Source organism: Temnothorax nylanderi, unplaced genomic scaffold (assembly GCF_030848795.1).
Source record: "Temnothorax nylanderi isolate EJ_2023f unplaced genomic scaffold, tnyl_v1.0 TNYL_tig0700_pilon, whole genome shotgun sequence".
Classification (NCBI taxonomy): Eukaryota; Metazoa; Arthropoda; class Insecta; order Hymenoptera; family Formicidae; genus Temnothorax; species Temnothorax nylanderi.
This window is the reverse complement of record NW_027249762.1, coordinates 18,647-80,698: the sequence shown is the minus strand read 5'-3', so window position 1 is coordinate 80,698 and position 62,052 is coordinate 18,647. Positions and strand designations below refer to the sequence as shown.

The 62,052-nt window shown below is 38.9% G+C and overlaps 3 protein-coding genes and 1 pseudogene across 3 annotated transcripts; 1 reads left to right on the top strand and 3 right to left on the bottom strand.

Moving 5' to 3' along the window:
- The first annotated feature begins 1,881 nt into the window (after positions 1 to 1,881).
- On the top strand, positions 1,882 to 3,858 carry LOC139784892 (1-acyl-sn-glycerol-3-phosphate acyltransferase alpha-like). The gene is made up of 5 exons (XM_071724068.1): positions 1,882 to 2,085; positions 2,168 to 2,298; positions 2,458 to 2,639; positions 2,835 to 3,000; positions 3,112 to 3,858. Exons 1-5 carry the CDS (start codon positions 1,898 to 1,900, stop codon positions 3,120 to 3,122), a joined length of 678 nt encoding a protein of 225 aa, XP_071580169.1. The 5' UTR covers positions 1,882 to 1,897; the 3' UTR covers positions 3,123 to 3,858.
- Positions 3,859 to 26,432: 22,574 nt separating this feature from the next.
- LOC139784896 (uncharacterized) lies at positions 26,433 to 27,410 on the bottom strand. The gene has a single exon (XM_071724070.1). The coding sequence runs from the start codon at positions 27,408 to 27,410 to the stop codon at positions 26,433 to 26,435; it is 978 nt and encodes a 325-aa protein (XP_071580171.1).
- Positions 27,411 to 28,334: 924 nt separating this feature from the next.
- On the bottom strand, positions 28,335 to 31,685 carry LOC139784895 (uncharacterized). Its single transcript, XM_071724069.1, has one exon. The coding sequence runs from the start codon at positions 31,683 to 31,685 to the stop codon at positions 28,335 to 28,337; it is 3,351 nt and encodes a 1,116-aa protein (XP_071580170.1).
- A 16,293-nt stretch (positions 31,686 to 47,978) lies between these two features.
- On the bottom strand, positions 47,979 to 48,775 carry LOC139784894 (uncharacterized; annotated as a pseudogene).
- Positions 48,776 to 62,052: the final 13,277 nt, after the last annotated feature.

Sequence of the window (62,052 nt, the reverse complement as noted above, 5' to 3'; positions counted from 1 at the left end):
CCGTCGTCGTCAGTCGTCGTCGTCGTCGTCGTCGTCGTCGTCGTCGTCGTCGTCGTCGTCGTCGTCGATCGTCGTCGTCGTCGTCGTCGTCGTCGTCGTCGTCGTCGTCGTCGTCGTCGTCGTCGTCGTCGTCGTCGTCGTCGTCGTCGTCGTCGTCGTCGTCGTCGTCGTCGTCGTCGTCGTCGTCGTCGTCGTCGTCGTCGTCGTCGTCGTCGTCGTCGTCGTCGTCGTCGTCGTCGTCGTCGTCGTCGTCGTCGTCGTCGTCGTCGTCGTCGTCGTCGTCGTCGTCGTCGTCGTCGTCGTCGTCGTCGTCGTCGTCGTCGTCGTCGTCGTCGTCGTCGTCGTCGTCGTCGTCGTCGTCGTCGTCGTCGTCGTCGTCGTCGTCGTCGTCGTCGTCGTCGTCGTCGTCGTCGTCGTACGTCGTCGTCGTCGTCCGTAACAGTCGTCGTCGTCGTCGTCGTCGTCGTCGTCGTCGTCGAGTCGATCGTCGTCGTCGTCGTCGTCGTCCGTCGGCGCCACAGTGTACACAAAAAAAGTCTTTTTAGGGACAAAATTCTGCCTACACCCGAATTCTGCATGGATTGCAATGTTTTTTTAATACTCGTTAAAGAGTTTAACTTTGAGGTCTCACTGCTAAAAATTCGATCAAAGTGGATAACCCTCCGAAAAAGTTCCTCAACCCTATCAAAAAATGAATAGCACAGTTAAATAGAGGTATTTATACTGTAAAACTTTTATATGAAACATATTTTTATATTTTGTTTAGTTATGAGATATATCGAGAAAAGCAATAAATGTCTCTACTTCTGAAGGGAGGTTTCACCCTTTTAAACCGTTTTGAGCATCAACGAAAAATTGCTAAATTCATGTGTTCACCCCCTCTACATTTATGCCAAGTTTCATTAAAATCTGAAATTAACACTTCGCAAGGTTCCCTTGTTAATGGATTTTTGAAGTTTTTTTGACTGTAGAAAAAAATCCTGACGTGTAGGGGCAGAACTGGTCATATTCGGTTTCAACGGGCCAAAATACATTGGAATATCATGGTCTAGTCAATAGGGCAGACAACTTTTTTTGTGGGCCTGTGTTATCAACTGCATTTCAACAGGGAATCCTGAATTGTTGACTGTTATTAGTTGATTGCATAGAAGAAGAATTTCTTTAAATACTACTGAGCCTTTCTACCATGACAAGATTACAGCCTTAAGGGGATCCTGCCCCGGGATTCTCTAACTCCTTAACGACAGTTTCGGTATCGTTGCGCAGCTTTTTTACCATCAGAGACACGGCAGTGTCTCGCGCCAAGTATACGCGGAGCGAGACCGACCGTGACTCTTTTACGCGACGCGACGGGTTGCGAGTATACGAGATGTTGAGATCTCGATAACGAGTGAACGGATCAGTTCTAAGTAGGCTTGATCGATAGCTTGGGGTCGAATTAGGGGGGGGGGGGTTTCTGTTATAATATTCCGCTACGTGCCCTACGAGCGGAGATAGCGACGCAAAGTCCAAATGTTGAAAATTTTATTTTAAGATACTTTCTTCTTCTACGTCGACCGCTCTCATCTCATATAACATATATATACAGAAAAATGTCACTTTCACTTTTTCGACACTGGCGGCTAACGGCGTTAGTATCGCAGTGCAGTGCAGTGCAGTGCAGACAGTGCGTTTAGCGCGCTGTCAGTCAGTTCATCAGTTAATCGCAGTGCAGTGCAGTGCAGTGCAGTGCAGACAGTGCGTTTAGCGCGCTGTCAGTCAGTTCATCAGTTAACCTATCTCGTCGAGAGACACGGTAGTACGCGCGGAGCGAGACCGACCGTGACTCTTTACGCGACGCGACGGATAAAATAAATGTCCAATCGGTATAATTAATCTTGTACGATTTCAGAGTACTATGCGGCATTTACTTGACGAGCGGCATTGCGCTGTTATTTCTCTTTGTGACTTTGTGATACTATGTGCCTTGAGCGAGAGCGTGAGATATCGAGTGAAATTCACCTTCTTCATAATAGCGAGCGCGTTAGCCGCAGGATTATGGATACCGTTCATGCTATTTCGAGTCGGCAGCTGGAAAAACGCGCTGTAAGTTCCCGTATATGGATATAAAGCTAAATTATATCGAGTCTTATTAAAATTAAAATATAAATAAAATGAAATTTTACAGAATGTCGGCTAGAGGCGTGGTGACGATAGCGAAGATCATCGGGATGAGTTTCCGTTTTCACGGCAAGGAAAACATCGTCAAAGACTCGGGCTGCGTCGTGCTCATCAATCAGAGTTCATTAGACCTTTGTGGTAATCGAGATTAATTATTGAAATTATTATAAGTTTGTTGTGTTTAAATTAAAAAACGCTCTGAACAAACTCGATAAAATAATAATGCGCGAATAAGAAAGTAGGCTATCTTATCAGGAACGAAAATGCCGCGTATGCATAATAAAATTGGCCTTGCAGTTTTAGGTGAGCTGTGGTTAGCGATGGATAACTGCACCGTTATCTCCAAGAAGGACATTTTGTACCTTGGACCATTTGGTCTCGCGTGCTGGCTCTGGGGGACGGTGTTCATCGATAGAAAAAACGCCGGAGAATCATGCCAGATTATTAATGCTACAGCAGAATCGATTCGTCTGGCGAAGGTGATTTTACTGTAATGCTCTTTGTACCAACTTCGTATTGACAGTGTTGGGATTTAAAATGACATCAAAAAATATATTAATATTAAGAATATTATTATTAATATTAACTCGGAGATTATTTAAATTAAGTGAGATCCAAATAAATCAATATATGTATTTTATATGGAAGTTAATACTTTCGATTGATTCTTTTAGCGGAGGCTTCTTCTATTTCCCGAAGGACATCGACATTCGGGTAATTCATTGCTTTCCTTTAAGAAAGGCGCTTTCCATGTCGCGATTGAATCTCAAATGCCGATTCAACCCGTTGTCGTGTCAAAGTACTACTTTCTGGACGGCAAATTAAAAAGATTCAATTCAGGTAAACAGGTTTAACTATATTTTAATGTATATGATTAAATAATGTATTTACATATAGATAATTACATTTTTACGTGATATGTATGCCTAAAAGATGGATTTTATATTTCAGGAAGCAGTTAAATTACTGTTTTACCGCCTATTCCCACTGCGGGTTTGATCAAAGACGATCTTCCGAAGCTTATTGAATTTTCAAATATTCGAGGTTGAATTTACAAACATTGTGATGTCAGTTTGTGATATATAATGTTCTCCAAAAATGGTTTACCATTGTATTTACGTTCAAATTCTTGTACGTTGTACACATAATTATGCGAAATATTTTGTCCAAAGTACCAGATTGTAATGAAATTGAATTACTTACTAACAATATAAACGAGATGCACTTATGTACATGTATAAACGTTTCTATGTAATCTTTTTGATATTATTGTAAAAGTAGATCTTATGAAGTATATTTGTGCAACATATCCACTTGATCCTCTTTGAAAAGCATTTTCTATGAATGGGATGGGAAAAATTAATTACTTAATGCGTTAGGAATCTTCAGGAAAAATATGTAATTAATGTATACGCTTCTTTGTACACGTAAGACTGTTAATACGAGAGCAATATCGAAGAACAGCGGAGTAAATGTCGTTGCAAATGTGTGATTTACATCTATCTATACTGTCTGCCTCTGCCTCGTCTACCCCAATGGTAATTTGCAGATGACAATCTGTACAAAAAGGTCATAAACCTTTCTTCTTGTCGTCGTATCCCCGCGGCTCTGCCTTTTGGTCTTAGAACTGTAAAATAATATGTATATATTGTATAAGAAATTTTGTGATTAAATACATATAATATGAATTAAATTATATATAACGAGAAAATATTTATTATAAACATATTACCTTGTCTATTATCTTCGGCATCGAAATGAGCAGCGGCATGATCGGCGACGACGGGACCCGCAACGACGGGATTGATGGTGCCAGAATCGGCGACGACGCGGATGGGACGATCGGCGACGACGGGACGGTTGCCACGGTTGGCGACGGAACCAGCGGCGACGGGACCAGCGGCGACGGAACCAGCGGCGACGGAACCAGCGGCGACGGAACCAGCGGCGACAGGTCCGGCGGCGACGGAACCAGCGGCGACGGAACCAGCGGCGACGGAACCAGCGGCGACAGGTCCGGCGGCGACGGGACCGGCAGCGACGAGATTGGTGGGTGATTTTTGTTCCAAGGAGAATTCTAACGCGAAATCGTTCGCGAAATCGTCATCATCGTCTAATTCCATCGGCTAAAATAAAATAAAAATAGCAATATTAATTGTGTGAAATATATATTTAAAAAGACAGTACTTACATTTTCCGTTCGTACTTCTTTCGCCATTTCCTTCAGTAAGAAAATGTTGACTATCTTTAAAACGTGACACGAGACCGGAGATGACGAGATCAGCGGCGAGGGTACCGGTGGTAATAATCACTAATCGGCGACGACGTGATCGGTGACAACGTGATCAACAACGGATCGACGGCGACGGATTAGCGACGAGAGTGATAAAACCGGCGACGATGGCGGGTAAAAGTGTTTAAAGCGTGGAATACCCCTATAGAGTAGAGAGCCTTTAAGACTATATTCGGAAACTTCACTCTGGCCTAGTTTATACTGATCACTTGATACGCGTATTAAATAGTAAATAACTAGTAAATTAGTTTGATTATTGGTTTGATACGCGTATCAAGAGATCGGTGTAAACTAGGTCATTCGAATACACACCAGCGTCGTTCTGGAGCCTTAGGGCCGATATCACAGTCTCCGATTAACGTGATTCTCCGATTAAACTCACTCTTCGTCTCTTTCTAGGGGGACAGTTAGAAAGAGATGGAGAGTGAGTTTAATCGGAAAATCACGTTAATCGGAGACTGTGATATCGGCCCTTATTCTCGAATCGTTTTCATGAAACTCGCATGCGAAATTCAATGTTTTTCAAATAGAAAGTCGCACACGAAAATCATTAGGGCAGGCTCGAGAATATGATCCCTGTCCTTGTTCAATTTTTAGTAACAAAGATAAAGCGATGCGGTGTGCACTCGAGTATAGTTTTGAATGCAGCCCTAAAGGCTCTATCTATACACGCCGATAACGTCGCCGCCGATCATGTCACCGTCGATCACGTTGCTGTCGATCACGTCGCCAATCACGTCGTCGTTGATTACATTCCCGAGAAAAAATAATTTTGACTAATTATATATGATCATACATTATTGTTTATATGATCAGATCCGAAAATTGGCCAGGTCTGACCATACATGCTCATACAAAATCATATAGACGGTCATATCTATTCATATTTGACCATTAAAATATAAAAATATAAAATTTATTTTTTTCGTTAAACATTATTTTATTGCCGAAAATCTTTATTATGTGCAAGCTTAATTAATTAAATTTATATTGTACTGGAAAAATTTGCTGACCACCGCTGGATTTGAACCTGGAACCCCTGGATCTTGAGTCAGTCACCTTACGTACTGTGCTACAACGTTAATTAATAAAGACGTTTCGTATTGTACTACATATGTTACACTTATTGTTAGCAGATGTACGGAAGGTGTCAGACATAGATACTGTATAGTTATCTAACAATATAATTTAATTCCACAAAAATGTAACAAATAATTGGATTAAAAATTATATTTTTCCGTAGTTTTTTCCGTAGTAGTAGATTGTTTTGTGTGCCGCTGATTGATATTGGAACATGTGTTTTACCTGGGTTCATGCACTCGGTTCTTCTTGGGATAGTAAAACAACTTATTAAATTGTGGTTTGATAAAAAAGGTCCTTGGAATATAAAAAAAAAGAGTAAAGATATTGATAATTTTATCACAAGTATACGACCACTTCAATCATTTTGTCGATTACCAAGACCTTTAACATATTATCAATTTCATAATGCATCCGAAAATTACAATTTTTTGTTATTTTATTCTCTTATAGCTCTTATTGATCATTTGCCTAATGAATATTTTCAGCACTGGATGATGTTAGTTATAGCATTGTTTAATTTACTTCAAAATCAAATTACACAGTTTGATCTTAAACAATCAGATATTTTACTTAAATTATTTGTAAAACAATTTGAAAAACTGTACGGCATGGAACGGATCAAGTTCTTAACTATAATAGGCTTATCGTATAGCTAATTGGACCAATTTTATATATAGTAAAAGTGTTTTTATTTTTTCGTATATATATATATATATATATATATATATATATAATATATATATATAATATATATATATATATATATATATATATATATATATAATATATATATATAACTTTGTTGTTTATTGAATATATATATAAATATAAATATGAGCGCCGCGTGTGTGTATGTGTGTGTGTGTGTGTGTGTGTGTGTGTGTGTGTGTGTGTATGTATATATGTGATATATGTACATGATACCCTGAAGATATATATTATATAGTCATACATGAATTCATATATACAGTCAGGTATGAGTCAGGCTTGATTAGGTCTAATCATATATGAATCTGTACCTACTCATACGAATTAGAATATATTAGTCATATCAGCATAGAAATGGTCAGATCTAAATACGAACAATTATATATAGATATATATCTAGTTATATATAAATTTACATATAGTCAGGTGCGAGTTCATATTAGCCAGTCATGATTAGATAGAATCATACATAGATTTAAATATAGTCATATATGAATTCATATACAGTCTGGTATGAGTCAGGCTTGATTAGGTCTAATCATATATGAATCTGTACCTACTCATACGAATTAGAATATATTAGTCATATCAGCATAGGAATGGTCAGATCTAATCATATATGGATCCATATATAATCATACAAGGAGCAAGATGTAAATATACATGATCATAAATATACCCATATATATTCATTTATGATTCTATACATAATCATATACAATTATATATGATTAGTCAAAATTATTTTTTCTCGGGTTACCACTGGTACCACTGCGGTCGTCGGCCGGCGGTCGTTGTTTGTCAGATTCCCCTGAGAAGTCTCAAAGACCGGACGTATTAATCGATCGTCGGAGTTCCCGCGTTTTTCACACGCTACCCGTGGTTGTTGCGTTCCGCGTACGCGTTACCGGTTCCTACGCTTTGTAAACCACGTTGACAAATACATTGTGTGATTAATAGCAGAGAAGAATTCTCTCTGTTAATAGTACTTTGTCGTTGGCGGTTATTTTGCCCCAGAGTGACTCATACGAGAGGTCTGCTCGACAATACTCTCGTCCTCGCCGTTTCCGTTACCGTGGCTACGACCTTTTCCGGTGCGATTCGCGGCTCATAAGCTATTTCGCAAATAGCTTACAATCTCATCATATCTGTGAGTGAAGGTTATATTGTCGATATATTGCGATATCTCTGAGACAATATCTTTTTCTGTGAGTGAATGAATTGTTAACAGATTACATCCAGCGGACGGTGAGTCGCGTCGGCACCGCTCCTGATTATTATCCCATACGAGGCCCATAACAAGGTAACTATTTTTTTTAAGGTGCTTTTCACGTTGACACTCCACGCTCATTTCAGCAAGAAAAAATCTTCAGAAATAATATATGTATCCATAAATATTATTACTTGAAGATATTACTTGAAATAATTAACTCTAATCCATCCAACGTTTTTTTCCGTCACTTCATTCCGCCAACCATGCACTTTCGTGTCCCACGCATTTTTTCAGTACTGTTAATAGCTTTGAAAAATTCTCAAAAAATTATTATAGTATCTTTATACCTTCGACTAAAATCAATGTAAAGAAGATTGAAAATTATTTATTTAAATATTTTTTTACAACAATTATATGTTGAAAGACGCACGTTACGACTTGTTTTATTTAAAAATCATAACTCACGAACAAATTTACGAAATTTAATGCTTCAAAGCGCAAATTAAGCTAAAAGTAGTGCGAATGAGAAAAAAATATCAGGATAATTATTAATTAATAGGAATACTTAATTTTGTCGCCGCAAATTTGGTAATTTGTAAATGGTACAGAAGGACTTTAACCCGTTGACTATGTATGACGGCTATAGCCGCAAAAAACAAAAGTGGCCAAGAGTGTGTATGACGGCTATAGCCGCAACGTAGAAAAAACAAAGTAAACTTTCTGAATTTGCTTGAAACTTGTTACTCGGGTGGTTTCTGGGGTCGCTGATTACGAATCCGAAGTCAGATGTACAAAATTCAAATAGCGGATCCAATATGGCGGATCAAAATTATAAAAAAAGGTCTGATTTTCATGAAATTTGGTACCCATATGTTTTTTGGGTCTCTGAATCCGAATATGAAGTCAGATTTTCAAATTCAAATGGCGGGATCCAATATGGCGGATCAAAATTACAAAAAATGGTCTGATTTTCATGAAATTTGGTACCCTTATGTTTTTTGGGTCTCTGAATCCGAATATGAAGTAAGATTTTCAAAATTCAAAATGGCGGATCCAATATGGCGGATCAAAATTACAAAAAAAGTCTGATTTTCATGAAATTTGGTACCCTTATGTTTTTTGGGTCTTTGAATCCGAATATGACATCAAAATTAAAAAATGGCGGATGCAATATGGCGCTTCAAAATTATTGAATTTTGAAATCTGACATCATATTCGGATTCAGAGACCCAAAAAACATAAGGGTACCAAATTTCATGAAAATCAGACCATTTTTTGTAATTTTAATCCGCCATATTGGACCCGCTATTTTGAATTTTGTAAATCTGACATCATATTCGGATTCAGAGACCCAAAAAACATAAGGGTATCAAGTTTTATAATAATCCGATGAACTTTTTTTTTCAACACACTTTTGGCCCAAATAGTAAAATTCTCTTTACATAGCCAATGGGTTAAGACTTAAAGAATGCTAGAAAAAGAATTTCTGAATAAGAAAAGACGAATTTGAAGTGACAGATATTTCTATGTAAAAAATTAATTTTTTTCGTAGCTCCTCCCCACCTCTTCAATCTGCCTCTGAGCCATAATAGTCCTCTATGGAATGTCAAATTTTTTTTTGACAGAAATATTTTTTTAATACGCTTAAATTATACACAAAAATACATTTTTATCGAAAAAAAATTCTCATTTACCTTTCACACAACACTGACGTAATCCTCCAACCATGCACTTTCGTGTTCCACCGAGATTTTGATTGTTCGCCGTTTCGAGAGTAAATGAGCTACGGCTCTGAAATTTCTGTCCGATGCTCCCTACTACAACTTTTTTTAGGCGTGGAGGGGATAATCCCACGCTCGTTTGTTTTTTGGAACAAACGATCGCTAGAAACGCGTGGGACACGAAAGGGCATGGTTGGATGGATTAGGGTTAATATTTTACGTATTTCGAAGTCTATGTTTGATTGTACTGGGACGATTAACGATGATTCAGCGACGACGCTGAACATTAAACAAATTCAATTTTATTTCTTTGATGCTAGCGTCAAAGCGAAACCACTACATTCACCTTATTGATGACGCTCATTTTCAACGTCTTATGAATTGACACCTTAAGTGTGCAAGTAGAAACCTGCACATTGATTCCTCATAGTTTTTAAGTGGGCAAGTAGAGACTTGCACATTGCTTCCCCATAATTTTTAAGTATGCAAATCATAAATTTACTGAGTTCTAGAATAAATACCTTTCCCAGGTAGCACATACACGTTTCAAAATGTTTTACAAGCATTTTTCCGAAACGTTTTATAACCGATTTCTAGAAACATTTCTCATGAGTAAAAATGTCCAATTCGAAAACGTTCGATGAAACGTTTCTTTTCCGATAATTTAATATGCTTTCGAGAGTTACGTTACAGGTTATGTAACATTTTTGCTGTGTCGCCCGTGTATAAGAAGAGAGACAAGAATATAACTTTAATAATTTATAATTACTCGACAACCATGCAGACAATTATCTTCAACTTTGGATTTCCATAGACGAATATTTTCCATAAATTTGAACTAATTCTTATCAAATTGATTTGACTAACCAACCTCCTTAATATTTTTATGTCGAGAAAACTACATCTAAAATAGTTAACAATTTTCTGCAACAGCATTTTGTTATTTGATTATTACAAATAACTTTAAAAGATATACAATCTTTATCAAGAAGTACATCTGCTACGCGTTTTGTATTTCTATTACGTTTTTATTTTAATTTAACAAAGATAGCGAATTTACCCTACTATCGGGGCAAGCTGGCTACGATGCAGTATGTTCATATTTTACTTATTACAAAGAAACTATACAGTATAAAGGATCGTTCCTGCTATGAAAATATAGAGAAAGGTTCTCTCTATCATATTAGTACTGTTTAATCATGATAATTAGTTGTTTAAAAAATTAAATGCCGAAATTGTGAAAACTGCCAATGAGCCCCGATCTCTCTTACTGATGTGCACCAGTTCAGGAAGTTCTTCAAAATAAAACAACCATATAAACGTTCTTTTAATAGCCACGTTCAGCAGAACGTTGATTTTGCAACTGTTGGAAGTTTTCTAAGCTCAGATTTGTCCGATGACAAATAGATTAAGACCGGTAGGACAAAATTAATTTAAGTAAATAAGTGGATATATGTGCATGGATAAAATAATTTATTTTGTGCAATAATTAGTGCAATATAAATTTAAATGTTAAACAAAACTATTAAAGCTATTATAGGTAAATATTAGGTCAAACCTTACCGATGACCTTGACCTTGACATATGTTGTCAAGGTCATCCTTCTGAGTAACCTTCAGAAGGTTTTAGCTGGCGGTCATTGTTTATTAAAAAGTTATAAAAAAAGTTTAAAAAATATAGCAGTTATTTTGAATACTAATACTATAGACATAAATGATTGATATTTATGTGGAAATAGTACATGTATGAACGAAGGAAAATTTTTTTAAGCAGTGAATTGTTGGTATATTGAAAGGAAAGTTATTTAAAGCAGAGAATAGAGAGTGTTTGCTTTGTATGTGCTTTCTAAGTTGAAGCGAGATTCACATTATACAGGGTCGAGGGATTCGTGTTTATGTATAATAGTAGTCTATTTATGACATTCTTGTATATACTTTTCTATATCAACTATTCTCTGCTTTAACAAAAAGTATGGTCAATATATTAACGATTCACTGCTTTAAATATAGCAGTTATTTTGAGTACTAATAGACATAAATGATTGACACTTTCCACGCAAAACGAGGTGCCACATGGGTTTGTGGCGTGTTTTACAAGCTCGTTTATTGTATATCGCCACAAATATTCACACAGATGATCGACTAACTTATCTTGTTCAATACCTCTTGTTCAATACCACCTCTACTTAAACGAGCTCGCACGCCACGAACCCATGTAACAACTCGTCTCGCGTGAAAAGTGTATGCGTGGAGGCAATAGGTTCCGCCCCCCTGCGGTGGCTCCACTATTGTTAAACTAGACACATAGTGTGCCTTCAAAGTACATGCGTGGGCTTTTCACGCGTGGAAAGTTATAAACCCGAAAACGTATGGACTCGTGGATGGTGGAGCTGGAAACAACAATTTGCTGCTTTAAATAACTTTTCTTCGTTCATGCATGTACATACTATTTCCATAAACAATGACCGCCAGCTAAAACTTTGTGAAGGTCACTCAAGAGGGTGACCTTGACAACATATGTCAAGGTCAAGGTCATCGTGGGGAGGCTCACGGAAGGTATACTTGTGATTCTCGGGGCTTCCCCAAAAAGCGCCGTGAGGGACATTCGAGGGGGTTTTTAGTGGGTTAAAGTCCCACATAACCGCCCTCCCCACCCCGGGGGAGAGGGTATCCGTGTGGATTTTCCCCCCGTTATAATAATAATAATAATAATAATAATAATAATAATAATAATAATAAAAGGTCAAGGTCATCGGTGAGGTTTGACCTAATATGTGCATATTTACCCTATTATCTAAAAAAAGGCATGTTAAATCGTTACTCGCATCTCTCGAAGTCTTCTCGAAAGTTTCGAAGTTATTGTTGACTCTTTTCCGCGATGCTGATTGGTTCTGTTGCTGCGCTAATTTCGTGAGCGGCTGTCATAGCATATTTTGACAGTTGTGTTTAATGTTAAAGCTAAATAGCGCGCGCGAAGCGCGCGTCTGTGATGTCTAGTATATAGATAAAGCAAATTATAATTTAAAAAAAAAATTAAATAAATATTTTTGTTATAGAAACGTAAAAAATACGTTTCTTAAATCATGGTTTAAATTATAGTTTTAAACACATTTTTGTTCAAACGTTTCTTAATGGTTCTTTACGGTTATGAAACTAACTATATATACGTTCAAAAAACGTATATGAAACTAATATGTATTACCTGGGTTTTTTACGAGCAGAATCAATCACTTTTGTACTTGCGTTTGTACTTGCGGGGATAATTTGTACTGCAAAAATATAAAGTTTTATTAGTAGAATCAATTACTACTTGTACACTCGGGATAATTTGTGAAAATTTAAAGTTTCAGATTTTGTATCCTCACCGTTCGTTCGGAAACTATCCTCGATTTTCTGTACTTTAAAGTATTCAAAAAAAATTTGAAGATTTTAAAAGTACATAATTTTAGAGTTATTTTAGCCGACCCAGCAACTAATTCCTTTTATATATTTTACTTCTGTCATGATGCTAGTACCCCCATTCTTTATTCATTTTATGGTTGGTATTCGTAGTCGGATCTCATTTTTATGATCGTCTTAAGTACAATTTTAAGATATTTTAAGTCAATCACAAACCATTTTAAGACATTACTTAAGATGGTTTTGAAATAAGATTTGACTATAAATATCGGGCTATTAAATTAAATTGTATTATGTAAATATATATTTTCTTTTGCAGGTCTTCTGAAAAAAAAAAATATATATATACTAGCTGGTTACCCGGGCTTCGCCCCGGAGGACATATATAATAAGACACGCAAATAGTCTCTCTCTCTCTCTCTCTCTCTCTCTCTCTCTCTCTCTCTCTCTCTCTCTCTCTCTCTCTCTCTCTCTCTCTCTCTCTCTCTCTCTCTCTCTCTCTCTCTCTCTCTCTCTCTCTCTCTCTCTCTCTCTCTCTCTCTCTCTCTCTCTCTCTCTCTCTCTCTCTCTCTCTCTCTCTCTCTCCCTCCTCTCCCTCCCTCCCTCCCTCCCTCCCTCCCTCCCTCCCTCCCTCCCTCCCTCCCTCCCTCCCTCCCTCCCTCCCTCCCTCCCTCCCTCCCTCCCTCCCCTCCCTCCCTCCCTCCTCTCTCCCTCTCTCTCTCCCTCTCTCTCTCCCTCTCTCTCTCCCTCTCTCTCTCCCTCTACCCCTACTTCAAGTATAATTCTTTGAAATTCAATCAATTATTTCCCAAAAAATTGGAAAAAATTATAAAAACCGGTTTCCAAAAAGATCAGTAACAAAAACTATACACGTCATGGCGCTCCCCGGAAAATTCTACCCCTACTTCATATACAATTCTTTAAGATTCGGTCAATTAATTCCCGAAAAATTGAAAAAATTTCGGTACCGGCTTCCAAAAAGATCGGTAACGAAAAATTATACACTTTATAGCACTCCCCGGAAAATTCTACCCCTGTTTAATCTATAATTCTTTGAAATTCGGTCAATTATTTCCCGAAAAATTAGAAAAATTAGAAAAACCGGTTTCCAGAAAATCGATAACAAAAAACTATACACATAGTAGCACTCTCCGGAAAATTCTACCCTTATTTCATATATTTTTGGTAAAAATTCGGTTTAGGGGTTTGAGATTCGGTCAATTATTTCTCGAAAAATTAGAAAAATTAAAAAAACCGGTCTCCAGAAAATCGGTAACGAAAAACTATACACATAATGGCACTCCCCGGAAAATTCTACCCCTATTTCATATACTTTTGGTAAAAATTCGGTTCAGGGGTTTGAGATTCGGTCAATTATTTCTCGAAAAATTAGAAAAATTAAAAAAACCGGTCTCCAAAAAATCGGTAACAAAAAACTATACACATAGTGGCACTCCCCGGAAAATTCTACCCCTATTTTATATACTTTTGGTGAAAATTCGATTCAGGGGTTTAGGCTGGGCGTTGATGAGTGAGTGAGTGAGTGAGTGAGTGAGTCAGTGAGTCAGTCAGGACATCTTCCTTTATATATATAGATAATCCGGCTGCTCTTTGGCGCTGTATAACGGCTGCCACAAGCGCTGGCAAACATTGGCTGCTATTAGCGCTAAATTTTGGCTGTTCATACGGCTATAGTTTTAAAAAAGCTGCATTAGCAGTCAATTTGTAAAAATCCGCTTTTACAGTTTTATATACATAGAAAAACATCTTATTTTCAACAACTAACATGTCTGTACACACAAAAAAATACATTACTTTAATGCCTACAGACAGAAATATAATTGTCCAGGGCCAATGGCTGACGGACATACATATGGATCATTTCCATCAACTTGTACAAAATTGTTCCGATTATAGACCTGTCGGAATACAATTGCCTGATATGATTCAACCTGTATCACAAGATAAAAAACACATTCAAATATTGTGTAGTTTGTCACATTGGGTGTGTTGCTATTATGATACAAAAAATATATTTGTATATGATTCCTCACATAATAAAACATTGTGTAAAGATCATGAGCGATTCTTGGAAAGATTATTTCCAACACATGACTTTAAAAAACATCCTATCAAATTTCCTACTGTGCAACGTCAATCGAACAGTAGAGATAGTGGTGTTTTTGCTATAGCTTTTGCTACTTCATTGTTATTCAATATTAAACCTGACAAAGTAAAGTATGAACATAAGTTTATGCGTTCACATTTGATACAAATTTTGGAAAATAATGTTATTGAACATTTTCCTCAGGATTTGCAATGTGCTAATCCTCAAAAGGTACTTCCATTAGCAGTGATAAGAGATAGAGAGGCTAAAGCGACTGCTCAACGTATGAAAAGACATTTTAAAAGTAATTGCGCTAAAGAATGTCGGGCAGAAAAACAGGATTTAGAAAATCGCGCTACAAAACAGCAACGATGCAAACAGAATTTACCAAATAATCGTGCTCAAGATTCACAATGTGCTATTTCTCAAAGAGTACTTCCATTAGCGACAATAAAAGCGACAGAAACTGAAGCAATTGCTAAAAGTGCAAAGACACATTCTGAAACTAATTATGCTACAAAGTCTCGTGCAGAGCAACAGGATTTAAACAATCGCGCTATTATAAAGCGACAGCGATCCAAACAGAATTTCGAAAAGAAAATAATTTTAAAGCCTAAAGAAAAAGATATAATTATTCAAGGCAAATGGATTATGGACGCTCATATGGATCATTTTCATACACTTTTGCGAAGTTGTTCAGATTATGAACCTGTCGGAACATGGCGAATCCAAATGCCTCAATTTATTCAACGTATACCAGAACATAGAAAACATATACAAATATTGCACAGTTCGTCAGCTCCATTCAATTGTGCAGATCCAAAGCTTATAGATAGAAATGCACATTGGGTATGTAGTTATTACGATACAACAAAAATATATATCTATGATTCACAAAATAAACAAGAATTGCACGAACATCACGAGATATTCTTGAGAAAATTATTTCCAACATACGACTTTGAGAAACATCCTGTCGAATTTCCGAATGTACAATATCAACCAAACTGTAACGATTGCGGAGTTTTTGCTATAGCTTTTGCGATTTCATTATTGTTTAATATTAAACCTGACGAAGTTAGATATGATCATAGAGTAATGCGTTCACATTTGTTGAAGATTTTCGAATCGAATACAATTGAACATTTTCCTCAAGATCCACAAAGTGATGCTCAGACAGTGCTTTCATTAGCAGTAATAAGAGATAGAGAAGCTAAAGCGACTGCTCTACGTATAAATAGACATTTATCTCAGAAAGATTCCTGTGAAAACATTAGTAATACTGGAAATAATTGCGCTGAGAAACGTTGTCGAGAGGAACAGGACTCGTCAGAAAATAATCGTGCTAAAAAACGGCGTCGATATCAGAATTCAGAAAACAATTGTGTTAATAATATTAATAATACTAAAATTAATCGCGCTAAGAAACGTTGTCGAGAGGAACAACATTCGTCAGACAATAATTGTGCTAAAAAACGGAGTCGATATCAGAATTTAGAAGACAATCGTGCTAAAAGACGACGTCAGTATAAAGACAACTTAGCAAATAATTGCCTTAACAAGCGAAAACGTTATCTTATACATTCTCAGCAAGAACGAGATAGACAAAGAAAATATTATCTTATACATTCTCAGCAAAAACGAGATAGACAAAGAAAATATTATCTTATACATTCTCAGCAAAAACGAGATAGACAAAAAAAATATTATCTTATACATTCTCAGCAAAAACGAGATAGACAAAGAAAATATTATCATATACATTATCTTATACATTCTCAGCAAGAAAGAGATAGACAAAGAAAATATTGTGATCGTAAATGGCTTTATAATAAGCGATATTATGAGAGAAAGAAGTCTAAATGCGTACTTGCAAACGAAAATCGCGATATTGCTAAAAATATTACTAGAAAATATGCAAAGTTTTGGTCACGAAATTATATAATAAAATTTCGCCCTGTGGCAATTGAAGATATTGAAAAGAAACTTGATATTAGAAATCATATTGAAAGACGATTAGAAGCCGAAAGAATCATATGTTGGTGTATGCATATTCGAGACAGTTTTGTCCGCAAGATCTATAAAATATTAGCTTCACTTAAAAATAAATCAGAAGCGTGTTTGACTCTTGCCGAAGAATGCTCTACAATTGACGATAAAATACGTGCATTATGTGGCATATCGCGACATACAGCTTCGTCTGAAAATTATTTTATCGACACATATCGTAACATTACTTCGTCACAACCTTTGGTAATAAACGTAAAAGGTCAAACTATGAATATACTACCTTTGCAGGAGGCACAAGCAAAAAAATCATGGGTATGTAATACCTTGTGTAAAATTGATGATCCGTTTTTAATCGATCGTTATGAAAAATTCCTTCAAACGATAAGTACATGTACTTTAAACAAAATACCACAATTGTTAGAAAAGATTCATACATGTACAATAAAAAATTCAAATAAAAAGGGTCACGCACATGCTTGTTACATTGATACGAAACTTTGCAAAGCGATGTTTCTTTGTGTTCAAATATTATCACCTCATTTTCCAAAGGTGAGACATATTAAACGTTTAATTTATCAAATGACAAGTTTCTATCGGAAAATGTTAAATCTGCAGAAGGCTTTAACTTCCGCTGATTTAGACACATTAAATGAAATTATAACTTTGGAACAAGAAAAAGCAAATATGTACAAACATCAGCAGAGTTGTACTATTTTGAGTGATGACGATATCATTTCTCGCTATAGCAACGCATTTAAGGCTTTTACCAAACGCTGCATGGACACACCTCGATATGTTTGTGCATCATGTGAGAGACTTTGTTATAAGAAAAGTGTCTCTGAAATTAATAAGCTTAAAACGCAATTAGATATTCCAATTTGGAGAGATTTAATGGCGCATTTAAAAAAACATAACATTACCCCACAATACATATGTCGTTATTGTGCAGGAAAATTCCGTAAAGGATTAATGCCTGCGTATTGCGTTTTAAATAATCGATTTGTACGTGATACACCCGAAGAAATATCATCTCTTAACACGTTTGAAAAAATTTTTATACAAAGAGCTAAAGCTTTTCAAACTGTTGTTAAAATGGGAACTGTTATTAACAAAAAACTGCCTCATAGAAATATGGTACAAAAAGTAAAAGGTAGAACGTTTCATTTACCATTACCTTTACAAGAGACATGGAACAAATTATGTTCCGATACCGATCCAATTAATAAAAATCATGAAATGTACTTCGTACGTGTTAGAGGTGTTCCGACAAAATCCAAAATTGTTTGGGAGGAATACGTAGATCGTAAAAAGGTACACAAGGCTTTTACATGGCTCAAACGTAACAATCCTTTTTACAATAATATAACACTCTCAGAAACTCACGATGGATTATGTTTAGAGAAACTGGATAATAATGAATTTGAAGCACAAGAGACGGAAAATGATAGTGAATCTGTTTTGGATAACGAACAAGAATTGAGTCCAAAAGTTCCAATGGAAGAAACAAAAAATAACGTAGACGCTATTTTATCAAATGACGAACAAGAATTGAGTTTAAAAGTTCCAATGGAAGAAACAAAAAATAACGTAGACGCTACTTCAAATAATCAGCGTGAAGCGATGTTAACCCAGATTCTTGACGAAAGTCAAGATAGTTATTACGAGCAATACACTATTTATCCTTTATATGAAAAAAAATCATGTCAAAGTGCTACTGCCTTATATCAAATGTTAAAAGTTCAAGATTTGCCCTTGGACAATCGTGAGAAAGCTTTAGATCTAATGTGTTTTCCAGATTTATTTCCTTTTGGTGTTAATGGACAACGCGAAACTAGACAGGTTAAACTTCATAGCCATGAATTTATTAAATGTTGTTTGACATCCAAACATTCACAATTTAGATTAAGTCCACAATTCTTATTTTTCTTGTTAAATGATGCGAATATTCGTCAATTAAGTCGTGGTATTTATCATAAATTGTATACAACTGATTCACGAGAACGTTATACGGCTCAAGAATATTTACAAGCATTGCAGAAAGGTGATTTAGAATCTGACTTGAGTTCGATATTTTCCACTTTAAGAAATACGGAACAATACTGGCGTAGACCAAGAAGTGATTTAATTGCTATGACGCAAGAATACGGACCTGCGACATGGTTCTTTACAGTTAGTCCTGGTGAATGGATGTGGAAAGATTTAGGTGCATATCTTCGTAAAGTAAATGGATGGCCTGACGATTCGACGCCCATTAGCGTACTCGTTGCTAAAGATCCCGTGTCGACGTCGAGGTTTCTTGATAATAAATTCAAAGCGCTGCTTGATTTTATTTGTTCCAAAGATCACCCGATCGGAGAAGTAACGCATTACTTCTGGCGACGAGAATACCAAGGTAGAGGTATACAACATTTTCATTTATTAATTTGGATTAAAGACGCGCCAATTATCGGTAAATCTTCCGTTGAAGAGGTTTCTAAATTTATTTTGCAACATATAAGTTGTAAAATGCCAGATCCAAATCTTTCACCATTGTTATACAGGCGAGTCAATATGTATCAACGACACAAACATAACGATTATTGTCTTCGTTCTAAAAAAGCAGGACGTAAAACGACTCGCGTCTGTCGTTTCGGATTTCCTCGTCCAGTTACAGACACGTTGATTCTGAGAGATGTCATAAGTTCGATAGCAGGTAGGAAACGATTAAAAAATAGAAGTAGGCTTTATGACCTTCCTCGAACAGATACTGAAACCTGTATAAATGATTATAATCCTGTCATTCTTACTGCATGGGAAGGAAATATGGATATACAATTTATCGGTGAAAAAGAATCGCTGCTTACTTGGTATATTACTAAGTATATAAATAAACCAGGAAAAAGTGAAATATCTGATGTTATCTTTGATAGTAAAAATAAGAAAGACGAATCATTGGCGAGCCGTCTTTGGAAGATTGCTTTTCGAGCTATGAGTAATAGAGAATGTGGAGCTCTTGAAGCTGCTGATACATTGCTAGGTAATCCTTTATATGGGACTGATCGAAATACGAGTATTAGATGGTTAGATGTTAATATGATACAACATAGAAAAGTTAAAACCTGTAAGGAAATTGAAGCTCTTGATGGAGATTCCACAGACATATTTTGTCCATCTATAATAGATGATCATTATCCACGGAGACCGGAAGAACTTGAAGCCTCGTGTTTATATGAATTTGCACAGCAATATGATATTACGAAAATCAAACCACGAAGTAAAAATATTGAATTCTACAAGATGAATAATGGTTATTATCTGAAACGACGACAGCGTAACTATATTATTAATCACTATAAATATGATGTCAATACGCGGCCGGAAAATTATTTCTTTTCATTACTGCTTATGTTTAAACCATGGCGGAAACTGGAAGATCTTAAAAATGGATGTGATACTTATGCAGAATCATTTCACAAGGGAAAGTTAGATCTTGAGAAAGCATTGGATTATCGTGAAAAATCAGAGGAATTTCAAAAAGCATTTGAAACTGCGAAGCAATTGGTTCAGCAACGTTTAGATGATTTAGAAAAACAGCACGAGTCTCAAGATGATCCTGATAATCAAATAGGTGTTCAAAATATTGAGGCTGGTGAAGCGATGCAAGATTTTAAGGATCTTGGTGAAAAATTAGTTCAGGAAATCGATGTATCTGAAATGATTTCAAATCTGAACGCAGATCAAAGAACAGTATTTGACGATGTGATCAACACCGTAACATCGCCGGATAATAAACAGTTACTAAAATACGTTAGTGGAGAAGGAGGTACTGGCAAAAGTTTCTTAATTAAAACAATTAAATGCTGGATAAAACAAAATCTCAACAAGGATACCGTTGTAGCAGCACCTACTGGTATAGCAGCGTTCAATATCGATGGTTTGACAGTTCACAGAGTGTGGCAGTTACTCGTTGCACATGGTGATACTCCCAAGTATACACAATTATCTGATCACGTTTTGAAAGTTTTACGGGCAGAACTCAAAGATGTTCATCTTATTATAATTGATGAAGTGTCAATGATATCTAATTTAACTTTAGCGTATATACATTTACGACTATCTCAAATATTCAATACCACTGAAGATGGTTGGTTTGGTCAAAAGCATATTCTTTTATTTGGAGATCTGCTTCAATTACCTCCTGTACGTGAAAATTTTGTTTTTGTTCGATTATCAAAGAAAGAAGTTGATAAATATATTGGCTCTATAGCGTCTACAAATTTGTGGAAAAATTTTAAATATGACGAATTAACGATCAATATGCGCCAGCAAGGAGATGAATCTTATCGTAAATTACTCTCGAGAGTTCGTATTGGTTTATTGACAAAATCTGATTTTGAGATTCTCCAAAAAAGAAAAATATCTTTTAAAGGCGAGTCTTTCGAAACAAGATTATACGAATTATGTAATTTTATTGATAATTTGCCATCTGATACCGTTTGTTTACTGCCTACTTGTCATATGTGCGATGTTCTTAACACTGCAATGTTAAGTCGTATTGATTCAAAAGAAATATTATTAATTGCTGAAGATACGTTTGAATGTAGTAATCATATAAGAAAGCAAGTAGTAAAGAGATTGACGGATAATGATGATGATAATACTAGAACAGCTAGACTTTCAAGAAAAATTACAATTAAAATTGGAGCTAAAGTCATGATAAGACGCAATATTGATGTTACTTTGGGCCTTGTAAATGGTACAATTGCTACAGTTATTTCTGTTGTGCAGGATACTGATTATGTAGAAAAGATAAAACTTCTTTTACCGTCTGGTTTGGAGTATTTTATTGAAAGAGTAAGTGTCAAGTTTCAAGTAATGGATATGGATAAAGCGTATGTTGTTAGAAAACAATTTCCATTATCTTTGAGTTATGGCATCACCATTCATAAAAGCCAAGGATTAAGCTTGCAAAACGCTGTTATAGATATAGGTAATTCTGTATTTAGTCATGGTCAAGCATATGTTGCGTTATCCCGAGTAACATCTCTGGATGGATTGCATTTAATTAATTTTGATCCGTTATCTGTAACAGCTAGTGATAGAGCTATTACCGAATATAATCGGCTAAGACAACAATTTATACCACAAGCACAAATGATTACTATTTCAAAACAACGTTTTCGAAAAGTAAAAGATGTTCCGTGGACATTGTCGAAAAGCATTGCTTCCGTTCAAGAGTCACATCAAGAAGCTCGACAAAGTACTGCTTGGGAGATACGTGCTTTTCAAAATACAAATAAAGATTCGCACTGTGCAAATGCAGTATTACAATGCTTATTGCATTTAAGTATTATTAGAAAAAATTGCTTAATATTAAGAAACAAGATGATTTAAGTAAATTAGCACAGCGATATGAAAGTAATATGGAAAATTTGAACACTGATGCAATACGGAAAAGTTTAGAAGAATACTTTTCGATTAAACAAGATGCCGTCGAATTTCTTACTGCTATTTGTACAAAATATGATTATGTAAGAAATCTGGTAGAGCATCAAGTTACTTGTACTAGTCGGTGCAAATCATGTGGTAATACAAAAGTTATTATTACTGATAACAATATAGTTGTCCCAATTTCTATTAAAAATTTGAAGAAAAAATGTGATCTGAATGATTTATTAAAGACTACATTTTCACATTGGTGTCAATCACATGACAAATCATGCGAACATTGTGCAGGAAATGATATAATGTTTAAAAATGAATTAACGTTGACAAAAGAAATGGTTATTATTCATTTAGTTTTGTTTTCATTACAAGATAATAAAGTAATAAAAATACCACAGAAATTTAATTTAAATGGCATATCAACAGCTAAAGTATCAATAGCTAAACAGCAATATAAAGTAATGAATGCTATATTTCATGATGGTTTATGTATTGAGAATGGCGATTATACAAGTATGTGTAGAGAAGGGACATCTTGGACTAAAATTGATGAGAAACAAAAAATGATTACGAAAGAAGAACGATGGCCTACAGGTGCTAGAAATATTTATATATTATTTTTACAAAAAGTTGATAATAAAAATTAAGCAACTATTATCAAATATAGATACACATTTTACATAAAAACAATGTCCAGCAATGTATTTTCATGATTAGCAGTAATATTCTAAACCAAATTCAATTGTATTTTATTACATATTTTTTATGTGGCATCAAACATGTCTCTCATTTATTAATTTACATATCAATGATTATATTTTAATTATAAAAGACGATGAGAGTGGTGGTGAAATTTTTTCACTTTATTAGCATTAATCACGTTAGAATGCGATTGTCTTATATCGCAAAATATATACAGGGTATAAAACTAAAGGTGTTACCAACTATTATTTCTAAAACTAAGCAAATTATGAAATTTTTGTTTCCTTAGAAATAATAGCCTGTAACACCTTTAGCTTTACAATCTGTACATACTGTTTGTAAGATATACTCTTTATAAGACTAGATATTTTATATAGACGCGCGCGCTATTTAACTTTAATATTTCACTGTTACTATTACACTATTAACCACACAACTGTCAAAATATGCCATGACAGCCGGTCATGAAGTAAGCACAAGAGAACCAATCCGCATTGCGGAAAAGCGACAATAATATTTCGATAGATTCGAGTATGGATGACATGCCCTTTTTAGAAGAGGATGCGTAACACTACAAAATGCATGATATCAGTACAAAATTACCTTTTTCAAAAAAGGTAAAAAAAAGGCGCCAAGTACACGCGTGGTTGTTACCTCGGAAAAAAACCAAGTGGTAGTATCATTAATTTTAAATGCAAAAATAAATAAAATCTATTCTAACCTAGGTGATAGTAGCTTTAATTTTTCTTAACAAAATTATTAAAAACAGAAGTCGTTTTTGTTCGACCCAACTGGCCTAATAATTAATATATTTAAACGCACAACGTTTCAAAAAATTATCTCACAAAATTGTCTCACAAAAATTGTCTCACAAAATTGTCTGACAAAAATTGTCTCACAAAATTGTCTCACAAAAATTGTCTCACAAAATTGTCTCACAAAAATTGTCTCACAAAATTATTAAATTACAAAATTGTTACTTTATTCAAAATCTAAGTGATATCTACCTCGAAAAAACCTAAATAACAAGTGGTATCTATTTAAAAAAAAAATATGTGAAATCTTTTAATACTGCGCCAATTACAAAGAGAGAATATATATATATATATATACCTTAACAAAATTATTATTATATCACGAAATTGCGTTACCAAATTCAATCCAAGTGATATATATCTCACAAAAATTGTCTCACAAAATTGTCTCACAAAATTATTAAATTACAAAATTGTTACTTTATTCAATCCAAGTGATATCTACCTCGAAAAAACCTAAATAACAAGTGGTATCTATTTAAAAAAAAAATGAAATCTTTTAATACTGCGCCAATTACAAAGAGAGAATATATATATATATATATATACCTTAACAAAATTATTATTATATCACGAAATTGCGTTACCAAATTCAATCCAAGTGATATATATATACCTTAACAAAATTATTATTATATCACAAAATTGCGTTACCAAACTCAATCCAAGTGATACGTACCAATAACCTAAGTGGTAGTAGCCTTATTTCTCCTTAACAAAATTATATCACAAAATTGCGTTACCTAACTCAACCTAAGTGATATGTTATTTCAAAAAAATATATGAAATCTTTAAATTACGCCAACTACAAAGAGAATATATATATTGCTTTGAAAAATAATTGTAGTGCAACTACTCTTAAAAAATAAAACAAAATTGTGTTATCTAACTCAACCCAAGTGGTATGTATCTTTGTATTCCTGAGGATCTTTCTATCAAACCAAGTGGTAGTAGTTTTAATTCTCCTTGATAAAATTATAATATTACAAAGAATCATTTAATCATTTTAATCACAAAGAATTAAAGAGGTAACATTATAAAATAAAAATATTTAATTAAAATAAAATAAATAAATTTTTCTTGTAAAAAACTTGGCGCTAAAAAAGTTGTGTGGAACAGTAATCGACGACGACACGGACAGAAAAGTAAATTAGATGTGATATTAGAAGATATACAATCTTCGAATTCTTTCTCCGATGAAGAAATATCTCAAATAAGACAAAAATTGATCAATAACTTCTTCCCACAATTCAACAGACAGTGGACTCGTGTCACACGTAACAAAAGTCTATTCTTAAAGAGGTATGAAACTTTTTGGCAGAAGGACTTCGTAGTTGTGTTCAATAGAGACGCAAGGAATACAAAGGTGGATGAAAATCGATGTGTAACAACACCAAAAGTTGGTCGTCCACGTGTGAATTATGAAGAAGGATCTGTGAAGACTAAGCGTAGACGACTTCAAGATATTGCTAGGAATTACAGCGCGGAAGAATTGAAAAGAGCGCTAGAATTGACAAATTTATCCGTAGATGACGATTCTGCTTCAGACGTTGAAGACGAAGTTGATTCAAACAAAGTACTTGCTATGTACAGCGATTTGGCATTAACAGTTGATAAATATCGGAAGTTGAGACTCCACAATGAGCAACTTTTTGGAAAGAAGATATATCCGCCTTATCGCAAGATTCAGGCAGCGAAAGTCAATTGTTATCCTGAACACATTGACATCACCGACCTTGGAGCAAAAGTTGACTTTATCTCATTGATAGATCATACAGTAAGAAGAATATTACTTACCAATTTCCAAGAAAGTGATCTTGAGAAATTACAGAATACGAAGTTGTTCCTCTTAGGTAAATGGGGAATGGATGGAGCATCGGGAGAACAAACAACCAGACAAAAGTGGTCCAACAGTCTCCGGTATCAACTTAGTGATGCAGATGATGCTGTTCTCTCAAGTACCATCAATAGATCCAATAATAACAATAAGTCCGACAATGAATATGATAGTGAGAATAATGATGTCTATGACGATAATGCTACGAAGCAAATAAAAATTTCTGATGAGACTGTATTTATGGTTAGCATGGTTCCCCTCCAACTAAAAGCTGATGATTCTATCATTTGTGTTAGTGGACCGCTCGACGTTTTCGCGTTGCGCGCCGTGGAGAGTACAAGAAAATAAGTACAAGAAATAACAGTCAGTCAACTTTATTAAAAGCGGTTTACACTGTATGCGCGTTTCTCTTTCGCGCTCGCTATTTCGCACTCGCTATTTTACTCCGCGTTCTCGACGTCGATCAATGTATCGCGTACGAGTTATGACGGCTCACTGCCCGTCCCGGCCGGAGCAGGCAAGGGATCGCGGCCGGAGCTTCGCGTTAGGCCGCGAGGAATTTGGTGACGCGAGATCCGCTGACTGGCTCCAAATCGACTAGCGCGCAGACTATTGGCCAAGGTACTTGCGATCACGCGATAGACACCTGCGAGCCGTTTGCTCGCAAAACACCCAAAAAAAAGGGGGGAAGCAAACGCTCGCGGTTTGGAGCCTTTCGAGCGTTCTCGAATAATGCTTGCTGTCTCGTCGAAGTTCGAGAATATTCAGCTCGCATTTATTCAATTCTCAACATGCCGCCCGCCTCGCATTCGACGGAATGCGAAACAAACGGGGGTTGACAAGGTCGCATAGAGGAGCGTGTGAACGTCTTGGTTCAAAGCTTTATATACAATATATACATTTGAGAACTTAACCTATGTTTACAATGTCCTTAAATATAATGAAAAACGCTGGCTTAAATCTAACGAGATTCTACGGGTCCCGGTGGACGGATAGATGCAGGCAACCGACAGATCTGCGTGATTGGTCGTTTAAGCTCGGAATTGGCGGTGCGCAATGTGACGACGCGAACGCGACCGTCAAGTCCGGGATGGACTTGCTGAATCCTTGCGAGTTCCCACTTTGAAGGAGGGAGTAGGTTATTTTTAAGTAAAACTAACTCGTCAACCTTCGGATTATCGTGAGATTCGGTCCATTTAACGCGCTGTTGCAATGAATGTAAATAGTCCGACGACCAAGAACGCCAGATTTGTTCGAGCATTAATTGAACGTGTTGCCATCGCGACAAACGATTCGCATTGATTTCGAGGACGGATTCCTCCGGTACGCTCGTGAGCGGTCGGCCGATAAGGAAATGACCAGGCGTCAAAGCGGTATAATCGGACGGATCGTCGCTAAGTGGAGAGATCGGTCGCGAGTTCAAGCAAGCCTCTATCCTACATAAAAGCGTACCGAATTCAGAGCGAGACAGAGTGCGAGCACCGGTGACTCGCCTGAGATGATGCTTAAAGCTCTTCACTCCAGCCTCCCAAAGCCCGCCGAAATGTGGTGCCGCAGGGGGCACGAAATGCCACCGTACACCGTCATTGGCGAGAATTTCCTTAAGGGAGGGGTTGTTCACAAGCGCGCGGAAGCTGCGTTGAAGCTCGCGGTCAGCACCCACAAAATTCGTGCCATTGTCGCTATACATGTCCGATGGCAGTCCGCGGCGACTGACAAACCGTTGAAATGCCGCGAGGAATCCATCGGTGGAGTAATCCTCCACACATTCGAGGTGGATCGCCTTAGTGGCGAGACAAACGAATACTGCGACGTAGTGTTTGCTCCCCTTTTGACCGCGACCGACAACGGGGGTAATGTTCATAGGTCCGGCGTAATCTATGCCCGTGTGAGAGAACGGAGGAGCAGGATTTACTCGGGGACTCGGGAGATCACCCATTAGTTGCGTCGGAGTTTTCGCGGAATGTCGAACGCATGTAACACATTTATGAATGTGAGATTTGATCATGCTTCGCGCTGAAATTAACCAATAATTTTGACGGAGACATCTAAGCGTGAGTTGAGTCCCTCCATGGAGGGAGCGTCGGTGTGCTTGATCGATCAAAAGTTCGGCAATATGATGTCTGGGAAGTGTGACGGGGTGTCGCTCATTGTAACTCAGCGCGGAGTTTTCGAGCCGCCCGCCAAGCCGGATTAATTTATCTTTCCCGATAAAGGGGTGGAGAGAGCGTAAGGAACTTGATCGCGATACAGCGGCGTGAGCGTTCAAAGCTTTCAAGTCATCCGAAAAACAAGTCGCTTGTGCCGATCGAAGCCAAAAGACGGAGGCTTCGTGGATCTCTTCTGCGGTCAAGGGGGACTTGACGATCACCGAAGAGGCGACTTTATTTTTTAAGTTTCGAACGAAACGCCGAATGTACGCGGTAATACGAAGAAGTCGGATCCAGCTCGAGCAGGAGGTGGGCAGATCCCACTCAGGAGCTGAATCGACGAGATGAACGGTAGCTTTACGCGCTTCGGAAGATACCGTTTGTAAAATGTCCTTTTCAATAGGAGTCGGGGGGATCGGCCACGAGGCCGTGGTCGAGCTAAGCCACCGGGGCCCCGACCACCATAATTCATGATTGACGAGATCGGCGGCAGTAAAACCGCGCGAAGCGCAGTCGGCAGGATTTTCCTGGGAGCGAACGTGTTGCCAACGTACGGTCAGAAGGCGCGTCTGCACCTCGGAGACGCGGTTCGCGACATAGGAATTCCATCGGGATGGATGTTGTAAAAGCCAAGCTAATACGATTTGGGAATCAGTCCATCCAAATAAGAGAGCTCGCATCAAGCCCGTGGTGTTTCTTACCCATTCTATCAATCAAATTAATAGAACGACGGCGTTAAGTTCCAAGCGTGGAACGCTAACGGTTTTCAATGGCGCGACTTTCGTTTTGGCCGCGAGGAGGATGACTTGAATGTTAGAGGGAGAATGCACAATTCGGAGGAAAACTACCGCGGCGTAAGCGCGAGTGGAGGCGTCCGCGAAGCCGTGCAATTCAACATCGAGTTTATCTTGACGCATCCCTGTCCATCGAGAAATGCGTATTTTGCTAATATTAGGCAAATCTGAAACGTAATTGATCCACTGATGCAGAAGATCATCGGGGATGGGAGCATCCCAATCAATTTTACGGAGCCAGAGCTCTTGCATCAACATCTTGGCCGCGATGACTATCGGTGACGCCCAGCCGAGGGGGTCATACAGCTTTGCAATAAACGATAAAACGGAGCGCTTAGTATGAACTGTCACGGCGTATGGCGAAATTACGAAACGAAACGAGTCATCGCGCGGAGACCAAGACAGGCCGAGGACCTTGAGCGTGTCATCGTGATTGATCGGATAGTCCGAGGATTCCCGTTGGTCCTCTGGAATATCCGTCAAAAGTTCGGCTGAATTCGCGGCCCATTTTCGAAGGGGGAAACATCCGCGATTCATTATGCCCACGAGTTGCTTGCGCTTTTCGAGCAGTGACAGAAGGTCGTCTGCTCCGAAAAGAACATCATCGACGTAGGTCGACTCTTCGATTATATTGACCGCGTCGGGGAAGTCTTTACTTTCGTCGCGAGCTAATTGGAGAAGGGAGCGCTGTGCGAGAAAAGGCGAGGGTTTTTGCCCGTAGGTCACGGTGAGTAAGCGGTAAAGTCGAATCAACAGACTGTCGGGAGGGCGCCAAAGAATTTGTTGATAGTCCGCGTCATCCCGATGCACGAGTATTTGTCGGAACATTTTAGCAATGTCAGCCATATACACGTACCGAAAAAGTCGCCAGCGCAGGATTATCGCGGCGATGTCTTGTTGAAGTTTAGGTCCCGCCATTAGGAAGTCATTGAGCGAGGTTTTGTCGGTCGATGCGCTTGAGGCGTTAAACACAACGCGTAACTTGGTCGTTGTACTTGATTCGCGTAACACAAAATAATGCGGGATGTATATCGGGGGGTAAGGGGGGCGCTCGTCCGCCCGCACCGCCTCCATGTGCCCCATCGATTCGTATTCCCTTAAAAAATCGTGATACTGCGCGGCGATTTCTGGTTTCCGCGAGAGTCGGCGCTCCATATTGGAGTACAGAAAGGAAGCCTTTCGAAAGGTGTCGCCGACGCAAGGGGGGCCGTCTTTAAACGGCAAACGCACAATGTAGCGTCCTTGTGAATCGCGAGAATGAGTCGTCGCAAAATGCCTCTCGCAACGTTCGTCCTCTTCGGTGAGAGGAGTTCGAGAGGGGATACTTTCGTCCTCCCAAAAACTTTGAATTAAGGAATTCGTATCCTCGCAGGATACGCAATTCAGGACAGAAGCGGACTCTCCGGCCGGGCGCGCAGGGCCGACGGGACCGGAGAGGATCCATCCGAAAATTGTAAGCTGGCCCGTCGGTGTGCCGACCGGGCCTTGACGTAGGCCGTCGAGTAGCAGAGACCCGTATAAATCCGCGCCGATTAATACATGAATCGGGTGATTACATGAGGGATCAGGATCTGCTAAAGGTAAATCGCGTAGATGCGGCCACATTGCGGCCGGCTTCTGTTGAGAGGCGGTATAAGAAGTGATTCTCTGATATACGTAGCCCGAGAAGGGAAATATCGGTCCCTGTTTGTCGCAGGGCGCGAGAGTAAGATTAACTTGCGACCGCGCGACTCCATTAAATTTTTCTCCAAAACAATGTATTTTCAACGCGGCACGATGACGCCTGGTTCGCATAGTCTGACAAAGAGATTCTGATATGAAACTGTATGTCGAGCCTTGATCTAGTAGTGCACGTACTTTAAATGTGCGGCCCTCGATTGTACTTAAACTAACATACGCGGTGGCGAGAAGTACATGAGGCGGCGGCTTTACAAAATCTCGAGTAGCATGCACGTTTTGAACGAACGCTGAGGGCGCGGCCGGTGACTCGGAGGCAGCGGCGACTGACACAGCTGACGGAGCTGAGGACGGCGGATTAATCGCGGAAAGCGTACATTTAGTACCAGCTTCCGTACCCTCGCGGTGAAGCAGCGAATGGTGAGCTTGGTGGCAGTGATTGCACCGTCCTTTACTCGGACAATTGTTTAAAAAATGCTCGGTTCTCAAACAATTAAAGCAACATTTATGCTGTCGCGCGGCGAGTCGACGCTGCTCGACCGACAGACGTAGAAATTGATTACACTTTGCCAGACCATGGTTTCCGGAACAACGGACGCATTTGACGGGCGAAACAGTATTCACTGAAGCACGAGCTTTATGACCGCGCGCACCATTTGACGCAGATTCGGATTGCGAAGGGTAATCCGCGAGACCGCGAATGCGAAGAGTCATGAAGTCATGAATCTCTTTATACGTAGGGTACGCATCCGTGTCGCCTCGTTTAAGATGCCATTCATTTCGCGTTCGCGGACTGAACTTTTGCGAGATAATATAAACTAGGAGGTCGTCCCACATATCGACCGGACGATCGAGATTCGTTAACGCGGCGAGAGATGCGGACACACTATCGCGAAGTTTTTTCAACTCGGTCACGTTCTCGTTTTTCATTTTCGGTAAGTCGGCGAACGAATGGATATGCGCGTGAATAATCGCGTTGCGGTTGTCGTATTCGTCGGTAAGAAGTTGCCAAGCTGCCTCGTAGTTCGCGTCAGAAATTTGAATGTTATTAATCAACGACGCGGCCTCGCCGGAGAGGCTCGCTTTCAGATAATGTAATTTTTGCGTTCTTGTCAACGATTCACTGTTTGCTACTAAAGACTCGAAGATTCCGCGAAAATTCTCCCATTCAGCGAAAGCACCAGAAAAGTTCGGAAGCGAGATACGAGGCAGATGCAATGACACTCCGGAGTGCGCGTCGCGATAAGAAGACTCGTTACCTCGATACGGCGCGCTCGGGGCGTCGTTACTTAATCTACCGATGACTTCTTGTAGGTGGTCCACTGCGTTGAAGTAGGCGTCCTCGGCGGCGAGAATTTCCTCTTGTTGAAAGTAGGGGGTCGACTTCTTCTCCTCCGCCGTAGCCGTCTGCAGAATCTGGATATGAAGGGCTCGAGTTTGCGCCCAGAGCGCTTCCAAGTTCGTCAGTCTCCCTTTCGTCTTGGGGAGGGTGACCTGAGCCTTGGCAAGCTTCTTAAAGTTCGTCAGCGATCGCGTGAGCGTAGCAATCGTATCGCCTTGAGCAATGAGTAGATTTTCGAGATCCAAAGACATGTCAAGCGGATGTCTGGATCGTGTAGAAATCTTTCCGACACTTGCGTGTCAATCTTCTTGTCGAGCGAAGACGCTCGTGTGCGACTCCGCGGCGAGTAGCAGGGCGATACTCGCGGGAGGCAGGGACGTCCGGCACGTCTCGGTGTGCGACTCCGCGGCGAGTAGCAGGGCGATACTCGCGGGAGGCAGGGACGTCTGGCACGTCTCGGTGTGCGACTCCGCGGCGAGTAGCAGGGCGATACTCGCGGGAGGCAGGGACGTCTGGCACGTCTCGGTGTGCGACTCCGCGGCGAGTAGCAGGTACTCGCGGGAGGCAGGGACGTATAGCACGTCTCGGGGTGCGACTCCGCGGCGAGTAGCAGGTACTCGCGGGAGGCAGGGACGTATAGCACGTCGCAACGCAGGGCGCCGTCGGGCGGCGGATGCGTATCGCAAGGAGCACGATACGTTTGCTGGAGGTCACGCAGGAGCCTCCGAAGCACTTCACAAAATCACAAGGCACCAATCTTTAGGAGAGCGGGTGCAGAGCGCTCAATGTTCGGAGTGAGCCACGGAGTCGAGGGCACGTATCGCGAAGTACCCGATGAACCGGGACAACGGTTCGAACGGCGAACTCCTTTTTTGAGCGAGTCGTGTAGGCGCGACGGTATGTCGATCTCGGAGTAGCACGACGCGATCACTGTTGAGGCGGTCGAACTGTCTATGCCGGTCTTTTATCACTGATCCGGCTCGAAGGACCATTAAATGTTAGTGGACCGCTCGACGTTTTCGCGTTGCGCGCCGTGGAGAGTACAAGAAAATAAGTACAAGAAATAACAGTCAGTCAACTTTATTAAAAGCGGTTTACACTGTATGCGCGTTTCTCTTTCGCGCTCGCTATTTCGCACTCGCTATTTTACTCCGCGTTCTCGACGTCGATCAATGTATCGCGTACGAGTTATGACGGCTCACTGCCCGTCCCGGCCGGAGCAGGCAAGGGATCGCGGCCGGAGCTTCGCGTTAGGCCGCGAGGAATTTGGTGACGCGAGATCCGCTGACTGGCTCCAAATCGACTAGCGCGCAGACTATTGGCCGAGGTACTTGCGATCACGCGATAGACACCTGCGAGCCGTTTGCTCGCAAAACACCCAAAAAAAAAGGGGGGAAGCAAACGCTCGCGGTTTGGAGCCTTTCGAGCGTTCTCGAATAATGCTTGCTGTCTCGTCGAAGTTCGAGAATATTCAGCTCGCATTTATTCAATTCTCAACAATTTGGGAGAATGAAACGCCCTCATCCATACATTGGTGTCGGCCTGTAGAATTCAATTTCACTAAAGAAACCCATGAAATTGTGATAGCAACATATGAAAAGTATGAAAATTTACTTAAAAAAGTTGAATTGTACTATCTTAAAATTGGAGATATGGAATTTCATTTGAGTTTTAATATGAAATGTACGATGATAGACGGAAAAATTTGTAATATCTTGACGGAGAATAAAGCATCTTCTCGGTGTAATATCTGCGGAGTTGGCCCAAAATTGATGAATGATCTCAATCATGTCATAACACGCAAATGCAATGAAGAATTCTATAAATTTGGGATGTCCACCTTACATGCTTGGATTCGAAGTTTTGAATACTTGCTGCACATCGCGTACAATCTCGATTTTCGAAAAAGTGCTGCCAGAACATTCCAAGAAAAAGAATTAAAGAAAAAAAGGAAACAATTCATTCAACGGAAGTTGAAATCAGAATTGTCATTAACAGTTGACGTTGTCAAACAAGGAAGTGGAACAACCAATACGGGAAATGTGGCTCGCTCTTTCTTCGAAAATGCTCAAACTGTAGCTCGTATAACTGGTTTGAATGAATCTCTTATAGAACGGTTTCACAACATTATGCAGACCATCACATGCAACAAAATGATTGACAGCGGAAGGTTTAAAATTTATGCATTAGATACAACGAATCTGTGTGTACAGTTATACCCGTGGTACAAAATGCCTCCTACGGTGCACAAGATATTAATACATGGAAGCAGTATTGTGAAGTTCTTCAATGTACCCATGGGTTATTTTTCCGAAGAGCCACAAGAAGCTAACAATAAGATATTTAGGAGAGCTAGACTGACTAATTGTAGAATGACTGATCGCATCTCCACTAACAACGATATAATCCACCAATTAATGATTTCGTCTGATCCTTTAATTAATTCCATGCGGATTAAAGAAAAGAGAAGAACAAAAGAACTCTCAGCCGTTGCTGAAACGTTATTACAGTGATCATGTTCTTATGATCCAATTCATACAGTTTTGTAATATTCAGGAAACATTTGTAGAAGCTCTGGAGAATGGATGCCACGATTAAAGGATAGTAATTGGAAAAAATAGAAAAACAAAAAAAAATAAAAAAATGTATATTAATTATTGTATAAAGCAAATACTGTCGTCAGGTGAAGACAATATTTATGAAAATAAAACTTTTTTTTAGAAAAAATCATGTACAGTCCTCTACATTTTTGTGCGTACTTTAATCGTGTAAAAAGATTTTCCATTATTAAGTAGTATTATTTGACCAAACTGACGTAGCGTATAATGTCGTAATTACATTACTTCAATCCTCGACGTTTCGACACTAGTTTTGTGTCCTTATCCAGAGTACTAAAACTATCTCATATTAGTCGCACGTGAATTTCTTGCAGTTTAACACTTTGTCAGAATTTCGAAGTTGTCTAATTGTTAAAATGAAGGAGCCGCGATCCATCCTGAATTATAATGCGATGTAGCAAAAGAGGCAACCGGAACCGGAGAACGTGTGAGAGCAGTCATTCCGAGTCAAAGGACGGCATCGAACTACATGAGGATTGAATGGATTGAAGTAATGTAATTACGACATTATACGCTACGTCAGTTTGGTCAAATAATACTACTTATTAAATTTCACTGACGAAGAAAAGAAGTTTTTTAATTTTCCATTATGTTCAGCCAATTCAAAGATATTGCTTAGACCGATTAGTCAGTGTCGCTGTCACTCCAGTACGGGGATTCTCTAACTCCTTAACGACAGTTTCGGTATCGTTGCGCAGGTATTATATATGGTAAAAAAGCTGCGCAACGATACCGAAACTGTCGTTAAGGAGTTAGAGAATCCCGGGGCAGGATCCCCTTAAGGCTGTAATCTTGTCATGGTAGAATCTTGTCATGATAGCTTCAGTATTGTTTAAAGAAATTCTTCTATGGCAATCAACTAATAACAGTCAACAATTCAGGATTCCCTGTTGAAATGCAGTTGATAACACAAGCCCACAAAAAAAGTTGTCTGCCCTATTGACTAGACCATGATATTCCAATGTATTTTGGCCCGTTGAAACCGAATATGACCTCAGTTCTGCCCCTACACGTCAGGATTTTTTTCTACAGTCAAAAAAACTTCAAAAATCCATTAACAAGGGAACCTTACGAAGTGTTAATTTCAGATTTTAATGAAACTTGGCATAAATGTAGAGGGGGTGAACACATGAATTTAGCAATTTTTCGTTGATGCTCAAAAACGGTTTAAAAGGGTGAAACCTCCCTTCAGAAGTAGAGACATTTATTGCTTTTCTCGATATATCTCATAAACTAAACAAAATATAAAAATATGTTTCATATAAAAGTTTTACAGTATAAATACCTCTATTTAACTGTGCTATTCATTTTTTGATAGGGTTGAGGAACTTTTTCGGAGGGTTAATCCACTTTGATCGAATTTTTAGCAGTGAGACCTCAAAGTTAAACTCTTTACGAGTATTAAAAAAAAAAACATTGCAATCCATGCAGAATTCGGGTGTAGGCAGAATTTTGTCCCTAAAAAGTACTTTTTGTCACACTGTGCGCCGCCTCGGCCGCCCTGACCGCCGCCTTGGCTGCTTCGCTGGCGGTACCAGCGGGCTCGAGCTCTGCCCGCTCCCCTTTTTCTCATTCCTTAAAAATAGATATATATATATATATATATATATACATAATTAGTTTCATTAATATACATATTCATTAATAGCTGCTTTCCATTTACATCAAAACTCAGATAATTCTCACTTGTGACGTCATAACTCAGTTGAATGCACGTTTTTTTTCATGCTGGCAAGTAAGATTCAACTGAGTTTTTATCCACAATCGAGACCATATGCTTTAATGAATCTAATAGACTCACATATTAAAAGTGAGGCTATGAACCTGTATTATTATGCGATAGCTTTGTCACCAAAATAAGCAGGTAAATACAAAATGACATATCTTACCTGAGTATAAAATACTCACATAATTGAGTGACTCAGATCACTTGAGTGTAAATGGAAAGCAACTAATATACATAATTAATTCAATAATGTACTTTGATTTAGCAATGGTTGTTGCTGCTGCTGCTGCTGGGGCAGCGGCTGTTGTTGCTGCTGTTGCAGTAGCTCTTGGGGCTGCTGCTGTTGCTGTTGCTGTTGCAGTAGCTCTTGGGGCTGCTGCTGCTGCTGCTGCTGCTGATACAAGAAATCCAGCTTCTGCTGGATTTCTTGTAGGACCGTTGACACGTTCCTCTTAGGAGTTTTTATTGAAATAACAAAAAAAATAAATAAAATTGGATAATAATAAAACTCTAATGATAAATATTAGTTAAGATTTAAAGAGGCTAAAGAGTCAAAGCCGGTTGTCCACAATAATGAATATGCTTCAAAAGTTCTAAATAAAAAAAGTATATAAACGTTTCTGCCTGTTATTAGACCCTTTTTAGTATAAATTGTCGCATATTCTATTATAAATTAACGTGATACTAAATAAAATATTGAATTTAGAAAATTTGCAATTTGTTGATTAATAAAGTCAGTAATATTCGTAGCAGTTCAACAAATAAAAAAGTTTTAAATTTATCAAATCTACTCTTTTACGGGACATTTTTACATGGATCTCACAGAAAAATATTATTCTACAGACGTGAAAAGCAATCACTTATTTTATTTTGTTTAAGTAACAATTTTCTTCAGCAAAGAATATTTTCTTAATATAATGTAAGATATACTCTTGACAAGTCCAGAATATGTTGTAAATAAATGTGATTATGATTACTTTAGAGTAGAATTTGCGATATTATTTACACTGAAAAAGGTGTAATAATAGCCAAAAACGTTTATATAAATTTATTTATATCTTTGAAACATATTTGTTAGCACGGACAACCGGTTTTGACTCCTTAACTTCTTTAAACTTTCTTAGTAAAAAAAGGAAAATAATTTGATGTATTACTTACGAGACGAATTGCTCTGCATAGCGTCCGCTTTCGTGGTCGAACATAAACACAATAAGATGTAAACACAACCGAGGATATAGTAGATAGTAGATAGTAGTTGAGGATCCGCGTATATATATATGTATCGTCTAGTGTTTTTCAAATGTTTTGAGTGAGAAAGACGAAAAAGACGCGCGATACAAATACGTATCTATATATATGTACATATATAAAAAAATGTGGTATAATAAGGCTACAGGCGAAGGTCCACCTTAAAAACCTAACGCACTATTAGTGGCACCTCATAGGTAGTGCGAAAGACCACTTGTAATAATGACACTGCGCATAACTTTCCCTTTTCAATGTATTAGGTATACACTATTAGGAAATATAAACAGTTGTTTGTTTAATATTGTGATAATATTAATACCTACTTGTGTATATTCCTATGCACTATAATTGCAATATGCTTTACAATTGTGTAAAACGTTATTTTTGAATTATAATTTTTTATTAATTGTCGAATTGTCAAATTAACAATTGTTTAAATTTTTTTCATAACGGAAGAGATTACCGTTTTTCATTTAGAAAATGAAAAACAGAATTAGTAAAAAAAAGTAGACAAATATACTCTAAACACACTAATATATATACTAACAGAATATTTTCTAATTTTCTATTTGGGACAAATAATTTAATTTTTAATTCAATTTTTCTTGTATTAATTACAAGTTATTTTTCTTAATTCATAACGGAACTTTGAAGAAAGAGGTAGACATGTTGGCCAAGAATGTATTTCTATTAGTCATTTATCATTTACGCTTCTTCTATTATTTATTTCTTTAATTATTTTACATCTTTTTATGTACAGAATATATTTCCATTTACAGATTTATTTACATGTACGAAAAGAAACATACGAGCGGCGAGTGCGATTCTCGCGGCTGGCGGCATTAGCTATAGCTATAGCGAGAAAGAAAGAGACAGCAGATTGTATGTCTGCACTCTTCTACCGCCGAAGCTGGCCGAAGTGCCGAGCGCACACAGACACGGTCGCTCGCTTGTGTACGTCATCCCCTCCCTATGCGACCATGCGACTAGAGGCCGATTACTGGCAGCACTGGGCCGAGCCCTTGGAGCGGGCGAACTTGGCGCCGGCGCTTGCCCGTGGCCGGGACACCCACGCTGCTTCCTCTTACGTGGCAGCTTGCCGAGTATGCTGGTAGTTTGGAACCGAAGGCCCGGAGCTCTCTCTGTCACCAGAGGCCCGGGGCACACCCCGTTATGCAGGCCTAAGAAGCTCGCTCTATAGTTCCGTAGGAACTGTTTTCCGACCTTACAATCTCGATTGATAGCCCGTTGTAACAAAAAAGGCGTCTCAAGTCGAGAGAAGGCTCTGAAGTCCTCTCAGCGGGTGGTCTTCTTATAGCTCCCCAGTGTAATCTAACTTACGCGAAACTGGCACGGGCGTTAGCCGCCTAGCGGCGGCGCGGCGAACTCGCTAGCACGTGCGGCGGCTCGGCCGTACGGCGTGCCCGAGCGGTAGCTCGCCAGGCGCGTAGCTTCGCGGCGCGGTGCCCCGTAGCGCTATGAAGATCCGGCCGCCACAAATTGTAACACTTTTGTAAATTTTTGTATTTTTTTAGTGCATAGTTTCTGCGACTTGATCTAAGAATTTTAAGTTGAACTACGTCAAACTACAACTAATCCTGATATTCTACACGTTTCTATGTCCATTTAAGTACAGTAGACTACAATTGTAGTTTAAGTTAAAATATATGTAAGTTAATAAGTAAGACGTATCCAACAATTTATCAAAAATCGCTTCGCAGACCTACACTACGTGATACCAGAGGTATCACTTAAGCTAATCTGCAGCGAAGAATATGGTAATTAGACCTCTCACTGACTCACTTCTTATATTATAACGCGTGATGTTTCTTTATTACGAGAAAGTACTGGCACGTGTAGCCGCATCGCGGCAGTGCGCGTTACTAGCACTCGCGATCACGGAGCGAACCTTTCCATGAAAAATTGTAGTGTCTTATAAAAATCTAAAAAAGCAAATTTATGTAGATTTTCATGAATTCGTAAAAAGCTTAAGGATTTTGTCGTTTTCCATAGAACCTTGTAGTATTGTGAAATTACAATCATTCAGGAATCAGAAATTTAATTAGGTAAAAGATTGTAGATTTATGTATTTTTCTATTGGATTTTACAATAGAATGAAAATAAAAACATACGTGTTTTGACTTCTGCGAGTTAAGAAGTTATTAATAATAGATAAATTTTGGAAAATTTGTGTAAAAACTTGTAACATTTAAAACAACCTAACTTCCGAAGCGCGGATCTAGCTCGCGGCTGGTCAGGGTTCAGAGTAGGCGCGGAGGAAGACACAAGACTCGGTTAAAACAAAAGTTAACAAAGTTTATTCTAATAAGCTTGAATACATTAGTGAGATCGCGTAGATCGAAGGCGCGAATATCGCAGCGGAGATATATACAGTGGAATACGCGGATGTCGGACAGTGAGATCGCGGAGATCGAAAGCGCAAATATCGCGGAAGCGATATGTATAATGAAGCGGGAATACGGCCAACGATTGGCTACGCGGAACAAAGTACGTGGATTTGTGAACGTGGATTGGCGGGCGCGCGGGCTCGCAGAATACGACGCGCGGATTCGGTGACGGTCGGCGCGGGAGCGCGGATTCGGACGCGGCGGTGATTGTACGCGGTGAGGACCGTGCGTGGACACGGTATCGTGCGGCTAAGACCCTTAGCGAGTATAAAGAATAACTCTTTATACCCGTGCGCATCGATGCGTCAGGCCGGAGACGGTACCGGGTGGCCAAGATCCTTGGCGAGTAGAGAGTAGCTCTCTTACCCTGGTTCACGACGGTACCGTATGCCGAAGAGGTTCTATTGGACGGGATTGAATTGACCGTCAAGATGCTTCACTTGGCGGAGCCAGAGAGTAACTCTCTACCTCCTGGTCGTATTCGTGTGTCAGGATTTCGGGATCCGTGAGCAGCGGAGAATCGGTCGGATCGGTTGCTGGCTCACGGCGGAATCTTATCTTTTTCGTAAAATACCTGATCTTATATACCCCTCGGCGCCGTCAGGTGGCGGCGGGGGTATCGGCGACGGCGACGGCGAGCGCCGGGGTAGATCGACGGTACGGTCGGGTATTATACAGGTACCCCGACGCCGCGATCGCGTTCGGTGACTCTCGACCGTTTTCGGCACCGCTCGGCGCTCCAAGTCGGTTGCCGTGGTAAGTCCTTTTGCGGACTTATACGCGAGATGATACAATTTATAAAGGGCACACCGTGCCTTTCTCGCCCGGCGGATATTCGGCCGGGCGGCATCCGGCTGATGTTCGCCGGGAACGATGCATTTCGGGGTGCATCGTTACACATTTAACTAAAAAGTACAAATTTTAATTAGCCATAGTTGTAATAGATTTTAAAACTGTAAAAACAAATCAATATTTGTTACTATTTATACGAAATTGTAGTATTTTATGGAAAACTAAAAACTGAATTAGATTCAAAGTTCCATAGTTTCAAAATACGTAAATTGTGGTAGATTTTCATAGTCATTTATAAATAATTGTAGTGTTCTACAAGTAAGCAGATGTTTTGACTTTTTAAGATTTTGTTGTCTTTCAAATTTTTAAAATTTGTAGATTTTTGTGCTATTTTCTATAAAATTGTAGATTTTCATGAAATACTACTTACAATAATTTATTGATTTAAGAACATTGTAATTTGTGGTACTGTTTCATAGATATTTCTATAAAAAAAATAACTATTCCTACAAAAAAATAAATATTTTTACGAAAATGTAAAAATGTCTATTTCTAGTAAAATTTTGTAGTTATTTATAGAAATGTTTTCCAGGGATGTTACTCGCCTGCGTGCTTTTCGGCAGTTTGCGCGGAACCCTTACTCTCTTGCCCTCGGAATCACACGTCCAACACTTTCTTTCTTATGGGATGTGCATGGCCAACACTCTTGCGAAACGTCCTCGTACACACCAGCTTACATTCTCTCTTTTTGACCCTTGGCAGTACATTACTATCCTGCATGAAAGCACACGCTAGCGCACGCTACACCCTTGCATGGTCATTATACTTGCTTGGCTATACGCTTTGGAAACATGCATTGCTTGGACACCGAGGCGCGTATCGTGAGGTGAGTTATTTAGTTTTCATTCGCATTTATTCGCTAAAAGAGCTTTTACACCCTTCTTATCGATCCTTCGAGTTTCTCGTATTTATTCGCCTTTCGCCTCCGGAGGAATTATTACCCCTCTGTATAGATGGAGATTTTTTGTATCCTCAATTTTCTTCGACACATCTGTTTGCTTATTATTATCTTCAGATTCAATGAATGGACGAAACTAGGACCACATACATCAGTATAATGCCGAATACCTATAAAAATATATATTTTTAAGTATATGTATATATGAAAAATTCTGCATAGTACCTATAATGATTAATCGACTTTTAAAAAATCTAAATATTTAAAGATATTCAAACCTTTTTCAAAAAAGGTAAAAAAAGTGCTAAGTACACGCAATGTATTTTGTAAATTCAATCGAAAAATTATCTCACAAAATTGTCTCACAAAAATTGTCTCACAAAATTGTCTCACAAAAATTGTCTCACAAAATTATTAAATTACAAAATTGTTATTTTATTCAATCCAAGTGATATCTACCTCGAAAAAACTTAAATAACAAGTGGTATCTATTAAAAAAAAAATACGTGAAATCATTTAATACTGCGCCAATTACAAAGAGAGAATATATATATATATATATATATACCTTAACAAAATTATTATTATATCACGAAATTGCGTTACCAAACTCAATCCAAGTGATATATACCTTAACAAAATTATATCACAAAATTGTTTTACCTAACTCAACCTAAGTGATATGTTATTTCAAAAAAATATATGAAATCTTTAAATTACGCCAACTACAAAGAGAATATATATATTGCTTTGAAAAATAATTGTAGTGCAACTACTCTTAAAAAATAAAACAAAATTGTGTTACCTAACTCAACCCAAGTGGTATGTATCTTTGTATTCCTGAGGATCTTTCTATCAACCCAAGTGGTAGTAGTTTTAATTCTCCTTGATAAAATTATAATATTACAAAGAATCATTTAATCATTTTAATCACAAAGAATTAAAGAGGTAACATTATAAAATAAAAATATTTAATTAAAATAAAATAAATAAATTTTTCTTGTAAAAAACTTGGCGCTGCTTTTTTAAGATTAATCTAGACAAACTTGCATAGGTGCATAAGCATATGCATAAAGAGATGGATTGGTCTATTTCCTTTTGCACATATATATGAACCAATCAATTTCTTACGCTTATGTTTATGCGCGATGCAAATTTGTCTGGATAGACTTTAAAAAAGCAGCGCCAAGTTTTTTACAAGAAAAATTTATTTATTTTATTTTAATTAAATATTTTTATTTTATAATGTTACCTCTTTAATTCTTTGTGATTAAAATGATTAAATGATTCTTTGTAATATTATAATTTTATCAAGGAGAATTAAAACTACTACCACTTGGGTTGATAGAAAGATCCTCAGGAATACAAAGATACATACCACTTGGGTTGAGTTAGGTAACACAATTTTGTTTTATTTTTTAAGAGTAGTTGCACTACAATTATTTTTCAAAGCAATATATATATTCTCTTTGTAGTTGGCGTAATTTAAAGATTTCATATATTTTTTTGAAATAACATATCACTTAGGTTGAGTTAGGTAAAACAATTTTGTGATATAATTTTGTTAAGGTATATATCACTTGGATTGAGTTTGGTAACGCAATTTCGTGATATAATAATAATTTTGTTAAGGTATATATATATATATATATATTCTCTCTTTGTAATTGGCGCAGTATTAAATGATTTCACGTATTTTTTTTTTAATAGATACCACTTGTTATTTAAGTTTTTTCGAGGTAGATATCACTTGGATTGAATAAAATAACAATTTTGTAATTTAATAATTTTGTGAGACAATTTTTGTGAGACAATTTTGTGAGACAATTTTTGTGAGACAATTTTGTGAGATAATTTTTCGATTGAATTTACAAAATACATTGCGTGTACTTGGCACTTTTTTTTACCTTTTTTGAAAAAGGTAATTTTGTACTGATATCACCTATTTTGTAGTGTTAAGCAAGGATCTGCAAAACATTTTTATTTTTTATTTTTTAATTATTCACAAAATTAGCAATAACAACAAATACATAAAAATTAATAATATTTAAGTAAAAGTAAATTATACATTTCTCACAAAAATTGAAGGAACACTAAATTTATCTTAAAAAATAGGCAAAACTCGAGCAGCGGTAACTTTGTTAAAAATGAATAAAATTTAAATTTCAAGCTTAAAACCTCTACTTTCGAAAGGTTACTATTATTCGTCCAATTTTTATTATGTCTAGACATAATTTTAATTCAGCGGATTTTTATTATGTCATGACATAATTTTAATTCTGCCGCTAGGGAATTTTTAAGTCGATTCTTATGAATCAAGCTTGAATTTGATGTCTAGGTGTCCCAGGTTGCCGATAACGAGGTCCACATAGTGCGCTCCATAGTTTTCGGTGTCCAGGTGTATTAATACCTTGAATTCGATGTCCACGTGTTTCAGGTTGCCGATGACGGGTTCCAGATAGTGCGCTCCATAGTTTTCGGTGTCCAGGTGTAATAATACGTTGAATTCGATGTCTAGGTGCCCCACGTTGCCGATGACGAGGTCCACATAGTGCGCTCCGTAGTTTTCGGTGTCTACGTGTATTAATACCTTGAATTCGATATCTACGTGTCCTACATTCAGATTTAAAGTTATTAATACACCTAGACACCAAAAACTACAAAGCGCACTATGTGAACCTCGTCATCGGCAACCTGAGACACGTAGACATCGAATTCGAGGTATTATTACACCTAGACACCGAAAACTACGGAGCGCGCTATCTGGACCTCGTCATCAGCAACCTGGGACACCTAGACATCAATTTCAAGGTATTAATACACGTAGACACCGAAAACTACGAAGCGCACTATGTGGACCTCGTCATCGGCAACCTGGGACACCTAGACATCGAATTCAAGGTATTAATACACGTAGACCCCGAAAACTACGGAGCGCACTATCTGGATCCCGTCATCGGCAACCTGGGACACGTGGACATCGAATTCAAGGTATTAATACACGTAGACACCGAAAACTACGGAGCGCACTATGTGGACCTCGTCATCGGCAACCTGGAACACCTAGACATCGCATTCAACGTATTATTACACCTGGACACCGAAAACTACGAAGCGCACTATGTGGACCTCGTCATCGGCAACCTGGGATACCTAGACATCGAATTCAACGTACGATTACACCTGGACACCGAAAACTATGAAGCGCACTATCTGGATCCCGTCATCGGCAACCTGGGACACGTGGACATCGAATTCAAGGTATTAATACACGTAGACACCGAAAACTACGGAGCGCACTATGTGGACCTCGTCATCGGCAACCTGGAACACCTAGACATCGAATTCAACGTACGATTACACCTGGACACCGAAAACTATGAAACGCACTATCTGGATCCCGCAATCGGCAACCTGGGACACGTGGACATCAAATTCAAAGTATTAATACACGTAAACACCGAATACTACGGAGCGCACTATGTGGACCTCGTCATCGGCAACCTGGGACACGTAGACATCGAATTCAACGTACGATTACACCTGGACACCGAAAACTATGAAGCGCACTATCTGGATCCCGTCATCGGCAACCTGGGACACGTGGATATCGAATTCAAGGTATTAATACACGTAGAGACCGAAAACTACGGAGCGCACTATGTGGACCTCGTCATCGGCAACCTGGAACACCTAGACATCGAATTCAACGTACGATTACACCTGGACACCGAAAACTATGAAACGCACTATCTGGATCCCGCAATCGGCAACCTGGGACACGTGGACATCAAATTCAAAGTATTAATACACGTAAACACCGAATACTACGGAGCGCACTATGTGGACCTCGTCATCGGCAACCTGGGACACGTAGACATCGAATTCAACGTATTATTACACCTGGACACCGAAAACTATGAAGCGCACTATCTGGACCTCGTCATCGGCAACCTAGGATACCTAGACATCGAATTCAAGCTTGATTCATAAGAATCGACTTAAAAATTCCCTAGCGGCACTTTCTGCCAAGCGTAGGGTTCCTTCTTTTCCGGCAGCGGTGGTAATACGATGTAAGGATACGAAATCTCTCCAGATAAACATGAAGCAATTGACTAAATATGTATTATATATATACCTAATTTACCTAAATAGAAATCTTCCTCCTGACCGATAAGTCTATCGACCTAATTTAATTTACCTACTAGATCGATCGAAATACGCGCGCGATATCGAAACTGGCGATACCTGCGCCGCCAGCGTCGAAAAAGTGAAAGTGACGCGACTCCAGCCAATGAAATGATGGCATGGCATGATGAGAAACGGTCGACGTATCTGAACGACGTATCTTAAAAATAAATTTTCACATTTGGACTTTGCGTCGCAATATCTCCGCTCGTAGGGCACGTAGCGGAATATTATGAGAGAAACCCCCCCCTTTTCGACCCCAAACTATCGATCAAGCCTACTTAGAACTTGATCCGTCCACTCGTTATCGAGATCTCAACATCTCGGGTACTCGCAACCCGTCGCGTCGCGTAAAAGAGTCACGGTCGGTCTCGCTCCGCGTGTACTTGGCACGAGACACTACCGTGTCTCTTGATATAACGAGAAGATATAACAAAAATTTTGAAAAATAATTTTAAAGTTGTCTAAGTTAACTATCTGCAAGCTAGTTTTATTATAATAGATTTTTCAAAAGTCGATCTTTGAAATTAAAATAGCGATAATTATAGTTATAAGATAGACATTTTCAAGATTGATTTATGCGATATAAACCTATTTAATATAGCGCAAATAATTTTAATTATAAATTTAATAATTGAATTGGGGTATCAATGTGATCTAGTGGTAAAGTGCTAAAGTAAAAACTCGTAACTACGAAGACCCGGCCCTGAATCTACCTGTTAATAGGAATTTTAATATTCCAACTGCACCCCCCCCCTCTCGCACGAGAAATTAACGATGGGCTTTTCGTGCGGAGAAACTGGGCTGCGTCTTTCGGAAGAGACGTTAAGTCATTGGTGATTTGGTGCACACATAGCAACTAATAACTGTTATGTATATCTTCCCCATTTGAGTTAGGATGTTGTGGGCCAATCACCCGCACATCTAATATGTATCACGTCTACACCTTCTGATGAAAAGTGGACACATTATGTGAAGCGAGGTGAATAATCAAATTTAATATTTATCGGCATATTTAAATAATGTAATATATATATATATATATATATATATATATATATATATATATATAGTTGCGTGATATGTAATATTATATGTATTATGAAACTATTGGTACTAAGGAGTTTTTTGGGTTGCTGAATATGAATTTGCTGTCAAAATTTTAAAATGGCGTCAATGCTACTCAAAGGGTTAATATACACTGCAGAACACTGTGAGAGAAACTTTTCCTAATGCTAACAACCTAGAAACAGTCGAAACAAGAGTAGAGAGTAGGTCTCCGTGAGCCGCTTATGGTGAGCGCTGTGCTTATATATAGTGCTAACTTTACCCACACCGACAAAAGTCAGTATTTTGCTGCGCTTTTGTCCGCGAACTATCTAGAATATGGACAGACGGAACATCAACTATGACATTTCCCAGATTTTGTTGCAGGTTAGCTGTAGATTCTAATTCCTTTGCCACCACCCGTTATCCCCACCATACGCGCCTGTTAGCGGCCAAGCGCAAGTAGTATAGGAAGGCCGGTTCGAGGCCATGGTGCTCCGCGCGGAAGTGCGGGGCGAGGGAATCTCGGCGGCGAGGGGATCTCGAGGAGGGATGACGTCACGCGAGGAAGAGTGGGATCTCGGTAGCGAATGGGATCTCGGCGGGGAGGGGAACCATCACGCGGGTACAAGTACAAAGGCGAGCTTTAGGTTATAATTATGGCGCCGAAGACCATTTTTTCTAGGTCTGCGTTCCAAAAAAATCAACAAAAAACTATATTTTACGTGACGTAAACTATAGATTTTAGTTGAATTTTGGAACGCAGCGTTAGGAAGAGGTTCTTTCAAGATTGCACATGCGGCCGGATATTTTTTTTTTGCGTGTGGTGTGTTGAAGCACATCCGTCCCCGTAGCTGCTCAGGGTCTGATTGGCTCTCCTCCACCTAAGGTGTCCAGCGTCTTTTTGGGGCTGCACGTGGTAGACGACGCTAAAGTTACACAGAAAAATGGCGGAAGAGCTGACCAGCGTCATTTTGGCGGAAACACGTGGTAGACGACGCTAAGCTCAAAAAAGGTTAGGACGCTGAGATGTCGAAGATGGAAAGCGGAATTTTCAAGAGCGTCTTGCCACGAGAGGGAGGGAGGGGAGGGAGTAAAGACAGAAACGGTCAGGCTCGTACTAAGACGTGACGCAACCCAACCCTTTTTTGTATCGAAGAGTTTTTTATGATTTGTGTCTGGTCAAAGAGTTTACGAAATAATCAAATACGGTTGGTTTCACAAAGTTTTGCCTACGTGAGACTTATTTCCTGGGGAAATGAGGGTGGAAAACAGGAACGGACAAGTTCGTACGTGCCGTAACGAGATTATTCCATTTTAGATAAAAGTTTTTATCATTGAAAGCATTCGAAAAATTTACGAGATAGACTTTGACTAATCCTGAAAAAATAAGAAAAAAGGAATTTGTTACGGGGAACGTGAGGATTGAAGAAAACTAGATGAAAGTAGAAGTTACAAAAAATGTTTATTTCTACAAATTCTTCATACGAAAAAATACAATTTAGTCGCTTATAAAGTAAAGCTGTAAATAAATTGTTCAAACAATAATGTTATAAAATTTACAATCCGCGATTCGACAAAATTATACGGCGGATTTCGGTAAAGCGCAGCAAAATAAGTTCTAAAAATACTATATTAAAATACATATCGAGGAAAGTTAAATCGGTTATTTGCATACGTACATTACGCTCGATGTTGTTGTAATTTTCTCTGAGAATTAATTTCACAATATCTTCATCTATATAACTTTTAGGAAGATTTAACTCTATTTCTTTAATAAGATAACGCACACAATCGTTAACATTATTAGCCACTGATTTTAAATGTGATAAATGCGCATCGATGCATTTCGCAATATTTTTCAGTCTGAGAAATGTAGGCTTCTGCATCACAATTTCCACTGAATATGTTTTTTGTTTCTTTGCTGGTGAACAATTCTTCTCGTCTGTTTCTCTTCTTGACCCAACCTGTTGGAAGTATTCTCCTCGTTTTCCATGTACGCCATCAATATAGATCTTGCTCCGTAGGCTGAGGTAAAATTGACGGAGATATTGTTAATGAAGATAGAATTCGGCTTCAATTTGGTTTCTCCATTTAAATATTCGTTCACGATTCCCATGTTCTCTTGAAACTGCTGCCACGATTTCTCATCGAAATAAACGCCGTCAGCATAGTTGCCGGTTAATTTGACCATCGGCACGAAAACTCTCTCGTTTGTTACATGCAAACCATATGTTGTCGACAGCAGCATATGAAATTGCTCGTTTCTTCCCTCGAAGTCGCGTCCCTTATCGGGAATATCGCGAGTGAACATCCTCTTCTCAGAATTATTAACGTCTTCACTGTGACTAGCCATTGTTCTTATTTCTCCGTAAGAGGTATACTGTTTCACTGACGAAGTTGTCGCTTCGAACGATGAGACTCGAATGACTTTGACTTCGTAACACTAGTTAAAAGTTAAAACGTTAACTTCGCGCGCAGATAAAAAATTAGAAAACTCTAGATTTTTCTAGGTGTTTATGGTATGAGATAACTTTTCTCGAAAACTTTTCCTTCAACACGTAAGAGAGGGAGGGAAGTGGGAAAGCCTCGAATTTTCAAGCGCCAATGTCAGCGCTGCTTCAAAATTATGATGTGGTGGGGGAAATTAGGAGAGAGAAGGAGGCACTCGGACAACGTTAAAAAGCACGCTAACATCTTTCGAACATGTATCAACTACTAACAACTAATGGGAAAGGGGAAAAAGAAAATAAAGCATTGTAAAAATTATATATAATTTATTTTTTTAAAAGATCGCAATTCTTTCTGGCGTCGCGACCACCAGTTAAATAATTTTAATACATTTTGTAATGCGCAATTCTTAACATGTTTTCCGCATCGTATAGTGTTAGTAACATCTAGATTATTTAAAGATTCGATATCTTCGTAATCCGCAACCAAAGTCTCGATGATCAGATTTTCTCTCGCATAATTCTCAAGCAGATCCACCAGCCATTCTTGTTTCTGGCATCCCTTGACATACACGAGAGTCAGCGTCTCGTCATCCTCTTCTGTACCAAGCACGGCTGACGTAATTAGGCGTTTTACCATGCTGTACGGCACGTTTCCGTAATTTGGTAATCCATGGTGATTTGCAATCAACCAGGAAGCACATGACTTGTCGGATTTTGTGAGAAGATTCCACGGCATGTAAAGATGTAATGCGCCAGAGCGGTCCCGTTTCTCAGTACCGCTACCTCCTTTACGACAAATCTCATCCCAACGATGAATCCTTGCAGATCGACAAACGTTGGCACGATCATGATGCAACGAAGAAGCGATCTGTACTATACCTTATCGTGGTACATCTATCTCTCTTATATCGGAATATTTGCCGACATTGCGATTTACATGAGTTTGCGCACTACATTAGACAGCGGGCAGTATTCGATTACGCGATCATGCAAGATGAGACAATAGGCGGTAATAGTAGTAGTAGTAATAAGTGGTTTATTCCTGCCCATGCGGGGTACAGGAAAGACTCCCGTTCTTTTTACAATTCAATAGGCGGTAGTATTTGCAGGTACATTTTCTTTACGGTCAAATTCTATCAGTACAAAATTACCTTTTTCAAAAAAGGTAAAAAAAGGCGTAAGTACACGCAATGTATTTTGTAAATTCAAAAATCTAACCCAAGTGGTAGTTTAATTTATCCTTAACAAAATTATTATATCACAAAATTATGTTACCTAACTCAACCCAAGTGACATGTATTTAAAAAAAAATGTGAAATCTTTAAATTGCACCAATTGCAAAGAAAATATATATATTGCTTTGAAAAATAATTGTTGTGCAACTACTTAAAAAAAAACAAAATCCAACTGGTCTATATCTTTGTGTTTCCATTAAAGGATCTTCCTATTCCAACCCAAGTGGTAATAGTTTCTTAATTCTCCTTAACAAAATTATAACATTACAAAAAATCATTTTAATCACAAAGAATTTAAGAGGTAACAGTACAAAATGAAAATATTTAATTAAAATAAAATAAATAAATTTTTGTATTTTTGTAAAATAAATAAATAAAACGTGACGATTAATCCGACCAAAACCAGTGGTCGAATTGTCACGACATTGCCAAATGTTGTTGATTAAAAATAGAGTTTTCTTCTTAAATAAATTTTTCTTGTAAAAGAACTTGGCGCTGCTTTTTTATTCCCGTCACATTTTTGCCTAAATTATGTTTATTGTTTTTTTATTCAATCAAAAATTTTAGTAGGGTTGTGTGGGGTGATGTGCAACACTTTTTTTCGTTGCTCGGAAAACATATCCAAAAATCAAATTCTTGAATATATCATGGCTGTATAATGTAGAGGAAGAAAAATACTAAAATTCTGCGTGATTAGATTTTCAAAATTTTAAATTTTTCCTAAAAATTTTTCGAGTTTTCAAAAACGTCTGTTTTAGCATTTTCAAATTTTCTTGGGGTGATGTGCAACACAGGTAAAATTAAGGTAAAAAATGCATGAATATCGACATCAATCGACTTAAATGTTAAATTTGGGCTTCTTAAATACAAATTAATCGAAATCTGGTGAACAAAAAATTTCACTGTGTTGTAATCGACCTCTGACAAATGGAAATTTCACAAAATCATTTTATTTGATTTCTTATTTATTTATCGCTTAAAAATTAATATAATGAAAGGAAAAACGCAAAAAACTTTATTTTTCATCATCTGAATCGCAGTTGTCACAAGTAAAATAGTTGCGACCTTGCATGTCGACACATTTCAAATGATAGTGTTGCACATCACCCCAAACACGCTATTTTGCGCGGACTGGCGTGACACCAACACAATGTAAGGAAATCACAAAATCGTTTTGGATTATCAAAAGCACTTGAAAAACTAACAATATAAAAATATTTACCTATAAGATGACTAAAACCAATTCACGAAATCACTATGAATGTGAAAAGCAAAAAAAACTTTCAGCTCGAGAAATTTAACTCGCTTTTCGTACAGCAAACCAGGGTGCGTGCTATCTCGCGAGTTATTTATCTAAAACAAGGTACTGCGTCGACACAAACACATGGCAGTATGCGGTTCTGTCAAATGTCGACATGCAGACCAGGAATCGGAAACGTTGCACATCACCCCACACAACCCTACTAATGTTTAAATTTTAATGTTTAAATTTCGAAGTCTAGCAGCGCCAAGTTTTGTTACAAGAAAAATTTATTTATTTTATTTTAATTAAATATTTTTATTTTGTATTGTTACCTCTTAAATTCTTTGTAATTAAAATGATTCTTTGTAATATTATAATTTTGTTAAGGAGAATTAAGAAACTATTACCACTTGGGTTGGAATAGGAAGATCCTTTAATGGGAACACAAAGATATGTACTAGTTGGATTTTGTTTTTTAAAAGTAGTAGCACAACAATTATTTTTCAAAGCAATATATATTTTTTCTTTGCAATTGGTGCAATTTAAAGATTTTACATATTTTTTTTAAATACATGTCACTTGGGTTGAGTTAGGTAACATAATTTTGTGATATAATAATTTTGTTAAGGAGAAAGTAAACTACCACTTGGGTTAGATTTTTGAATTTACAAAATACATTGCGTGTACTTGGCGCCTTTTTTTACCTTTTTTGAAAAAGATAATTTTGTACTGATATCACGGATTTTGTAGTGTTAAGCAAAAATCGGCAAAAAAATTTTTATTTTTTATTATTTAATTATTCACAAAATTAGCAATAAAAATAAATTAAATTTTTGAATTAGCAAATCACAAAAAATTTCTAATTGCATAAAAATTAATAATATTTAGTTAAAAGTAAATTACAGATTACTTAAAAATTCGTAATTTGTCAGAGAAAAATTTCTAGTTCGTGAAAGTTAATTTTTAGATGAAAATGAATTAATTTTTTTTCAAATTGGTAATTAGTAGAAATAAATTTTTTATTATTAAAATAATTAATAGTTTGTCAAAAATAAATTACTACTTATTTGAAAATTAATAATAATAATTAGTCTCTACTTACAATTAGATAAATTACTCATTTTAAAAATTATTAATAGTTGAATATAAATAATTTAATTATTGCAGTTAAAGGTGGTTTAAAAAATAATTATGTTAATGTTATATTAAAAATATAAACTGGTTTGTCCACCACTTCCAAAAACTTTGCTATTATAATTTTTATTATAATATGCTTACAATTAGTTAGATTAAATATTAATTAATCCTTTTAGAATCTAATCTTTTTTGTGTGTGAGAAGAACATATTTTATTTAATTATTTTTTGAAATGTTAGAGATTGCTGAATACGAATATCAAGAGACACAGTAGTGTCTCGCGCCAAGTACACGCGAAGCGAGACCGCACCGTGACTCTTTTACGCGAACCTAGAAATACATTTCTAGGTTATAACTGACTGTGACAGAGCGCTGAACGCACTGTCTGCACTGAGCGCATACGACGCACACGTAGTACGTATATGCTGTCTCTTTTCAAACACTCGGGTATCTTTAAAACACCATCTATCGATGCAAAAACAACCGTATGGCGACGACGATGACGACGTATCTTAATTGTAAATTTTAACATTTCAGACTTTGCGTCGTAATATTTTCGCTCGTAGGGCACGTAAAGAAAAACTAAAAACACTTTTATTATATAAATCAACCCCAAGCTATCGATCAAGCCTACTTAGAACTTGATCCGTTTACTCGTTATTGAGATCTCGAAATCTCGGGTACTCGCAACTCGTGCGTTTGCGTAAAAGAGTCACGGTGCGGTCTCGCTTCGCGTGTACTTGGCGCGAGACACTACCGTGTCTCTTGATTCGCACATCCACGGTGGCGCTCTTGACAGATTCGTTTTGTCGCGAGCAATCGATGACAACAAAAGGTCTTTCCGTCAGGAATGTATACACGCTGCAAAGCGTATCACTGTAATCGTATCCATAATAAGTTTTACGAAAACGCGCATAAGTATAAAAAAGAAGGCCGTATCGATTTTTACTAAAATCTAGGTTCAAGTCATCGTACGGATAAAATTCAGAGTTTAGATAAAGCTTGACATTGGTCAAATTACAGTCATCGAATACGCTAACATTTTGAGACATGATATTCTTGCGACCGGTCTACAGCGCAAAAATAACGTATCGCGGCTTCTCCAGCTGAGTCGCAGTCTTGACAGCCCACGAATGCTTGGTCGTGCTCTGCAAGAGGGGATACTCGTACAGATCCCACGAACGAAAACTGACAATAAGATATCGCCCACTTCCCGTAATAAAGACAGTTTATTGACCTCGTTTAACGTAACATGAGGCATTCGCCACTGTACTTTAAACAATTCGATTTCCGGCTCCGTCGCCGGATTTCCTACAATGCAATTGTTGTCGCTACGCGCACGTATCAGAATTAATTCGTGACGAGCGTTAACAACGACGCGTTTGTAATCCTCGCAAAAGCCCAGCAACATCTTGAGCGGTACGCAAAAGTTGAAGTATCCTTCCGGTATTCTCGATGTAACGTCCCATCCAGCATTCCGCATGATCTGAGAATCGCCATACGATAGCGATACGTAGTTCTTGATGGTACTGGTTATTCCAACGTTTCTGTTGCGATCAATCTCCACACCGTTGAGCTCGTATCGAATCTCATCGAACATGAACGCTGCGCAATTATTTACAAGCGTTGTCTCAGACTCGTCATTCCTTCTCTTTATTATCAAGAGACACGGTAGTGTCTCGCGCCAAGTACGTGCGAAGCGAGACCGACCGTGACTCATTTACGCGACGCGACGAGTTGTGAGCACTTGAGATGTTGAGATCTCGATAACTAATGAACAGATCAAGTTCTAAGTAGGCTTGATCGATAGCTTGGGTTTGAATTATGTGATAAAAGTGTTTTTACTTTTTCGCTACGTGCCCTACGAGCGGAGATATTGCGACGCAAAGTCTGAAATGTTAAATTTTACAATTAAGAAACGTCCACGTTCTCCGTTTGCTATTTTCGCCACGGCGCTAGTAGCGTGTCCTTTTCACTTTTTCGACACTAGCGGTGCTAGTATCGCCAGTGATCGCCAGTTTCGAGCGTCTCGATGGTCTCGATTATCGCAAGCTGTTACGAGCCAAAATGAGGTTATCAAGAGACACGGTACTACGGTAGTGTCTCACGCCAAGTACACGCGAAGCGAGACTGCACCGTGACTCTTTTAAGCCCGGTCTACATAAAATTCGCAGTTCGCGAAACGCAAGACACACGCACAGTCTACATGTCAATCTAACCTCTCTGCGTATAGAGGTTAGATTGACATGTAGACTGTGCGTGTGTCTTGCATTTTGCGAACTGCGGCCTATGTAGACCGGGCTTTACGCGAACGTACGAGTTGTATGTACGTGTGCGTTCTGCGCTCAGTGCAGATAGTGCGTTCAGCCGGTTCAGCGCGCTGTCATATTATGTTTACGCGAGCATTACTTTTGTAGTTACTTACGACAATTCCTCCGCGTAAACGGGGTTGTGTGGTAACTTACGATAATTCATTCCGTGTAAACGAGTGAATTATCGTAAGTTATTACAGAAGTAACGCTCGCGTAAACGTAAGTCAGTTATAACCTAGAAATAGATAGTGACAGTCGTGACCATCGCCGCGTGATAGATAGTGATAGTAAAATATATATTGACGGCAGGGAGCTGATGCCGAGGAGATCTTTAAGAAGGAAAGTGTATCCAAAATCGCACACGTACGTATATATGCTGTGAGCTTGTTAAAATGGATCGATCGATAATTAGGAATCCGCCGAGACACACTCGGCGGAGACAGAGAACGAGTCCTCTACCCCGGCGAATAGCTACGGAGATGATTCGGAAATCAGTCGGTTGTCGAGACGCACTCGACGAAGACAGAAAAGCAGGATTTCTCTACCCCGGCTGATAGCTGTGGAAATGATTCGGAAATCAGTCGGTCGTCGAGACGCTCCCGACGGAGACAGAGAAGCAGGATTTCTCTACCCCGGTTGATAGCTTGGTGAAGCGGATTCTGGTAATAACAGCGGAGAGGATCGGTGCGACCAGTAGCTGGATTACGGTGGAATCTGATAATTATTAACAATCCGCGGGTTTATATACCCCGCGGATCGGCGACGCTGGTAGTGGGGAACGATGCCGGCACACGCGAGCGCCGGGTTTATACGATGTGGTCCGGAGATGCCCGACGCCGCGATCGCGCTCGGCGGTGTTCGGGCGACGTCGGCTTCGCTCGGCTTTTGAGCCGGGAGCCGCGATCCGCCGCGGATCGCGAGTCCGTTAAGACTTTCCTAACAATGTTACCTAAGTATTAAAAATAAGGTGGGCACACCGTGCCCATTCCTCGCCCGGCGGATGGTCGGCCGGGCGGCATCGGCTGGTTATTCCGCCGGAACGATGCGTGTTTCGGGGCGCATCGTTACAAAAGTATCCTGTATATCATAGCATCTATTTGCTTCGCCTGTATGGAATGTTAATAACGCGTAAGGTAATATAATCATTAAAGTAATATTTCTTAAACGTATATTTCATACTTAATTTTATTTCATAAATACTATCACATTTATTCCTATGAGTCGTTTCCATTTATTACGCTATTATGATTTTAACATAATTATAGAGGTAGGATGTGTAAATTATTACCGTTCCATCCAAATGTAGCTTTTATACTATTATTTATTGTATCGATACCTTCAGCTGTTTATAAAAAAGTAAAAAGTATTTTAAGACACTTGTATCGTTTCCAGAATATTATTAATTTGCTAATTCAATAAAAATTTTATTTGTTATTGTTAATTTTGTGAATAAATAAATAAAAAATAAAAATTCTTTTGCCGATCCCTACTTAACACTACAAAATGCGTGATATCAGTACAAATTTACTTTTTTCAAAAAAGGTAAAAAAAGGCACCAAGTACCTACACGCAATGTATTTTGTAAATTCAAAAATCCAATCTAAGTGGGAGCTTTATTTTACTTTAACAAAAATATGTCACAAAATTACGTTACCTAGCTCAACCTAGGTGATATGTATAAATCCAAAAATCCAATCTAAGTGGTAGTAGCTGTTTGAGATCGTGATAATCCGTATCACAGAGAAATCGCTTTCGATTGCATGTCAGCGCAAGCACGCTTTCAATAAAGTTTCGCATTAAAGAAGTCGTGGTATTGGCAAGTTATAGCATGGTCTTTTCTTCGCATTCCGGAACATTCGCTAACATTAATAACAAAGTCAAGCTAACAGTTCGCACAAACAAGCAAAAAATCTATGCTATAAACATCGCGATCGCAAACAAGCAACGATCTCTTCGGATCGCTGAACGAAAATTGTGACGTAGGTGCGATGACGTGGGCCGCCGATGGCCAATCACCCTCCCGAAATCCGAGCGCCGCGCATGTCAGGCGCGTACGTTTCCGAGCGGCCTGTGGCTGGCAATCACGCACTTGAGTCCTTTAACAACCTTCTATGTTGTTCAAATGCGATAAAGGTATTGGTGATTAGCTCGGAGAGAGCCTCGTCTCGGAGATAATAAAAGGTTCGCCGCTGTGCCGAGGGCTCTCTCTTGGTCGAAGTTCACCCGCTTAGAATCACCGCTCGTGTAAACCGCTTAAACGCAACTCGCAATCCGCTCTCGACACCGAATTAGCTTGTGCAGCTAACTTCTCTGCTTTTCGCTGTGATAGATTCTGTGCGCGCTATCACTCACGACACTAAACTCTGTAAATAATTGTACATATTAGATTTTAAATAGACTTTGCTTTATTTTTGTGTATTTTTGGACTTGCTGTTTTTTTGTGGTCGTTCTGTCTCCTCGCGCTACCTCGCGCTACCGCGTGCTCTCGAACAGTAACTTTAATTTCTCCTAACAAAATTATTATATCACAAAATTATGTTACTTAACTCAACCCAAGTGACATGTATTTTAAAAAAAAGTGAAATTTTTAAATTGCGCCAATTGCAAAGAAAATATATATATTGCTATGAAAAATAATTGAAAAAGAATTTAAGAGGTAACAGAACAAAATAAAAATATTTAATTAAAATAAATATTTAATTAAAATAAATAAATATATTTAATTTAAAAAAATTAATTTTTTTTGTAAAAAAACTTGGTGCTGCTAGATTTCAAATTTTTAACACTAAAATTTAAACATTAGTACTAAAATTTTTAATTAAATAAAAAACAATAAACATAATTTAGGGAAGAATGCGACGGGAGTAAAAAAGCAGCGCCAAGCTTTTTTACAAGAAAAATTTATTTATTTTAATTAAATATTTATTTTAATTAAATATTTTTATTTTGTACTGTTACCTCTTAAATTCTTTTTCAATTATTTTTCATAGTATCAATCTTTCTTTGACGTAGAGAAAGCTTTCGCACGGCAACGTGTATAAATCTTGCTGTTGTATGGGTATCTTATCGTTGTGTCCAAACGTCGTATTGGCGTACGATTGTACGTGTCAGTCTCAATCTTGACGACGCTATCGTCAAAGATCGGTTCACCTCCAATGTTTAAGATATTAGCCATTTCGTACGACGAAACCCAATAATTTCAAAAATTCCACGTTCGACGCAGTGAGTTTCTTCTTTGGCGATCGGATTGTCTTTCTAATTTCGTTTCTCGTCTGTTGCACCTTCTCCACTTCGTTCAGCACGAGCATTTCACGTTACCACAGTCGTCGTCTGCGCACATGTAGTCTAACGGTGATCTCTTCTCCGCAAAAATCAATCAATCGACCGTCCTGATCCACAACGCGAATCGTTAGGTCAGTAATTCTCCGTACGATGATCGGAAGGTAAATGATCTGTGCCGGCGTTTCCGATATCTTATATCTCGGTGGCACACTCGGTGAAAACTCGTGTATCGTGTGCACGTACTTGTCGTTGCTGTACGCGCCCGCGGTCACGTTACACTCTATGCGAATGATGTTTACGCTGATGATATTTATCGGTACGTCCGATTCGTGCCATTGTCGCGGCTCCAGCATGCGATTCGCTGAAAATCCCAGCAGCGATCCAATGTTGTTCGGTTAAGTGAAATTTACGCGATAAGCATATTTAATCTTGCTCTTCATCGTATTGTTGTTGGCTCGAAAAATCAACGGATACTCTTAATCTTCGCCGACATGTTTCTTTCTCGCAACATTATTGGATTGGTCCAATTGTAAAATTGATTGTTTTAGATACGTGTTTATATCACGCAGTTCGTACGATCCTTCGGGAACGGTATTCTCCTTGTCGTCAAAATAGAATTTATTGTTCGAAGAATTTACATTCGGTATTGTGTAATAGGTTTCAAAATCTGTCAGATCGAGCTCGTAATCGCCATCGCTCAAATCCACGGTGGGAAAGTAACTTACCGCGAGGATGTTACTCTTGCCGGTGAGCGTAAATGTCAGTGACATGTTTGAATGAATATTGAGTTCAAACAGTGCAACGCCAGTCTTTAAATTGATCGTCAACCGTCTGTAGAAAGCGCAGACACAGTCGTCCACAATTGCTCTGATCGGATCGTTGATAAGATGTGCGATTGTACTCGATTTGCGTCAGGTTGTTCTTTAGATACAGCACCAATTCTCTGGGTGGTCGAAGATTGCCATAACTGTCGAAATATATGGCTCGATCTCCCCTCTTTGCATATGCCAGTGAGTACCCGGTCCCTCAGCGTTATCCAAATTCACGATACTACTCTCGTTTCGACACACTCCCCCTGTCGGTAAGGTAGTACGCATAAAAATACCTCTAAAATACGGAATGCGCATACGCTTTGCAAGTTGTTGCAGTTTTACGTTGGTAGTTACACCCTTGGGAATTTTTAGCGTTTTCTTGATATTTTTTTTTTACTCGAGACTCCATGCCCGCGTTTGTATGGAGCGAGATAAAGTCCGTGACCTTTCATGGCGCGATTGTGTCGTTTCAGTTCTTCCAGCTGACGCTGCGCGGCATTGTTATCGTTCACGGCCTTCGCGACTCCCGCCGCTCCGCCGACCAACGAACCAAGAACTCCCAACAACGGTAGAATCGGCAAGATACCACCGTGTTTCGCTACCGGAAGTATCCGTTTTTTCGGATCCGCTCTCTTCTTCTTCTTCGTCTTCGTCTTCATTTTCAAACCCATTCCGAGCTTCCGCTTGGCCTTCATGACCACTAAGACGGCTGTAGCTGCAGCTCTCTCGCAGAGAGTCGAGTCTTTCGCGATGACACGTTCTAGCGCTCTCTCAGCGAGTACCTTGTCCGCCACGTGTCTCTCGGTGAGATTGTTGCTCCGAGAATAAGCTATGTCGTGTTCGCGACACGCTGCGTCCAATGGATTAATACCTTGATCGCCTCTTGCTAATCGTTTTTTTAAATGAGTGCCCGGACCACAAAACTGATAACCAGGGATATGCAATTCGATCGGAAGTGCGTTTATCGCGCGATTTAATAAGCCTTTGCCTATTTTTGTTGGCATTCGCCACAGTTCTTTATCAATGGTGGCGGGACCGTCGATGTGCGTTCGTTGCCACGGTTGATTGTAATGTTCGTAACAGCGACGATAGGTCTGAACCTCCAAATCTGTCTTTATATGTTCCGGAAGCTTGTCCCACACGTAGTGGACGTGATCGCCACACATTCGCAGCAGAACGGGTTTCGGCACAAATTGCAACGGTTCGGCGCTCAAATCGCGAATATCGGAAGGTCTCGACAGCAGGACGAACATCTTTGTTACTGAGCGATTCGCGGTTCCGCGCATCTATAAATAGGCGTTCGGCCGGAAGCTCCAGTCGACAGTCAGAAAAAGAATGAGATTCGTGCGACAGCCGTTGACGATTCGGGTGACGAATTGTGACGACAGATTACGGTCGATGGGGAGCAACGCGGAGAAGCGCAGGCACGGTACGATGCTACCGTCTACTATACGCGCGATCATGTGCGGAATTTTGCACGTTGTGCCACGATTGTTGGCAACGCAAATACGGATTCGTAGTGATAGACAAGGACAGCGCGCTTTCGAACGGCCGATACAGAAAAGAATTTAACGTGTTCGCGATACCGCATAAGCGATCAGTCGTTGTCGATACCTCGTCAGGGTAAAACGTGAGAGAGAGATTAACACTCTGCTTTTTTTCCGCGATGGCCACGATCGACAGGAGCGAGAATATTCGCGAGCGCGAAAAGATCGTGAAGGAGATTGCAAAAACGAGTGATTCGATTCGTAAGAAACTTCGTGCTTAGAAGACCGGTAAGATCGTGAAGGACATTGAGTTGGACACATACCTTAAGTCTCTCATTGGACCGCTGCAAAAGATCGCAGACAACTCGATCTCGGTGAAGAAAGAGGAGCCGGACAGCGTCGCTGACGTGGGGATCGAAACGTTACCCTTTCAGCAGCACGAGAAAAAGGAGGAGGATGAGGAGGATGCGACGCCGAGAAAGAGGAAGCGATCAGACTCCTGGTTGGATCTCTCATCGACACCGCGTAAATCTAATCAATCGAAACGATCGAAAGTACTACCGATAACCTCTACACCGTCCGCGACGGTGAGAACCGTACAACATACAATTCCCGAATCACACGCAAACGTGGATGTTTTTGAAACCATGGACGACTCGCTCGCGACGTCCGTACGAAAGCAGTTGCAAACGCCGGAAGGTCGAGAAACGTTTCTACAAACGTTGCAAGATCACTTGGGTCCACTGGGTCAAGAGAACATCAGGGCTTTTTTGAGCGCCGATCTAAAGATAGACACCGTGTACGGTGTTTATCTCGGCAAGGACGGAATGATGCTCGGTAATATACGTTTTAGCGTGGACAATGCGGATAACATAATTATCGACAATGTACATTACATTGGCACACCCGGTATTTACGAGTTAATCTTCAAGAGAATGGCCGATGAAGACATCTACACGGAGGATGACAAGCAAAAGTACAAGAGCTTGCTGTTGGTGACAAACGCTCATAAAGGACCTCGCACAAAAAGGCTGCGAAATGGCTCCCAGTCGATTTGGCTGAAATTTGAATATGATGTAGTTAATGTTGTCCTGATCAAATGTCTCATAGGGCTGGAAGACCAATAATGGCTAGTTTTTGAGATATTCGACTCCAAACATTGAGAAAATAGATGTTTTAGCGTATGTATATAGCTTTAAATATACGAATTGCATGTGTATTCGTGTGCGCTCGCGCGCATGCAGGTGTGTGCGTATGTGTGTGGGTCGGTGGTTGTGTGTGTGTGTGTGTGTGTGTGTGTGTGTGTGTGTGTGTGTGTGTGTGTGTGTGTGTGTGTGTGTGCCCTGCTCTTGGCGTAACCCAGGATCAACGACGTGGACGTAGCAGGAAGCTGATCCCTTCGGGGTGTTGGTTTAAAGTGAGTAATCCCCTAGCCTCTCACGTGTGTGTGTGTGTGTGTGTGTGTGTGTGTGTGTGTGTGTGTGTATGGGTGTGTGTGTGCGTATGCGCGCCCGCGCGGGCGCGCGTGTGGAACTTCTAATTAAGGCACGTGTCTATTCCTTGGAAGTGGTCGGTTGCCTGCATCAGCGACGGTTTGAATTAGTGTAGTTGACGGATATTTTATGTGCTCTTCGTTTCTAGCATAACCCAAATACCACAAAACGCTACATATG

Excerpts from the sequence above, each read along its gene's own strand:
- LOC139784896 (XM_071724070.1), bottom strand. The coding sequence starts at position 27,410 with ATGGGTGATCTCCCGAGTCCCCGAGTAAATCCTGCTCCTCCGTTCTCT.
- LOC139784895 (XM_071724069.1), bottom strand. The coding sequence starts at position 31,685 with ATGTCTTTGGATCTCGAAAATCTACTCATTGCTCAAGGCGATACGATT.
- LOC139784892 (XM_071724068.1), top strand. The coding sequence starts at position 1,898 with ATGCGGCATTTACTTGACGAGCGGCATTGCGCTGTTATTTCTCTTTGT. Across the intron at positions 2,086-2,167 it reads GGCAGCTGGAAAAACGCGCT|AATGTCGGCTAGAGGCGTGG; the intron begins GTAAGTTCCCGT and ends GAAATTTTACAG. Across the intron at positions 2,299-2,457 it reads GAGTTCATTAGACCTTTGTG|TTTTAGGTGAGCTGTGGTTA; the intron begins GTAATCGAGATT and ends TTGGCCTTGCAG.